Raw genomic sequence first — 72,089 nt, forward strand, 5'->3', positions numbered from 1 at the left:
AATAGGCCCTCCGCCCTGCTGGGGCTCGGGCCTAATAATAATAATATTTTTAGCAAAAACAATATAGCCGTTTCCACTATAACAACAAATTATACATCGTTTGAAAGCTCTAAGCCTTCCCGATGCCGCCATGGGGTGGAATCATCATTACGAGCGCTTACGCGCTCGTCACTCCCTATTCCGTCGGGATGCCCCGCCCACTCCCCATAGACTTCCATTGATTTGAGCAGATACAAGCATGGCCCACGCCTGCGGCATGGATTCTCGCATACGGGACAATGCCAGGAGGGTTTTTGAAGGAATGCAGCGCTTCGCGCTGCTGTTGTCAACAATTAGTGAATGGGCTATGCCCATTCACTAATTGTTGACTATTTCTGTCATAGCAGGAGTAAGTATGCATGATCCATGCCTTCGGCATGGGCTAGTTCACTGTACTTGCCAGGGGCGACGGGGCACCAAACATGCGGGCTGCGCCCGCATGTTTGGTCAGACAGTTGCAACGCTTCGGCAGCGTTGCGGGAGCAATAGGCCCTCCGCCCTGCTGGGGCTCGGGCCTAAATATTCCGATGCGAAAACAATGTTTCCCATTTTTCAAATATCATAAACTATACATTTTCGGAAAGCGCGAGCGCTTTCCTACCTCATGGTGTGGGTCCCTGGTCACTGACGGGTACTTTCGTTAATTTTGAGTGGGCTCCGCCCACTTTGTGTTTTTGGTCCTCTATACAGTAATAATGTTCAATTTTTGCATTACATGCTTATATGCACGGAACATGCAAGAGATGGGGAACGTATTCGTGAGCTACGCAAATGAGTGCTTTATATGGGGATGACGACCGTGAAGCGGTCGTCATCTCAATGTAAAGTGCTCGTTTAGTGCGCACTTTTGCACGGGCTTCGCCCGTTTACAACGGTAATGTTCCATTTTCCTACTACTAATTAGTATGCACGGGGCGTGCATGAGTGAAGGAGTGCGTTAGTGAGTGTTTGGAAGTGGGCGAGCGCTTCGCGCTCGATTTCGTGCGCACTACGTGCGCACTTTCGCAGCCGTGCTTCGCACGGCCTTACAAGATTAATAGGCCTCTCGCCAGCTTGTGGCGCTCGGGCCTAATAATAATAATAATAATATTACTACTACTAATAATAATAGTAGTAAGCCACACCCACTTTGAAAATCTAACAAATCACAAAGCAGTTGTCAGACAATACTTCAAAAAAAGTTCTGCTCGGCTGATGCAATGAGAACAAGCTGCAAGAACTGCAGAAGAAGAGCTGTTCTTACAGCTTCAGGTGAACAGGACAATTCGTACTTCATAAGAAAAAGAAGTTTGTTCGTTTACCGAGGGCTACGGGAACAAGAGCAAAGCTTGTTTCAGTTCTGGCATTCATACTTCAGCAGAAGCACTGAAGCCAAACTCCTCTAGACCACACCCTCGTGATCCCCAACAACTATTTCCACTTTGTTGCTATGGAGATTATTATCACAGTCAGCTTGGTTGCTATGTTTAATCAGGGCCTAATTGACGGACAACAAAGTTCTGCTCTGTTTATGTGTCAAGAACAAGCTGCCAGAACTGCCGAACAAAGGCTATAAGAACGAAACAATGTCATTTTGTTCTTACAGCCTGAGGTGCACGGACAAACTTCTTACTTCTTATGAAGTATGAATTGGTTTTAAGCCTCCTCGTGTAGGAATATGCAACATAAAACAGAACCTAACTTCAAGTTTGTTTTTACAGAAAAAACAACATTAGTTCTCAGAATGAAACCAATCCAGTATTTTCAGTCCCAGTAGTGCTGCCTATACTTGAATTTTGAGTATCTGCTGATAACCAATATCAACTGATATTAATACAGTGACTTTATTACAACAAAGGCAATCTATGAACAGATATGCATTAACTATAACTGAAACACTATAACTGATTAGATTCAATACCTAATACCAGTAACATTAACAGTGTCATTCACTACGTTTACATCCACAGAGAACTCGCAGTGCGCTAAAAACAAACTCAATTAGTCTTTTCCCCAACTAATCATCAGACCACCCAGTTTGCAGTAGGTCAAAGAACCAATTAGGTGCAAGAGGTGGCTGAGAGGGGCTTTCAGGGTCTAGTAATTTTGTATTAGGACCAAAAACTTGCAGCCACAATTGCTAATAAAAGCGACATCTCATTTACCTTGAGCATTTGATTTTCAGAACTGAGGAACTGTGTTGCAAGGTATTTGCTCTCCCATCAAAAATAAATACATTGAAGCCCAAGTAGTTTTTATTTTCACTTTAACACAGAGGACAAAGGCAAAGGCACACGTGCTAGTCCGCTGAGTGGTGGGAGAGTAGTTTAGTCATCTCTGCTGATCTAAAAATAATGAGTTCAGGTCCAAACACTTTTAACGTCTAATATTTTCCTGTCTTGTTTCTTACCTGGTGCAGTTGAATTTCTCTCCTACTGTAGTCTGATTTGAGTGCCATCAAACTGCACTATTACACGCAGCGGGAATACATGCACTTCTCTACATGTGTTTTCAGGATCTTCGCGATTCGAACCATGACGTCTCAATTGTAGTTCCTGGGTTTAAATGGATTTTAAATTGCAGTTTTCCTAGCGTGCATGTAAACGTAGTGACTATTGTTGCATCACCGTTTGATACTTTTCACCACAATCTTTCTTTTGACACTGTATTATCCCCACTCGTCATCTGTAACAGTAGACTCCAGACACAGATTCCTTTTGACAGCGACCCGTAACATACGTGCGCATCCATGGGGCTGTCACAGAGGTAAACTGGCTCACCACAGCACCCATGTGTCACCTATGAGCGGGTCTAACGTGGAGTGACACCCAGCACCCATCTGCATTGACGTGTCTGTGTCGGCAGTGATTACGAGAGGCAGACAGGACGCATGATTGAGACGGAAGCGCACCGCCAGAGTAAACAAGTCTATTAACAGAAGAAAAGACGGGATTGTTTTGTGGCCTCTGCAGTGTCGAAACGTTACAATATTTACATAAATACAATCATCAGATTCCAGTTGTTGGCTGTTAGCTCAAGCGGTTATGCATATAGGGTTAGCGCTGCAACCATAGATAAAGGAGAGAGATGGTGGGAAGGTAAGATATGCATTTGGAGTGTAGTAGCTGACATATTGGGGAGGCCTTTGTAATTGTGTTTCTAGTCAATAGAATAGCAGAGAGGTTCAGACACTATTCACCTTCAAAACATTTCAAAACAAAAGCAAGTTAACATTGCTTGAAGGTCACAACAGCTCAAGGCGATTTGTAAACCCTTGAAAGTGTGTCAGTTGCTTTTGGGCTCAACAGCAGGGTGAGCCTTTTCCCTTTGACAATGAATACAATTTTGAGAGGTTTATCAGCATTAAAGTAATTATAGACCATAAAACATATTAGCTTATCATGCAACCACAACCTTTTTAACCCTCTGATCACCACGAAACAATTTTTGGGCCCTTTTGAGCATTTTTTGGTCAAACCTCATTATTTCTGGCTGTGAAAATTTGATTCATGAATTGAATCAAATTTTAAAATGCTGTCATGTTTTTTTTTTATCTTGCATGTTCAGTTCAAGAGCTTGAACAAAAGGATACGTTCGTCATCTTCGGGACTCTCGAGGGTCCCCATTTTTAACAACGATTTTTTTTTTGTACTTTCAAAACTCAGACCTCCTCGTCTATTTCTACTCTACTCATATATGTGTAGAGAAGACCCTTGAAAAGTCAATAATTAATGCAATTTGGTGCATTAGAGGTATGTAAAAAAACAATTCTGTCTGTAATGGAATCTATTGACTTCCATTACAGACACATGTTTTGACTAAAACATTATAATAAGATAGATTCCAATAGAAATGTGAACAAAAACTGTTTGATTGAGATGGTCTGAAGGAAAATTTGGTCTGTGAGTCCCTGGGTGAACACATAAATCTGCTCTGAGATGAGGGTCAAAATATAGTTTACTCTGGGTTTACTTTTAAGGCTATATGGCCTTATAAAGTTAACAATATGCATCATATATACAAAGTATAGAAATGTAAGCGTAGAGTAGAAGTAGTTAAAGATAGTTTTGAAAGTTCTAATCTATGTGGAGTTTATGATCATTTAACAATAGGGACCCTCGAGCGTCCCTAAGGTGGGAGGACATGCAGTAAACTGTCGGAGTCGCGATTCGAACTCACAGCACTTCGGCTGGCTGCACTAGGGGCCTGGCATATGTGTGCTGTGCCTTAACCACTCAACCATCACGTGATGTTTTTTAAGGTGACCAATTGAATTGAATTCAATTTATTTTTATAACGTCCGAAATCACAACAGCAGTTGCCTCAGGGGGCGACAGTGAGAAACAGATTAAACAATGTTCATGGGGACTTCATCCCGTGACCAGAGGGTTAAATAGATGTTGCTATGATTTAAAGGTGGTCGAGAAGTACTACCATACTCTGTGGAAACATTCAGGTGGCAGACCTGCCATCTGTAAATACTTAAATATTTATATACCATAATCTTGCATCACGGTTATTGGTAAGGTTAAAGGCGGTATGGACGATTTTTCGGCGATTTGAGAACGCAGGCGGAAGTGCGCATGCGCACTTCCGCCTGCGGACTGATACAACACACACGTGCGTTTGTTTATTAGCGCAACGGAGCCCATCACATCGCTCGTCTCCCGTAGATTTCTGTCCACTTCTGCGTCAGCTCGAACTGTCTTTCTCCGTCTTCATTTTGCCCCGTACACTGAGGGAACTATATTATGATAGATCCATGCGCTTAGGCACGCGGAAACGTGGGGACGAACCACACGCGGCTGCAGGTGAGCGGTAGGTGCGTTTTATGATTGATACGTGGCAGGACTAATGATTTATCCACGCCACGAGGAAATATGATAAAAAATTTGCTGAAAAAAATCGTCCATTCCACCTTTAAAAATATAATTTTTAAATTACTACATTTGAATCCTTTTCCCCACGTCACAATAATTAATCGACTTATAAATTCAATAAATTATAGTTGGAACAATTTATTTTGGAGCTCAGTATTTATTGTGTGTACATTCTCTTTGTATTAGTGGGGAGATTTTGTATTATTATTTTGTATTATGAAAGAATTTGAAATGTATAAGGTTGAATAAGTAAGTTCTATGACAAGTTATTGTTTCATTTTGACATTTATTTTGTGCAGCTCATATTTTTCAACAATATTGTACATTTAAAAATGGTTTACCGGGATTATCCTGTGTTTTGTACTGATATTGTGTCAGTGGCATAACGTAGTTTCAATACTGTTTCAAAAATAATTACCATGACAAGCTTACCTGGATGAACAAGGAATTACAACGACGGTTATTGGTTAGGCTCCAACTCCTCATATTTACATATTTTTTATTTATTTTTTTAATTGTTGAGAACATTTTCTGGAACTCAAACTCCCACTGTTATGCTCGGGACGTTTTGGCAAATCATTCACTGATCATGAGAAAAGGGGATGAAGTTTCAAACAGTTTCACATCCAGTTCGTACTTCACTTGCCTTGACCTCCCCAATATGACATCTGACTAATTTAATGACATCTCCTTTCTTACATCTATAGTTGCAACTCTAGAAGTGTTAGTCTCAATGCTGCTATAGAACCTCTTTTGGGTCTTCTTCTGTGGAGCACAGTGTCTATTGTCACTTTAGCTCCATGATGTTTTTTTTCTTTTTTTTTTACATAGCTCCAAAGGACCTTTACCAGGCCTCTTCCTGTTCCTGCTTCCTTCTTTAGTCTCGCCCCCTCATTTGGTCACACGATCATCCAGTTGGCAGGTAGGGCGTGTCGCTGTGGTAGTTATAATCTGGACACACCTTCTGCACCAGCTTGTAATCGGTGCTGTGGAACGTGATGAAAATGCAGATGACCTTGAAGGGTTTGGAGCACAACCAGGATACGTGGCTTTGGGTCTGCTCTTGCGGGCAGCTCTGTGATGGGTCATGGGCGCACAAGGAGTTCCGCGTCCCCTTCTCCACCTTCTCATACTCAACACGACAGTTGAAGAGCTTGGTTTCTTTGGTCTCCAGGGCGGTCTGCTGCTGCTGTTGATGGTGATTGTTCGGTTGATGAAAGTGCGGGTGAGGTTGAACTTGGAACTCCACAGCCTTGGTTGGAGGTACCAGCCCCACGGAGACATTTCCCTGCCCGGTGGAGTTGTGCCGGAAGTAAACGCTGAAGGTTCCATTGCCGTGGTCGACAATTTTGCCTGTGATGAGGAGGTTGAGCTTGACGGTCTTGATGTTGGAATGGAAGTCACCCCAGCCGAACATCTTCTTGAACTTGCCGGTTTTGACGATGGGTCTTCGCTTGGTCCTGGAACGGGGATCGCGGGGGTCTCTGGAGGATGAGGAGGTGTTGTAAAGCCAGTTCCAGTGTTCCTGTTTGGGGAAAGGATTTGGGCCGTCATAGTCCAGATCGATGGTGGTAAAGTTCTCTTTGCCATAGAGGTTCTGGGAGAGCAGGCGGCTGATGGACAGGCTCTTGCTGCGGCTGCTCTCAGTCCAGTAGGTCTTCACTTTGGACTTGGGGGTCTCTCTAAGATGGGAGTTGGCACAGATAACCTGCAATGACAAATTAGATTGATGTGAGTGACAAATGTATGTTCTAAAATCAGTAATTTGACACTGGGGTTGAAATGTGCACATACATTAATGGGATGTAAAGTCTACCAATGTTAACGTTTAAAAAACTGTAGTAATAGTAGTACTTGCCTCCGTGGTGTTATAGATATATTATTATTATACATTTAATGCCACAATGTAAGACATTTCAGGCAAAGGACTAGAATCTCCATGGAGATAAGTAGGTGCTTTATCCTTTACCAGAAAACTAACATAGGGCACCTTTAGCACTAGAATCCCTCCAAGCTTCACATGGACGTGTCACACAGGTGGGTAAAGCCCCCAGGAGGCGCACGAGAAGTTGTGCGCACAGGGGCAGCTCATCCATATGCTAATAGGCCTGATTTTATTTCATATTTTAGCGCAGGGAGAGGAAATTGAGGGATACGTTGGTAAGTCCCCAAGTCCAATTTCATTATTTTAGTTAGTTAATTAGTTGGCCCTTTTGTGTACATTTGTGTACAATTACACAATTATAAGCACAGCAATATTTAAATATGTACCATTTCAATACACTTGGACCCAGAGCTCTGACATTTCACACAGTTATTGTTGACCAGTAGGGCAATGACTGTAGGGAATTTGGACTGCTATAATAAAAAGACCCTAGTGAGGATGGGTCAAAATAAGTGGGCCTGAACAGGAAATAATGTTATCAATAATAAAAGTTAAACATGATTATTCAGCTCAGAATATAATCTTACAAACAAAACAGTTATAATTGTGAGAATTGTAGGCAGCAACAATAAGTAATTTCAGTTCAATGTACACTCTGAATAATAATAATTATAAGCGTAACCGGGACCACCGGTTTGTTCATTTAAAACATGGCAATCATTTTCTATATACATATATTTATCATTTGCATTTACAATAAATGAATGAATGAATTATCAAGAAACTCAAAACATTTTTTTGAACATGTTTACATACACAAATTGAGCACCCTAGCCGGTGCTGCGAGCAGACGGAACTACTCACTGTGTTTTCCGGACTATAAGTCGCACCATATACACCAATATATAATGGAACTGGAATATAAGTCGCATTTTTGGGGGAAATTTATTTGATAAAATCCAAGAACAGACATTTCATCTTAAATGCAATTTAAAATAATAACAAATTAGACAAAAGCATGGTGAATATGTGACTCGCCACCGCAATTGTCGGACCATGTCGGCCTCGGTGAAACTGAGAAAAACAGCATTTTACTTTTTTTTCCCCAAATTTGTGATTTTCGTTTTTTTGCAGAATGTGCTAGTTGAAGTTATGAATAAGACCCTGTGTGCGTCAGATAACACTATTGGTTGTCTTAAACGTATACATTAAGCTGTTAAAAATGTGGAGTTTTCGGGTCTTTTTCCTGCTCTCCTGGGGGGCGTCACCTTTTTCTAGCCAACGTGTTGTTTACATTTTCCACCAATCAGCTGTGATCCGCATGGCTACAGCTGCGTGCTCCGTGTTTTCCTCTCATTACTCCAGACCGTCTTCAGAACACAGTCTTCAGAGCTTACATTTCCTGGACTACATTGCAACGGAACTGTTTACTCAGGTACACTTTTACTTTACTACTAAATTATTGCTTTAACGCTGTGTTTTAAGGCGGTCTCGTGATCACTTTAGAATCTTACTTGTCTGCTCCAGTGGAGCTAATGCTAAGCTAACATGTTGCTTCAGTGCACTCTGCAATACGGGCTTAATGTGACTACTTGCTGTTATCACCATGTTATCGGGTTATTTTTCGGCGTGGGTTGGCCCGTGGGTTGTGTGGGTCGTGCTTTGTGTCTATTTTATGGTGCTAAACCGGCTGTTACCCCCACAGCCTGGAGCTAAACGCAGCTATTCGGAGCTAAGTTGTAAGCTAAACTTTGCTATGTTATCGGGTTATTTTTCGGCGTTTTGTCTGTACAAATTATATACTTATGTAGTATTTCTTGACCCGTGGGTCGTGCTTTGTGTCTGTTTTATGGTGCTAAACCGGCTGTTAGGCCCGGAGCTAAACGCAGCTATTCGGAGCTAAGTTGTAAGCAAAACTTTGCTATGTTATCGGGTTATTTTTCTGCGTGGGTTGGCCCGTGGGTTGTGTGGGTCGTGCTTTGTGTGTGTTTTATGGTGCTAAACCGGCTGTTAGCGCCACAGCCTGGAGCTAAACGCAGCTATTCGGAGCTAAGTTGTAAGCTAAACTTTGCTATATTATCGGGTTATTTTTCGGCGAGGGAAGAGAAAAAAACTACAACTCCCGATACCACTTCTGGTCACGTGGCTTACGTACGTTGCACGCATACTGTATGTATGCCAGGGGTGGGCAATTATTTTCCTCCAATGGCCATATTCGAATCCAGGCAAGTAGCGGAGGGCCGGCCCGCAATCATTGGTGTGAATAAATAAATAAATAAATATATATATATATATATATATAAAATATCACTTTTCTGTCAAACATAGGCTATTGAATCTATTATTTAATTAATTTCATGTCATCTTTATTAAGGATACAAGTGCAGACAGATGTTACAGACAGTTAAAAAATAGAAACTTAGAGATAGAAATAGAATCTTTCTAGGGGCCAGATTAAAACATGCAGAGGGCCACATCTTGCCCCTGGGGCCACAAATGCCCCGTTATGTCCTAAGGGCAAAAAATAAATAAAAATGTGTTATTATTTTTTTTTTAAATATTACTTGGCGGGCCGGATTATAAAGACAAACGGGCTGTATATGGCCCGCGGGCCGTAGTTTGCCCAGGTCTGACGTATGCTAATATAACACCTTCAGTTACATGACGCATAGACAACAAACTGTCGTAAGTGTCTGGTATGCTAACGTAACATAATATGTTACGTTAATTCTAAGATGTCACTTCTAAACAACTCTGCAAATTGCGGAGTTAGAGGAAGTGCAGATTCTTCTTCTGCTTCACTTAAAGCCAAGAGCGCCCTCTTTTGGTTGCCAGTGTGAAAATAATCAACAGGTGAAATGCGCTTACCAGTGTAAAAATAACGACCAAAATGATAAAATAATGTGTTAATAATATCACTCTGTCGCTCCGGAGTACAAGTCGCGGCCAAAACTAAGAAAAACGGTTCGACTTATATAGTCGACTTATCTAGTGCTACTAGTAGTGCTACTAGTCTACTACTGCTGTAAACAGTTTAGGGCAGTTATAGTTCTTCTTTTTGAGGGACAATTTGAAGTCAGAAGAGCATAAATGCTGCTTCTCAAACCATTTCCATCAGATTGAAATTGACTTTCAGAAGGAAGTTGAATTATCTTGATTTGTAATACAGTGTCCAGATAACTACCTTTGGAACCTTTTCCACTATGAACCACTCATGGATAAATGAGAGATTACATCAATATGTCTTATATCAATGTCTTAAATTTAAACATAGATTTACCTGTGACCAATTCAGAAAGTCAGTCTATGGTCTTCCACAATCTTGCATTGAGCATTGTAACATACTCTCGTTTCACCTGACATCTCTCCTGTCCTGCCCTGCCACTTGTCCAGTCTCTCCCTGGGTTGCACACCACTGACAACCTCCCCCCTCTCCTCAGCTCCAACTGTTGCTTTAGCTAACATCCACCATCGCCTTAGTGGTGTGTGAAATGCCAAGATAAAGATAAAAACTCCATCTCGACCCGCTTGTGCACGCTTTGTTCGCTTTACCTGCTCAATGTAGCCCGGACGCATGATGGATGATTCACTCAGCCCGCTTGCACCCCGAGAAGAGGGCAGCTACTATACCAGCCCCCCTCCCAAAAAAAACCAAGAGACAGCCGATCTATCCCCTCTCGCCGTTTACATTGTGTCCAGATCAATACTGTGAAAATAAGCTTTGTTCTCATTCACGAAAGTTCAACCCGCGTGACATTGTGCGGTCGTCAGTGTGTAGCAGTGAACGCCCGTGAAGCATGCGGGTGAACTTTGGCTTGGATGTGTGGGGTGGTGCTGGAGGAGGAGGGTGGGGGCTGCAGTGTTCTGAAAGGATGGCCTCCAGTTGTTTTGAAGAGCAGAGAATGATGAATGCGAGCGCGGAGAGGAGGACATTTAGCGCGGCGCTCACCTCTCTCACAGCGAGGACAAAGAAAAAGCTGCAGTGCTTTTGGAAGACGCTATGATATTAATGTTGGGCTGTGAGTTGTCAAAAAAAAAAAACAATGATCAGATTGTAATTCAAATAAAAAAACAGAATCGAAACTAGATCCAAAATCACAACAAAATTTGACTTTTTCTGTATGTTTTAGAATTGTCTTGACCTACAGTATATCAAAACAATTACAATAATCTTATCTGAAAGTTTTATTGCCAGTCAGCGAACGAAATTTACTAAGGAACTTCCACGACATAATATTAAAGGGGACATGATATTCTAAATCAACTTTAATGAGGTTTTAACCTTGATACAACAATGTTTCCTGATAATTAGGACATTTAGACTTTTCATTGACCTAATATAGGGCTATATTATTATCTGACAGGTTTCTTTATATTGAAACTTAATAACTATAATAGTAATACATGGAATAATGATACTTTGAGCCTTAATAAAGCATAAACAGACTCATATAAACAAATGGTTAAGAATGATTCAGGTTTAGTAAAAAATGTATTCCCTAAACCTAACTCCTAACCCATTTGTTCATATTAACTCTGTTTGTGTTGCTTTATTAAGGCTATTAAATGAATATTATACAATTTTACCTTTTAGTGTTTTTGGGATTATTGCAATCGCCGACTTCAAAATTTTATATGAAATCTACTCAAATCTAAACTCAACTGATTGTTTATTGCTTTTTTGTACAGCATAACCTAATACACCTTGTAAAATATTGTTTACATATTGCAAGCTCCGCCTCTTACCAGGTCCACCAAGTCTTTTATGAATCCACGCTAGCTCCAAACTCTGGCCTTCTTAGCGCTGATGGATCACACGGCGTCCAGGGGCGACCGCTATTTATCGGCTCTATTACTGCCTACATAACGCGGAGTACAATGGTAAAATCTCCCTCAAAAGCGCCTGGATCTACCACACTGTCCAGCCCTCCTCTGAGTTATGAGCACATTATATTGAGCCTGCGTTGCCGAAATTTGGAGCTGCGGCATTTGATCATGTTTCAGTTGATAATGCAGCTAATAAAAGTCAAAATGTCAGCGCTGACAGCATATTTTACATAAAAGAGAAGTCAGCAGCACCTTGTGTGATGAACTGGGAGAAAGAGAGAGAGAAATGGCCCACTAGAGGGTCACTAAAGTATTGCATGGGTGAAATATGTGGTGCCTTCAGGGGCCGTGCGTAAATAACAGTGTTGAGACTATCTGATGGAGTTTTATATGAGGCGTGTCTGCGGTAGTGGGTATGGGAGGGGAAAGTCTCTCATAATAGTAGAATGTGAATCAAGAGGAATAACATGTATTATTTGAAGTTCTGAAACATGAGAAGCAAAGGGATCTTGTTTTGAAATGCACACATCACATTCTAACAGTCAAGTATTCCTTTATTCCTTTACGCTCCGTGTACACTAACTCCAGTGCTGGTGCGCTTCAGGAACCATGCAGGTTATTTGCAGATTGTCTGTTACACCAACTCTGAACCACTGGGGTCTGTTTTTCATGAATGCCACACAGGATCACATAGTTTTATGCAAGAAAACTTGTCTAATGATCTGGAAACAAAACCAGGCCGTTGCAGTCTCTGGCAAAGACAGACTTCTTGCAGATTATTTTCGCAGACCTGCTCCCGGGCCCACGCCGCAGTGCTCGGCCGTCCGTGTAGCATTGATTTTAAGTCCTTTCTGTCTGATAGTACACCCGGTGTCATACGGATTTGGTGTCATTGGCATCATCTACTTGCAGAAGAGGGAATCACCTTAGGGAAATAAACAAAAGCTAGATTTCCCCCACATGGTAATGTAAACACACAGTAGTAATGAACATGATTTGAGGCAGAAATGCTCAAAAAGAAATACTGAACTTAAGAAAGTGGTGGTTGAGTAGTTAAGGCATAGCACACGTATGCCGGGCTCCAGGTGCAGCCGGCCGCAGTGTCGTGAGTTCGATTCCTGACTATTTGCTGCATGTCCTCCCTCTCTCATCCCCCGGACGTAGCCAATTGTTTGCTGAAAGAGACCTCTGCATCGCTGCCTTTGACATCACAAATCTGGGAAATTTGAAACAGTGTTTTCTGAGGCTCATAAATAGGAATAATGAAACAAGCATCATTGAATCTAAATACAACTCCAGGAATGCTTTTTTAGCATAATTTGTGCTCTTTAATTAATCATTTGTGTGAGAAACATATACTGAAGTCATTTTTTTTATTTCTTTTTAACATACAAAGAACATTGATTTACATTTTCATTATTTATCTTGCTTGATTATTATTTAGCTTGACACAGGACCGTTTAATCAAATAAATGTATTTTTGTTTTTACACATACAAAGTACAAGACTAGCTTTTGAATTTGGGACTTCAAAATAAACCAATGTATGTTTAGTGTAGAATATATTCTAAATCAGGTGAAAGAAGGACTAAACTGAACCAAGTCAAAGACTAAATTTGGGGGGTTGTTCCTGTAAAGTTTCTCAGAAAGATGTGACTCTTTTATGTAACATAAATAACAATAAAGTAGGCCAGACTTATCCAATTGTTTGCTGAAAGAGCCCCTGTACAAACCAAGTCTAAAGGATATTATAATAAGTATGCAGGCCTAAAACAGGTAGTTTAAAACAGAGTAATTCAAAACTTAGAGAAAACAATATCAGGAATAAATCTGGACATAACTATAGGTATTGCTATGGCCAACAGCAGGAAGACTAACCCCATTCTAAACCAAGTATATCATTTTTAGGGATTTTTTGTCTCGTAAGATTTACCTGACAGGAAAGTGCATTGTGAAACTGGGTTTAGACCGGGGAAGGACATGCGGCAAACTAAAGAGAGCTGGACTCTAACTCACAAACTCACAACTTTGTGACCCATTCCACATGGCAGGCATGTGTGCTATCCACTCAACCACGAGCAGCACTTTAACCAAGTCTAAAGGGGACTAAACCGGACCAAGACAGGTAAAGGATAAGGAATACAAATAAACCAGGACTACACAAAAAGTCTAAAGTTACTAGAGTTGGTTGTGTTACCAATATTTTATTCAAAATGGCTCTATCTGTTTTTTTTTGTTTTTTACATATTATGATATCTTTATACGCTGCTTTATATTCTTGAAAATGTATCTTTATATAACTTCCACTACTATGCAGATTACTTTAATGAATCCCGATCACACTGATCAAGTAGACAGACTTAGTGCTTGTGTGAAGAAAACCTGGATGACACTTACTTATCTGCTTCTTCAACGCTGAGACTGGACACACTGGAAAATGCCAGCGTAAACTCCAGTTCTACTGTAAAAAACCTTGGAGTCTTAGGTCAAATTTACAATACAAATCGAAGCGGATTCGGTTCGATTGGGACAAAAGCTGCAACATTCTCTTTCTTTGAGGTTCTGGTCTGGTTCACGTTCACAATACACTTTTATCAATCAAACCAAAATAATAATAATATCCAGAAAAATCCATCTTCCCTTCGCCTGTAGAGGTGCTGTGTATAATATCAGCAAAAGGAATGACTGGGAAGCATTAGGGAGAAGCTGGTGTTTCAGTTCTCAGAGCGATCATGTCACGTTGTGATTTGTAAACATATTTTGCGCCATCATCAGGCCACAACAGGCATATGCACGGCAAGCGTTTTTTCCCTGTATCTGACCTACTGCTTTCCTTTGCAGATTGGTGTGTGATTGTGTGTGTGAATGGGTGACTGGTTCCTTGATGTAAAGCGCTTTGAGTGTCTTGACGGTAGAAATGTGCTATATAAATGTGACCATTTACCATTTATTTTATTTCATACAATGTGTCATGTGTGAAATATTGATCCAATTCTTTAATCAATATTAACTTTGAATGTCACCCTCTTTCGTAAGTGCGAGGACATAAATTACACTACAGTACTAGTAGAACCACTACAGGGACCATATTGCAGCTTTGTGCCCAATGTCCGGACCTAACGCAGTTTAAGCATTGATTAGGAGCCACATTGAACCTGCCTTGTTCTTTTCCTTTTCCTCTTCCACAAGATAATGTGCTAGGTCCACGTCCTTGATTGTAAATGATTGCTGAAGCAGGTGTTTTGGCGTTTGCATTTGGGTCTGTGGCCGGTGGTGCCACATGTGGTGGTGCCATAGTGGATTGTACGCCTCCAATGACCAATTTAATTGCCATAGGAAGCTGTTGGGCACTGTCTGACACTTATTATCTTCTGTTGCCACAATTATTACCTTCTTTTTATCATTCACATATTCCATAAGTTGTAGTTTGAGCGTAGCCACTTCCATTTTCTGCTCATCCTCATTCAGTCCATTCTGTTCCTTCAGGTATTTGGTAACATGATGTTGTCAGTGTGCATCAAACTCTTCTTTTGTTTTGGAATGGAGGCCAACCACGTCAGCCAAATGATCCTGGACAGAGTTGGGTACCAGACTTTTACCAGACTAGTAAAGATGGTGCTGCCTGTGCCTGGTTATATGGACTCTCCAGTTGCATCATGGAACAGTGCTTTAGCTCTTTGCTTACAGGTAAGAGCCATCAGTGGAGTACATTTCTTTTAGCACCAGGCTTAACTGAGACGTTATGGTGGCAAGTTGTGTGGATGCTCTAACTGAAGTGTGAATCTGCCAGGATACTTCAGAATGGACCTTGTCCGCTGTACGCTCATCTGATCTGCTCTTACAAGAATTGGAGGAAGGCTGGCACGTGTCAGTTTTGGCAGTTTCAACATTAGATCTTTTACTGTAAATGGTTGGTACACTGCTTGGTTATTTGCAGTCATTAAACCAGCTTTCTGCTCCTTTCATCTGTGCTGGAGCTCTGGTCTTTGTTTTTGTTATTTACTCTAAAAGAGATGTGCTTATAGGCATAGTTTTATGTTTCACTTTGTTTTTTTCTGATTGTAGAGATGGTACTTGTTTGATGTTTTTTGTTTTAGCACCCACATATTGGCCTGATTAGAATTTCTTTAACTGAAAATAATAATTTTCTTCATGTTCTTTCAATTTCTTTTTGTCTACAAGTTTTCCTTTCACTGTCCAAACCGGAAGAGGTCCTTCATCAGTCAGCCTTTTTGCTTTCTTTGGGTTTTGTTAATTTATATATTTGAGATTCTGTAAAAATGTATTAATTTTGCTCCATCATCCTACATCCAGCGGGGAATTTTTTGTGTGCACAACTCATATGTTTCTTCTTCTTGATGCAGTGAGAGGCCCACATTCTCCTCCATTTCTGTCGAAGTTTTAGTCTATGAATAGACTGCGCAGAGGCGAGGATTATTCTCATGGTCTTTACTGTGTTTGTTCATATTCATACAGGAAAACAGGTTAAACAGTACAGCATTGTCCTCATTCCATCTTCTTGCAGTTTAACTATAGTTTAAATAACTGTTATTTGCATCCGATGTGATGTGTTATTTGCATCAGCCTTAAGATTATTTGTCCAGTTTACAGATCATGAAAAAGTACACAGTGACTAGTTATTGTGTTCCATATGATAAAAATGCAACATAACAAGATAGTGACATGAGAATGTCAAAGTTCACATTCACAGCCACATGTGCGGCTCAGTGTGAGCTGCAGTCGAGGTAAAAGCGCGTTAGGAGGACCGATGAGTACAAGGCGGGCTGAATTCCCTGGATCGTTTGGAATGCCCGGTAAAGAAATTGTGATAAAAATCTCAGCTGTTTTATAAACAAAGGCTGTATGGGTAAATGTGTTGATGTCACACCTTTCAGAGCTAGGTTCTGGCTGAGTCACTGTTAAAGCCAGCTTAAGTGTTATTTTTTATGTTTAATTCGATTTAGCTTCATTAAGATTGTAAGTATAATCACTGGAAATGGTTATATATTGTTGCGTGATCATTAGTAATTATAACTAGACTTTGACCAGCTGTTGTTACTTTCACGTCTTTCTCCTTTGTCCCGATATCAATCTCACACAGACCTTTGTGCTATAGACTATATCCTGGGGAAGGAAATATTCCACTTAGACCCATTGTGTGCAGATCCGATTCCATCACATACAATGGGGCCAAGCATTTAACAATTTTGGCACCATTGGTGAGGAACACAGAACACCATGTGGAAAACACACAGAAAGTTGTGAACAAAATGAAACCAAATGGACTCAACATGATCTAATGGCTTCGTATGACGTGGTGTTCATGAGGCAGTAGCAGTGGTGAAGACGAGACACCAAGCTAACACCTGAACACATCTGCACACTACTAGACATCTGTCTGAACACCACATACTTCTACAGACAGATTCACGACTGGGCCAACTTGTACATGGAGCAGTTTGAGAAGAAGGCACTAACCTCCTTTTCTGACACTCCTTCAAGTTTTTGTACAGCTACGTGGAAGACATTGTGACCACCAAGAAACGAGAGTTGGAAGCTTTCTCAGAACATATCAATGTGGTGGACCATAACATCAGCTTTACGCTAAAGAGAACCTCTTGGCTTTTCTTGATAGTTCCACAATCAGAGGAGAGGACAGTAACCTCCAAATAGAAGTACATAGGCCGATGGCTCTCCCGTACCACTACAAAACTGGATCATCCTAAGGACAAGATACCCACTCAAAAACAGAGCAATGAAGTGTATTCAAGCCAATGCAGTGGAGAAAGTTGTAAAGAGCGTTACATACAGTAGGTGAGACTAAACAGCCACTGCACAAACGGCTGTATATAAAGGGAAAGAATGCAAATTCAGGATTACAGAGCGGCGTGCATCTTCATCTTAAAGCCACAAACCACTGTTTTGAAGACCGCGAGGTGGAGATTCTAAGCAGAAGAAGAGATGTTTTTGTTAAAAAGAAGAGAATCCCTCTTTAAAGAAATGGAGGTTTAAGGTTCAGTTTATCCGTAATATACAGCAGCATTTCGAAGACATAGCGCAGCATCAGCCCTGGTCATTCTGATGCTAATCAGGTACTCAATGATGAGGGAGCTACAGTCAGCTAACAATAGGATTTGGTCCAATTACAGGGATTTTAGGGTAACAGAGAAGATTAGTTTCAGAGGAAACTTAAAAAGGTACTTACAAATAGATAAACAGGTCAGGCTATTATCTGGAGGTTCCACCTGGTGGGAAGTGCTTACGCAGCTCAGAGTAGAATAAATATCAGAGTTCTCAGACTAGATCTGCAGATTGAGAATTATTCTCTTTTCTACAATGGATCACTCCTGGATGAATGAGGGATTACACCGACTCACACAGGAGTTTGTTTTGATCCTGAGCCTCATGTGCGTCTCAGCGTGGCTCACTACATGATCACTTCCTGGTTTTGTTCCGCTCTCTGGTACGTTTGCATTCACAATTCAGACTAATCGTGCCAGAGTTTGATTCAATTGGACCGAGACCCACCTTTCCAACCGGACCGGAGTTTGATTCTTTGGTCCAGATCAGGATTCAATTGTGCGTTCACAATTACCCAGACTAAATCCTGATTCGAATCAAAAGTTTATTGTGAATGCAAGAGCTCTCGTTCACAGCACATATGAATCAAGCCTGTAAAACAGCCTTCTTCTTCATCTGTGTAATGTAACTAAAATAAAAATAAATCTTGCCTAACAGGGACGCTGAAAAACATATCCATGCATTTGTTACATCTAGATTAGACAAGAGTAAATCCCTGTTTGCAGCGTGCCCTAAAAGCTCATAAAAAGCTTTCAACTGGTTCAAAATGCAGCAGGAAGAGAGCACATTACGCCGGTAATGGGGTCTTTTCACTGGCTCCCTGTCGGAGTTTAGAATCAAATTTAAAATCCTCCTCCTGACTTACAAAGCCATAAATGACATGACCCCATCCTACCTCAAAGATGCTATAGAACCATATCATCCAAACAAAGAACTTCGCTCTCAAAATGCTGGCCTTCTGGTGGTCCCAAGAGTCTGTAAAAGCACAGTAGGAGGTAGAGTGTTTAGCTAAAAAGCTACTGTGTTAGGGAATCAGCTCCTGTCCATGTTAAAGAGGCCGACACAGTCTCTTCATTTAAGACCAGGCTTAAAATGTTTCTCTTTGAAATTGCTTATGGAAGGGCAGGTTAGGAACAAACATATAAACCTACAGTTTCAGCTACTATGCTGGGGGAAGTATGGCAGCTGGAGCACTGTTTTTCTCCTTCTTCCACTCCTATTGGGGAGTGGTATTGTTTCAGACACTGCTGCTTCAATAGATGCCCCATCTCACGACTTTGACCTGTCGACCATGATGCTCCTCAACTGCTTGGAGGAACTCTCTTGTTTGGTCTAATGACTGTTTCACTGTTGCCTTTCGAGCAAACTACTGTTGTGATTTTGGGCGTTCAATAAATTCAATTGAATTCAAATCTTTATTGCCCATGTACAGATACATTGCAAAGGCAACCCTTATAGAGTCAAACTGAGACAGCTGTGTGCTGTCTGCATCTACTTTTATTCTTTTCATGCTTCAAGAATAAGGAAATGTACGGAAGCTCATTGTATTCATTTAAAAAAAATCATCTTTGTAATTACGAGATAATATCTCGTAATTAAAGGCGTAATGGACAATTCTTTGGCCCAAATCTGAGTCTCATTTCCTCGTGGCGTGGACTGCTGATTAGTCCTGCCACGTATCAATCATAGGATGCACCTACTGCTCACCTGTAGCCCCGTTCTGGCTCGTCCCCAGGAGAGCAGCATGTTTCCCCGTGTCTAAGCGCATGGATCATAATCAATCATAATATAGTTCCCTCAGTGTACAGGACAAAATTAAGACAGAGAAAGACAGTTCGATCTGGCTCAGAAGAGACAGAAATCTACGGAGACGAGAGATGTGATGCGATCCGTCGCGCTAATAAACAAACGCACGTGTGGCCGCAAGGCTGTTGTGTACGTCCGCACGGGGGGAGTGCACATGCGCACTTCCGCTTGAGTTCTCAAATTGGCGAAAAATCATCCATTACGCCTTTAAGAGATAATTATCTCGTAAATATGAGATAAAAAAGAAGACAAAAATTATATATATTGTGTTTAACTTTACTACTGGACCACAGGTTGTACATTGGTCAGACAGCGTACAAGCACTAAGACGGAATTAAGATAACCTTTATTTGTCCCACGATGGGGAAATTTCAGTGTTGCAACACAGATTAGGTCCAGAAACAGATTAGGCACAGAAGTATGATAATAAAAAAACCTCTTTTACTCTTAATAAAAATAACACTCTTATTTACAGCTGTTATATGGACAGAAAATATTACACAGGGATGAGTGACATTGTCACAGTATTGCACATGATTATGACAGTATTGCACTTGATCATGAAAGATGAATGACACGTGTTCAGGACTAACAGTGTTTGTTGTAGAGTCTGACAGCAGCAGAAGGAAAGACCTGTGAAACCTCCTTCACACAGCGAGGGTGGATCAGTCTGTCACTGAAGCTGCTCTCCAGAGCGGACAGAGTGTCCTGCAGGGGGTGAGACTCATGGTCCAGACGTGCCAGGACCCTTCTGTCCTCCACCTCCAGGACGGAGCAGGACTTCTTGATGACTTTGTCCAGCTTCTTCCTCTCCCTCCCACAGTATATGAATACAATGGGCACAATGAGTTTCCGTAGCATGCAAGTTTTTTCTTGCTAGCATTAACGGGACTTTGTCCTTTGTTGTTTAAAAAAGGCACAAATAACATCTATTACCATTATTAAGTTTAAATTAGTGCTGTCAGGTGATAAGAACAAAAAAATAATTATGTCACACTTTTGACGTATGATTATTCACAATTAATCACAGGCACATGCGCACATAACACAAATTTCTAATTTGGACATTTTCTTGAAGACATTCAACACATTCCTTTGGATGAACTCTTTATTAATGCATCAAATTACAATGATAATAATTGCATGAGTTAACAAGTTAACTTTGACAACCGTATAATTTAAATGAGTCACTAAGGAATGAAATAGTCAAGTCCGAGACACCTAAGTATTGTAACTATGAATACATTCCTTTACTCTTTTCTCTTGAAAGTTTGTACACTTCCAAGTACAAACTTGGAAGTGTACACCTCCCTTTCCCCTTCCCCAACAGCTGTGCCTTTCAGGTGAATCAATAGTGACACACATTCACTCCCGCTCTCCATTCTCCACGTAAGGAGCCGCCGCCGACTCATCTGGTTCCATAAAGGGTGTGTTGGAGGCCTCCCCCACCCCCAGCATCCCCCACCCCTGAGTTCCCCAGTTACGCCAGTCCGCTGTTTATCATACATTTTTCAAAAGAAACCACCTTATCACAACCGCTGCAGATAGCATTTTAGGTTTGTTCCGCAATGGACTACTAGACCATTGCATCGGCCCAATCTTAGCGAGGAGCAGAGTAGCAGGCTGTTTGTGCTATCAGCGCTTACATGGAGTCAGGGAATATATTAAACGGCTGATAAATGGAAAAATTCCCCGCGCCGAATCTGGGTCATAAAGTTTGGAGTGAATGAAAAGCTCCCAGGGGTAGGATTTAAGCGTGACACATGATGGGGCTAGTTAAAATCAATCAGGAAGCAAAAAAGGATTCATGCTGGAAATTCATAAGGAGAACTGCAAGCTATGTACTGCGCCAATATGTTTTAGTAAATAAATCTGGAAGTAAATATTGAAAGGCATGTTCTGGAGGCTTCTCAAGTAAATAGTTGGCATTACATTACTTGCATTACTTAAATTTTCCTAAGTATATTTATGAAAAACTTTCTATTTTAATTGTTTGGGTTGTATGGCTGCCAGCCAGTATCCAAAGATGGACATTTTGAGAATGATTTGCTCTAATAAGTCCCTGGCTAATAAAAATACATTAGCGTATTGTCCAGCAACAAATAAGACATATATTAGCGGTCTACTTTTGTTCAATAAATGATCAAAGTTTCTGTGATAGCTGCTAATGGGGGTCAGTATTCCCCGGTATCATAGTTCCCCAGCCCCAGCTGTTATTATAAATTAGGTTTGGGAATAGTGTCAGATTTAAAAATTAACAGTTTGGACACGAGGATTATTGGCACTTTTCTGCATGTGCAGTTACCTATGTTCACCTGGTACCTGTGTTCCTTGTCAATAGAATATGGGGAACATACAATGGCTTGCAATAGTTTTTGTACCCCTGGAACTTTTCCACATTTTGTCACGTCAAGCTCAAATTCAATAAGTGTATTGCCATTTTTTGTGAAAGAGGAACACAATTGTGAAGTGAAAATAAAACTATACATGATTTCCAGATTAAAAAAACAAACAGAAAAACTGAAAAGTTTCAAGACCCCGGAGTCAATACTTTGTGGCACTGCCTCTCTCTGCAATTACAGTTGAAAGTCTTTTGGGGTGTGTATCTAACCCACAGATTGAAATCTTTGTCCGTTCTTCTTTGAAAACAGCTCAAGCTCAGTCTCAGATTGGATGGAGAGCGTTTGTGAACAGCAGTTTTCAGATCATGACACAGATTTGATTTGGATGTAATGGAGTTAAAGATGCACTTGATACTGTTTGGTTTCATTCCCTGTGTTTATTTAAGTTTTTAGTATATAAAAATGTGAATATCATGTTGGCATTTTATTTTGAAAGGCCGGAAGTGCACACTACTTCCGGGGGTTTTATTTCGGTGGCTTCACTTCCCCTCTCAGTGCTGTGCTCAGTGACTAAATTACCCCTCTGTGTCTTAACAAAACACAAACACATGTTGATAGGACAACATTTTTACATGTAATGGGTGTTGTAGTTTTAGGCAAGTTTTATATATTTTATTATTTGGACAACTTGCGGTTAGAGACAGGGCGTCATCACCATTCTGGAGACTACATTTGACATCTAAATTTTCTGTTAGCTTAACATGTGTGCAGCATGGTGTTCAGCCATCTCACGTGCTGTTCTCATTTTATAGGGAGCTAGTGCGCCTGCAGTATGGAGACATTTAAAGTGTTTTTATGTCTGTCACAGGTATGTATTATTTTTACTTTGCAATGGAAAAAGGTTTTATTGTTCCTATGATTTATTTTAATGTGAGAGTCAACATAAGTAAATCCTGTGTAACATGGTAATAACACGGCCAGTATATATTGTTGAGTGCTGTGTTGCAGTCTGCAGAGGGGAGCTAGTGTGCCTGCTCTAGATGAAGACATGTTTAAAGGGGTTTTATGTCTGTCACAGGAGCAAAGGTGATCAATTCTACACTGTATACTGTCTTACGTATACGGCGTGACAAAGAGTTCGCACCCGTTACATCTGGCTTTATGTTTGGGGTTGTTGTCCTGCTGAAGCTGAAACTCCGCCCCAGTCTCAAGTCTTTCACAGATGCCAACAGGTTTTCTTCCAAGATTGCCCTGTATTTGGCTCCATCCATCTCCTCATCAGCTCTGAGCAGATTCCCTGTCCCTGCTGAAGACAAGCAGCCCACAGCCTGACGCTGCACCACCATGTTTGACAGTGAAGATGGTGTGTTCAGAGTCATGTGCTGTGTTAGTTTTACACCACACAGGCTTTTAGGCCAAACGTTTGCATTTTTATCTAATCAGACCAGAGCACTGTCTTCCACATGGTTTGCTGTGACATGGCTTCTGGCAAACTGCAAACAGGATTTCTTGTTTTTTTAAACAATGGCTTCTTCTTGCCACTCTTCCAGGGCAGATTTGTGTAGAGTACGCTCAACAATGAGCTGTGGATCTCTGCAGCTCATCCAGAGTTCCCTTGGGCCTCTTGGCTGCATCTCTGATCAGAGCTCTCCTTGTTCGGCCGGAGTTGTGCCATTCTTTCCATTTCTGGACGATTGATTGAACAGTGCTCTGTGAGATGTTAAAAGCTTGGGTATCTTTTCATAATCTCTAATAATACATAATACTCTTCTTTAAACTCCTCCACAACGTTCTCCCTGACCTGGCTGGTGTCTTCCTTGGCCTTCATGATGCTGTTTGCTCCCAAACGTTCTCTTAACAAACTTCTGTGGCCTTCACAGAACAGCTGCATTTGTACTGCAGATTAAATTACACACAAATGGTTTAATCAGGTCAAAGGTCAATCTTTTAGCAATCATCAGGCAACTCAGGGAAAAGGGGCTGAATTAATGCTGAATGCTGCTCTTTTTGTTTTTTATTTATTTATTTAACTGTGTAAATCATGTGCAATCAGTTGTCTTTCCACTTCATAATTGTGTGGCACTTTGTGTTGCTCTTTCACAAAAATGCCAATATAACTTATATAAGTTGGAACAAGTTCCAGGGGTATGAACACATTAGCAAGCCGCTGTAGGTGCTGAGGAACATAGGTGAGCAGAGCGTGATACCCAATTAGACAGTCCAGGCAAACACCGGGGTTTATACCAAGTAAGAAAACGTTATCCGTATAGTGCTTTTAAAAAGTTGTGCCACTTTTTGCATTGGTGTTTTTTTTGGCAAAACAAGGTGAAATCAAAATAAAACATTCTGCATATATTTTATGATGTTGTCTAACATTTTTAGAAACTTTTTTTTTTTTTAAACTATCCCTGGTGCGAGGTAAGTTGAGCCAGGTTTTGGGGTAAATTCAACCACCAAATTAAAGCCTGACTTTTGGACTTTTGTAAAAAACATTATAAAACTTGTACTTACACATTTCAAAGTGTCCAGTGAGAGATTCTATCCCAACAAAAGAAAGAGTATCGTTTTGTTTTTTGTTTGTTTGACCTAAAAATACAATATAAAGCATAAAAATAACCAAACCAACCATAAACCAAACTCACACATCTCATTAGCATAATTTTCTTGCCCATTGTTTCTTATCAAATCAAATCAATTTATTTTTGTAAGGCCCAAAATCACAACAGTCGCCTCAGAATCAACAATGTCTGTGGTGGCTTATGAGAGCACAGGCATATCAGCTTACCCCACAGCACCCGGTTCAATTTACCCCAGAGGGACTTTGTTGGAGAAATGTTAGGAAATACTTTGACACAAACTGTTAATGTATGCGTGTATAGCTTGGAAAATGATGACAACATGACAAAATGTTGCTTAAGATAAAATAGCGGCTCAACTCCAGTCTCCCTTTTATTGTCACAAAGTGCTTCACACAGTAATAAAAGGTCAGCCTGAGTAAAAAAGTAAAGAACGTAGAGAGAAGGAGTTTGTTCCAAAGTCGGGACCCGACAGCTTTAAAGGAGTGTACTTCCTGAGTCTTGAAACATGTTTGACCATCAGAAGACCTCAGGCTCCGGATCGGCCAATAGGGTTTGATCAAATTGGCTATGCACCCGGTTCTCATGTAAGGTCAAGAACAAGATTTGAAAGTGAACACGACACAAAATAAGAAGCCAATGAAGATTTTCTTAAGAAAGGAGTGATGTGGGCCCTCCTGTTTGTACGGGTCAGGAGCCTCGTGGACAAATATTGGACAAACTGCAGACCAGCCAGCTCTTTCTTGTTGAGGAAGGTGAAGAGGCTGTTGCAGTTGCCTAACCACAAGGAGAAGAAAGCATGGATAATCATCTCAAATTCATTTATAGATACCATAGCGATCTAAGTTTTGATATTTTCTGTAGCTGAAAGAAACTGTTGTCATAAGTAGTTTTGAATCATGTTCAAGGGACAAAGTAATTCCAAGATTTCTGATTTTAGCTTTTGCAACGTAGCAATCAGTTAATTAGATGACTTCTTTTCAGTGTTATCGCGTGAATCCACGTCAACCTGCTCTGCATTAGTCAGTGTAAATCTGCTATTATGTTATATAATTGGCAAAAACATTGACAATAAAAAAGAGAATAGCAATTTAATCCATGCATCAGTGTTTTCAAAAGCTAAATTTGTTTGAGTGCCATACAAATATTCCACCCCACTTTGATCAAATCCACTCAACTTGATTTTCAAAGTGAAATATCTGTAGAAGAAGAAGACGACAAAATAGTTGTTTTTGCAAATCAACTTTCTGATTAATTATGCAGCTACAATATTTTCATCAAACACAACTGAGACAACTAGGCTACAAATAAAACACTAAAACTTGATTGCTAATTATATGCTATCATAATCCCATCCCAGTGACTATAATAAATGACAGTTGTTTAGCAAGAACACATATACAATCTGCAAATATTGAGCTAGGATCATGGGAGTACCTGTCAGGTTGTTGGTACCAAAAAATATTGTCTGTGTATTAGCTTTGAAAACCAGCTAGCCTCTCATTTAAGTACTATCATCAAAAACATTTTAAAGGTACCCAGGTTAAGGTGGCTGTGGAAAACCTTGAGGTATTCCACCCTGATGTAGACAGAAGATCAAGTCCAGGAATTAAACCCAGAAAAGCTATTATTAATAGTTACAAAAAGTAAACCTTTGGGTATCTGTACTTTACTCAAATCAATTTTACAGTGGACAATTTTCACTACATTCGAGAGCAGGTATCTCTACATTGTACTCCACTACAAAGTTTTGAGCATTGATCAAACATAATTCAATTCAATTCAATTTATTTTGGAATTAAATTGAATTTTGTTTGATCAATGCTCAAAACTTTGTTGTGGAGTAGAGTACAAAGCACTTCACTACAAAGCATTGTATTGAGCGTTGATCAAGCAAAAACATACAGTTCTCTATAAAGAAAACTAAAATTGATAAGTGTTTCTGTTGAGTAAAGATCACTACATTTAACACATTAACACACTCAAAATCCGAGTGAAATGCTTTAACTTTTTAGTCTTAAAGTACAATTTAAAACAAGTACTTCAATACTTTATCTAAGTCGATTTTTGGCTCGAGCCATGGAATGGAATTCATTCCATGGAATGTGAGGAGTCATTGTTCTTGCCTCGAGGCAATAAGAAATGATTGTCTCGATTCCCGGACCAGACCATCATCACATGATTTCTCTGGGTGGAGTCTGCATGTTCTCCCCGTGTTACCGTGGGTTCTCTCCGGGTTCTCCGGCTCCTCCCACCGTCCAAACACACGCATGTGTTAGGCAAAATTGGTGACTCTAAATTGGCCCTAGTGAATGAATGTGAGAGTGAACTGTCTGTAATGTCTATGTCTCTGTGTTGACCCTGCGACGAGTTGGCCACTGCCTAAGGCCCAAAGTCACTGGGATAGGCTCCAGTCAACCGTGACCCCGAAAGGGAACAAGCGGTAGAAAATGGATGGATGGCTCGAGCCATGGAATGGAATTAATTCCATGGAATGCGACGAATCATTGTTCTCGCCTGGTTTCTTCTTCTTATTATTATTCATGGTCATTCTGCCACAACTCAGGCATTTTTGTCCCCCTGAACATTGATGAATGTCACACATGGGGACATAGACGCGATCGGCTCGGCCTAAAATTGAATAAAATGGAGGTTGCGAGAACGCCCGTCCCAACAGCGAAAAAGAAAAAAGAAGAAACTCTTAATCTTTGGCCTAGGCACATGAAACTTGGAACAGTGATAGAGCTACCTTTGATGAGTAAAACACACCTGGCAGCATCGCTCTATGATAAACAGAAAGTCAGCCATGTCGAATCAAAGTTGCGCCGCCACGCTTGACTTTTTTTTTTCAAAATTGTTCCGAGGTTTTTTTGTTTGATCGAGCTCAGAACAACACTTTTTGCATCTGGAGACATTGAAACTGAATAAAAATGGGAAAAAAGTTGATATTCTTTACGGTTTCCGCGTAAGACGCCCTAAAAAAGGCTTAATTTCCTGTTTTTTCAAGGACAAGTCACGCCTAATGAAGCCTGCGTAAATTCAGCCTGGAAGACCTAACTTCACCCATCTACGTCAAGGCCACCCGCTCCCCAGCTCAACCAACGCAGCCAGTCCGGGCGTCGGCCACCATGGAAGGACCCCTCTCCCCAGCGCCATCATCGCACTCAAGTGGCGTCCGTCTGAGAGAGTCGGATCCCTCACTTCACCATGGACTCTTCCAGGTTTCTGCGCTTATCCCAAAGACGTTATGCAGTTTTTTCCCGGCCAAGAAGGAGGGTGAAAGGACAGGGGACGTCTGCATCATGGCCCCCGCACCTGCTCCTCATCCCCAATCAACGCTCTCAAGTTACTCCTCCCCGCTCCCAATCAGCGCCCAGGCGGTCACATTTAAGCGCTCAGGCAGATGGCTCAGCTGTTCAAACCGTACTGCGACCCACTACCTCCCCCGCTCCTCCTCTACATTCTCCTCATCCTCTACCTTCTCTACACATCTACCACCACCAGTCTCCAGGCTCATCATGGAGTGCCCATGATCGCAACGTCTTCCGCTGGGGTCTGAGCGCCAAATAACCCACGTAATAAAGCTTGCTAAACAGTCCTTTCTCGTCGTCTCTGCGTCTCTCCAGGGTGAAATGGAATTGATCTTCGGAACTCATATTTCACTCACTAATGCGTTTTTATGGTCTGATTGGAAATTACAAAATTACAATTTTTTTTTTACTCTATAGCGCCCCATACCCATTGTGTGAAAAACTCAACATTGTCTGATTTGTTTGAAACTCATGGGTTATATTCTCCTCAAGACGCCGTGAAAAAAGTGCATTACAGATATTGTGTATTTTTCACTCTTGGCCAGCAGGGGCGCAATCAATGCCTTCACTTCCTCTTCCTCTTTTATTTTGATGGGATATTTCCTCTCGTGCCGCGGTCTTAGCATTAGCATTAGCGGCGGGTCTCTGTTGCTAGGTGACGGAGGTACAGGGAGGAGGGGAATAAACATGGATGCGCGGGAGGGCGGGTGTTTATTTAAGAAACACAGTTGAGTACTTTTTCCAACATTAGCTACTAAATCTATTACTCTTACTTCAACTAAACTGCTTGGTACCACAAACATGAGCATATACTGCATTGTGATACGTGAGGGAAATGGGAATGCTATTACTTGACAGGGGTGATGGCCTTCAGGGGACGTGGATTGGAACAAACTGCAATTATTTTTTTCAATTTTCAATTATTGTGTCTATTATTAATGTAAGGTTACTCTAATCAAATTTAGCCCTGGGTCAAAATTTCACTTTTGAGATGACAACGTTCCACTTTTATGAACAAAGGATTAGGGCCATATTATGCTCCATTGTTTGTAACAGGGTTTGGACATGTTAAGGAAAAATATTTACATTAACATTTATTTCACATTTTATCAGTTTCAATAATGGATGTATGGAAGACAGAAGTGTAATACTTACTTCCACCTGCTCCTTTAGAGTTCCGCAAGCAAAGACTTAAACTTTAAAATGTGAAAAGAAAAAGAGTGTGAAAGGATGCAACAAAGCGTGGATGTTTTTTTGAAGACATTTGCAATAGAGCTGAACCATTTTGTAAAAATATCTAATTACGACAGGCTTTGTGATAATGATTCGATTTGTGATTTATATTTTATAGTAGGATTCTGTTCAAAGTTCATATTTTATTTAACACTCCAGGAGCGTTAACATTTGACTGAAGACTGAAATATAAACATTTAAATTGATATCCCATGGATTTCAGGACATGTTTATTAAGGTCTAAACTACAGGTTTGGAAGCTGGAGACAAAATCTGACAGGATATTAGTTTATTTGCAAAGGAAATTATGCTATGCTAAATAGTTGCTGTCCTTGGATTTACAAACTGCAACTTCAACAAGATTGTGATTTATCTTGCAGCTAGTCTTCAGCTGTCTAGTTGTGTGTTTTTGTGGTAAGTCCAATTAATTTTTTTTTTTTTTTTTTTCTTACAAATCTAAGCAAAACAATGAACATTTAACTTTAAGCACTTTATATACAACCTCAAGTGTGCAAAAAATCAAAAGCTGAATTAATTTGTCCCTTTTTAATGAACTATATCATGGAAAACAGTGTACACATTTGAAAACACCAGGTTGTTTTCATCAAACACATTCACTGCAGTTCTTCCAGTTGTTTACCCGCCGCTAAACCTCGTGTTTTGTCATTTTGAGGAGCAACGACTGTGACTGCGATCATATGTCCCATTACCGACACGCTCCGGAGCTACTGTGGCAGAACAGCTGACCTTTTCGCACGCCGCCTTTGTCCTTTGCTTTGTTGTCTGTTGTGCCTCCCCTTTGTCACCCACCCACACTCCCCTCTCTCTCAGCTTCTTCTGATCTACATAATCTCAGCGGATTGGCTCGATGCAGGTTCGCCGCGATAATCCGTACGCGGTGGAAGTGTCTAAAACCTCCAGCGATTGGCAGGTGGAGAACATGAAAGCTAATTGCGTGCCACAGCATTGGAAGCGGACATGAGAGCGGTGAAGCTAAAGGGCCCACTGCGCGGCTTAGCTCCAGCCCAGGAACGAACACCATCTCTAGGCTCCCCTTCCAACTTTATCCATTCTATCCGCTTTTACAATTTAGTTCTGCAGTAAAGTGTTGAAAAGCAGAAAAGGCAAACCTATGCAGATCCGAGCAGTTTTTGGCTAAAAAACAAGAGAATCTACTGAGGAGATTTAGGGACTAAAAAGTTTTGGAAAGTGAACATTTTTGGAGCCAAGTAAATGAAGCTAGAACTCTGAGCCTATTGTTTCAGCGATATGCCGCATCTTCACCGCAACAGCCTGCTCAGCCTGTGTATCTTCTTTAAATCACAAATGAGATATTTTCCCCACAATAGCTCTCCATTCATTGAACACGAGTACAGTACTTATTACTCCTCGTATGTTATTGATCTGAGTGAAAAAGTGTGCTAGTTAGTAAAAGGTTAGATAACATAATGCAGTACCTGTTCTTTTAGATGTCCTCAAAGGTGCACTTTAACAACTATTTTGGATACATTTCCAGTGTATAACGCACTGACAAAAGCTAAACAGTAATAATGATGACAAAAAGTATGACTAATATCCAGCTAAAACAAACTAAAATTAACAAAACAAAAGTGTGGGGACAAGCACAAACCCATAGAGTTCCAAACCAGCATTTATTTGTTCGATATGAACTTAAATTAACTTGAAATTAAATTTTGAACGCTTTTAATAGTATTGCTCAGATACATAATGGATTCTCAGCATCATAAATATTCAATTTGTGTGTGCTTTTCACTCTATGAGCCCAGAGCGTGTTTTGCTGTCACTATAAAGCTAACAAACATTAGCATGCTAACACTGCATTTTCTGCTTCACAGAAAATGAAACGCTATGTAATTATATTTAGATAAAGCGCTGTAGTATCATTTTGATCCGAATAGATGCTTTTACAATGCATCTGTGCTGAGGAAAAACCTGTTAGTTTGTCTTTAAAAAGTCCACCTCTTCTTTACTGATTAATCTAAATTAGTAGCACCTGTTTGAGCTCGTTAGCTGCATCATGACACCTGTCCACCCCATGGACAGACCAAAGAGCCGTCAAAAGTCCCCAGAGACTAAATTGTAGACCTCCACAAGACTGGAAAGGGTTACGGGGCAGCTGGAAAGCAGCTTGGTGAAAAAAGAGTGTGTTACTATTAGTAATTTTTGGAAAATGGAAGAGGCTAAAGACGACTGTATATCTCACTTGGACTGGTACTCTATGTAAGATCTCACCTTGTGGGGTATATGATGATAATGAAGGTGAGGAATCAGCCCAGAACTACAAGAGGAACTGGGTGAAAGTCATGTATTCAGATGAGACTAAAATAGAACATTTTGGTATAAACTCGAATCGCTGTATTTGGAGGAAGAAGAAGGATGAGTACAAGCCCAAGAACATCATCCCTATACTGTGAAGCATGGGGGCGGAACCTATGCCAGGATCCTGTTTGTGGACTTCAGCTCTGCATTCAACACCATCCTCCTGCTCTGCTCCAGGACAAGCTCTCCCAGCTCAACGTGCCTGACTCCACCTGCAGGGGATCACCAACTTCCTGACGGATCGGACGCAGTGCGTGCGGCTAGGGAAAAAATTCTCAGACACACGAACTATCAGCACAGGTGCTCCACAGGGCTTTGTACTTTCTCCCCTGCTCTTCTCCCTGTACACAAACTGCTGCACCTCCAGCCACGACTGTTAAAGTAATCAAGTTTGCGGACGACACCACCCTCATCGGGCTCATCTCGGACGGAGATGAGTCTGCCCACAGAAGGGAGGTGGACTGGCTGGTGTCCTGGTGCAGCGGTAACAACCTGGAGCTCAACACCCATAAAACAGTGGAGTCGTAGACTTCAGGAAAGTCGCAGCCCCCCAGCCCCCCCTCACCAGCTCAGACTCCCCCAGCTCCACTGTGGACTCCCTCCGCTTTCTTGGCACCACCATCACCCGGGACCTCAAGTGGGGGCCCACCATCAGCTCCCTCACCCGGAAGACCCAGCAGAGGATGTACTTCCTACAGCAGCAGAAGAAGGCCAATCTGACAGCGGAGATGATGGTGCAGTTCTACACGGCCATCATTGAGTCCATCCTCACCTCCTCCATCACTGTGTGGTACGCTGGAGCCACAGCCAGAGACAAACAGAGACTACATCGCATTGTGCGCTCTGCTGAGAAGGTGACCGGCCGCGAACTCCCATATCTGCAGGACCTGTACGTTTCCAGGGCTCTGGGACGTGCAGGTCGGATCACAGCCGACCCTTGTCACCCTGGACACAGACTATTTGAGCTGCTCCCCTCAGGCAGGAGGCCACTCCCCTCAGGCAGGAGGCCAAGGTCCATCCTGACCAGTACCTCCCGTCATAAGAACAGTTTCTTTCCCTCTGCCGTTGGACTCATGAACACTGCCTCATTGCACTGTTCACTTCTATTGCACTACTTGCACAATTTTATATTTTATTTAGGATGTACATATCATGCCGTTTTTGTATAAAGTGTTCAATGTTTGTTGTCTGTGTTGCATCGAACCACCAGGACAAGTTCCTATGTTTGTGAATTTTTGTTCATCGACAAATGGCAATAAACCCTATTCTGATTCTGGAAATGTCACACTTTGGGAGTGCTTTTCTGTACAGGGGACAGGACAACTGCACTGTATTAAGGAGAGAATGAGCAGGGCCATTTATTGCAAGATTTTGGCCAACTTCCCTCAGTCAGAGCATTGAAGATGGGTCATGGCTGGGTCTTCCAGCATGACAATGACCTAAAGCACACAGCCAGGAGAACCAAGAAGTGGCTCAGCAAGAAGCATATCAAGGTTCTGGAGTGGCATAGCAAAATATTTGGAGGGAGCTGCTCAGCAACAGCCCCGAAACCTGACCAAAATCCCTGCTGCAGTGTGTGCAAACCTGGTCAAGAACTACAGGAAACGTTTGAACTCTGTAATTGTAAACAAAGGCTTCTGTACAAAATATTGACACTGATCTCAGGTGTTCAAATACTTATTTACGGCAATAACATACAAATAAATCATACAATGTGATTTTCGGATATTTTTTTTATTATGTCTCACACAGTGGAAATGCACCTACATTGACAATTTCAGGCCGCTTCATAACTTCTAAATGAGAGAATTTGCCAAATCACAGAGTGTTTCAAATACTTACTTTCCTCACGTTATTTATGTAAAATGAGGAGTCACTTATTGTTAGTCAGGTGCTGTTCAGGATCTGAATATACACTTACATCACCGTTTTTTAATTGTAACCATTAAGCTGAGTGTCCACTGCATGATTTTTGGCCATCTGTGACCAAATATTCATGACTGTGGGGAAAGCGGGAAGGAAAGTAGTATATAGGTATGCTTTTTGAAGGGCACAGGTGTTGGAATGTGGTACTGAACCTCTAAAACACAACTAAAATGTTCAAAATAGGTTTACCAATTTTTTTGGGGTTGTTTCTATTTTTTATAAAATCATTCATGTGAGCATGTGAAAAGTTTGATTTATATATATTTTTGTTGTAATTTTCGCAATAATGGGATATTTCCTTTGTATCATAACAGTTCCATTAATTGAAAGTTTATTCATACTATTTTCATCTTTGTTTTTCGAGTTTAAAAAGTAACTGGAATGTTGTTCACCCTCTTCTACCCTTTTGCTTTTGAGCGTATAAATACACCTTTATTGATGTACATCTTATCCAGCTTTAACTGGGGTGTTAGTAAATTAGCTTTCATTATGTAAAGGAGAATTGTTTAGTTTCCAATAAAATTGATACATTCCAGATTCATTACTTACTTATTACATTTAAAAAGAGTAAAATTGCTTGCTGAGGTTTCGAAATGATATCAGATTTACAGTGTACATTTGAAAAAGATTAAGAGACAAGACAGAAGTCTATTCAGGATTGTAATGTACCAGTTTTGTTTCTCCATGTATATTCTCTATTTAGTGGATTATTTGCCAAATTTGCCAAATATCAATTAGTCCAATCTCGTGCATGAATTCTGTAAGATACAGGTTCATGTTTTTCTGGATACCGGTCTACATCATCATTAGTTGTACATTAGTTCTCCTTATAGTATCTTAAGATCTAGTCTTGAAATAAAATGTATTTTATTTGTGTAGGCATTACCCAAAATAAATAAGATAAGATATTCCTTTATTGTCCCACATGGGGAAATTTCATTGGTGCAACGCAGGTTGATCCAGAGGTAGATACAGAAGAACAGATCACTCATAGGAAGTCTGAAAAATACTTTCAGTAGAAGATCTCCTATAAATAAATAAAAACTCCCATAGACAAATAAATAAATAAATAAATAAATAACATTGCATGTGATCACGACAGTAATTGCACATGAATATGTATCACGACAGCACATAGATTGCACATGAATTTCACAGTAATTGCACAGTAATTGCACATGAATTCCAACAGAAATTGCACATATGACAGAATTGCACATCAGTATTAGGTTAGGTCAGTATTGCGAGTGTTCAGTACTAACAGTTTTTGTTATAAACTGGTTACTACAAGATAATGCCTAAGAATGACATGTCCATTTGAGTCCTGCTTAGTGAAAATAACTTTTTCATTGACTTTCTGTTTTAAAACATGATTCCAGCCAGTTATAATTAGAGTATAGAGACTTCAAAACTACAGAGCTCACAAAATACTCTAACCCTTGTCTACAGAACCCTAGCCCTTGTCTACAACCCAGAGGGATTTAGAATCAGCTTTTAGGTTTTTCAAATTTGAACATTATAGTTGTGGACCCCCCACTGTTTTTTTTTGGTGTGGGCCTGGAAAAAAAAGAGCTGTAGTATCACATTTCAACACACGCGCTACCCTTAAAAGTTTTAGGACTGCAGTACCACATTTCAACGCATGCGCCACCCTAAAAAGTTTTAGAGCTGCAGATGTTGAATGCTGGGGTTAAAGGATAAAGAGATTAGATTAGTAATTCAATCATTTCAGAATTCAAGGCTTGAAATAAAATGTTGTTTTCCCCATTACATTTGTGTAGGCATTACCCAAAAGAAATAATTGGTTACTACAAGATAATGCCTAAGAATGACATGTCCATTAGAGTCCTTCTTAGTGAAAATTGATTCCAGCCAGTTATAATTCATAATTAATAATAATAATTAATAGAGTAAAAACAGACAGGAGACTTCAAAACTACAGAGCTCACAAAAGACCCTAACCCTTGTCTACAACCCAGAGGGATTTAGAAACAGCGTTTAGTTTTTTTTTTTTTAATATGAACATTTTAGTTTTTAAATTTGAACATTTTAGTTGTGGACCCCACTGTTTTTTTGGGTCTTTTTTTTGGTGTGGGGCCTGGTAAAAAAAGAGCTGTAGCATCACATTTCAACACAGCACCACCTTTAAAAGTTTTAGAGCTACAGTATCACATTCCAACACCTGCGCCCCCGAAAAAGTTTTAGAGATGAAGTACCACATTTCAACACATGTTCCCCGTAAAAAGGTTTAGAGGTGCAGTACCACATTCCAACACCTGCGCCCCTTCAAAAAGCATACCTGTATACTACTGAGGAGTTGTAGCTCAAATTTGTTGGTTGTAGGTCTCAGAGTGAGACAGGGATAAAATATAAACTTAGAACTATCTTACAAAGAGCTGCGATTTATATAAAATCTGTTTGATATTTTAGACTCTTGGTTGCAGCGTGAGCCCTCCTGTCGCTGTGTCTAGGATCAATCTTTGTTAAACATGTAAACACAAGCACACCTCAAAGTGCAGCAAAGGAGCTTCACAATGGACAAGACCTTAAAGGTTGAATGGAGGATTTTTGGCGAGGACAGCTGAGCAATTCTCCCACATCGTGCTAGTGCACACCTGCAGGCTCGTTCTGGCTCGTTCCCAGGATATCAGCACGTTCCCCTGGCTGCGCATGCATGGTTGATATGCCGGTGTGTATTTAGCAGATGACCTAGCAGCAGTTCCTTCAGTGTAGCTTAATGCTTCGGACCGCAAAGTACAAACATGAGAGACGGACGACAGAGAGACTGTGTTCGAGCTGGCTCAGAAGAGACGGAGACAAGAGATGCAATGCGCTAATAAACAAACGCACGTGTAGCAGCGTAGCTTCTGCATGCTCATGCACAAGGTTTGATGGTAGGCGGCTTCTCGGAAAGAACAGGAGGGTGGGGGTAAGAAAAGGACAGTTGCTGATTTCTCAAACTAAAGCATGTTAGCCTCTGCTAACCGGTAAAACTGCGGTGACTTTATCACACTGAGCCTGATATTCAGTTAGACAAACTTTGGTTGTAGCTATGACTGATCGTGTGAACCATCGCACAACGTGACTGTATTTTGTCTTACAACTTTTAATTCATCATGTCTTGTGTCAAAAATCTTGAAACATTCTTCTTTTTTTAAAGTGCAGTGAACACCCGGCTTTAGGCTGCACTCGCACTTGGTTTGGTCCTGATGTAGACTGTTTTAACCCTGTTCTACTGCAGTCTTGGTTTAGTCATGGTCTAGTCCAAATAATTCCTAAATTTGCCAAGCAATAACATCACCACAGAAATAAGCAGGTGGTGTATACAGTCAACCAGAAAAGTTACGCAGTGCAACTTTGAGCCAAAAAACAAAACTGAAACTAAATTACATTTTACATTTTAGTCAAACTGAGCACTGCTTGCCGGCTCTAACCTCCAGACCTTTAAAACTCGTCCCATCCCGACTCGGACTGGGGCTTGTGTCAGCGGAGGATTTAAGGCCCCGTGCGGCTGCTTTCCCTGGGGGCCCCATTTTGCTCTCTCCTCTCTCTTCCCATATCAAAGCGGTACCTGGGGGCCGCGCTGATGACAAACGCCGCTCAGAGCTGGACATCAGAGAGCTGGGGAGGGGAGGAGTGTTATCAGCGTGACTTCAGAGCCTAATGCTGCACTCAGGACACACCACAGCCAAATATACAGGGCAGAAAAAAAACTTTCTCAAACTTCCCCACAGCCTGAAAACATAATCTTATTTTTTACACCATGGGTTCAAAGGTGGTCAGCCATTCGTGCATTTACATATCCTAGATTTAACTTTTGTATCAGGTGAAATATGCAAGAGAAACTTCATATCAAATCGTACATACATACAAAAGGAAATACTTTAAAGGTGCGCTATGTAACATTTCTGGTGGAGGGTTCATGCCATGCGTGTCTTTATGAAGATGTTATTTGCTTTGCCGCCTAGAATGTTTCAGAGTAGCAGTTGGAAAGTGGTATTAAACTTACGCATCTCAAATGCATCTGCTTTTTTGTTTTTTTTTGGCTAAAAAACTGAGTTTGTAAAGTTAATAAACCAAAGCCACGGTCCAACATTAAAATCCATTTACACCACGAGAAAAGCAGCACAGCACAACTCCTCCACTGCGCATGTGCAGGACGACTCGGACGCACGTCTGCTGCTGAGTGTATTCTACATGAGTCCGGCGCGTCGAGAACGCGCGTCCGGTGCGTTTGTCTTTCTAATGTACACGTGCTCAAATTCTGCGTTGGGCGCGATTCGTCCGCAGCGGTTTGTACGAGGCTTTAGAACTGGTGCGGACCAGGGGAATCCGACCTGCGTTAATGCGCGTTAAAATAACTGATCGCGTTAAATAAGTGATGAGTTAACGCGATAATAACGCGTTAACTTGCCCAGCCCTACTTATCATTATTTTTTTCTTATTTTTTTTTAAGTTCAAAGGTGTATGTTTTTTTTTGTCCGTAAGAACATCTGTAATTGAAAAATGCAAAATAGTCAGGCTATAAGTAAACATTTAAATGCCAGACTATCCTGAGCATATCGACAAAAAGTAAGTGGGGGATCCCACACCAGAAAAGTGACATAGTACCTTTATTCAGAAATGTAGAGTAATACAATGGCAGTTTTGTAAGCCCGGACCAATAATAGCTGTTTGCAATACCATTAATTTGAACTCTGAAATTACCTAGTGACAGGTTTTAAAAACATGGAGGAGAACTTTCTGAAGATGAAGCATTGTGACATCACAAGGCAAAACAGACCATCTTGAGCTCAGACTGAATAAGCAGGATAACTCAGTATGGGCCTTGAATATTTAACGGTTAACCTTTATAGATGCATGACGTGTACTTTGCATTATTTTCATTTACCAAAGCATTTTAAAGGATACTAAAATAGTTACAGTAACCTTTGAATAACACAACATCCATTACAACAGTGGATAGTGTCAGCTATTTAACCCAAAATAGGCTCAAAAGATGCTAAAAAGCCACAAGTCATCACACACTAACTACATTTGTTATTTTTATATAGTTTGGTGAAAACATCTGTGTAGATCAAATATATTCCTAATGTACCAATCCAGCTCTTTCAATCCTGATCTCAATATTTATCTATCTATAAGTAGATAAAAAAACTACAAAAGAATCACAAAAGATTTGTGACTGTAATTAAAATACTACAAAAGACAATATATTATCATGAGTGTCTGGTAATAATTGTGTTCTTAAAGTACTTATATTATGCAAAATGAATTGAGCTTTTTTATTTTTTTTTACTATTTATTGTTTTTGAAACACACAGCAACATAAATTACATAACACAAAATGACCTATTTAAAGATTTAGGGAAGAAAAATAAATAATTAGAGAAAAAATATTTATATACATACATTATATACACAACCCTCGCTATAACGCGGTTCACTTTTCTCGCTCTCGCTGCTTCACGGATTTGCATCATGCATTGTGTTCTGCATTCTGATTGGCTAAACAGTCTATCCGCGTCTTCTCTACCTGTGTGTCAATAACGTTACACCGTTATTGACACCCACAATGTCGACAAAACGTTCTGCACCGACAAAGGTGTTTGTCCAAATGATAACTCCACTTTAGGTTGGTTCATTTATTTAGCGAACACCACGTTCACGTTAGCCACACAACAACGTCTCCCTTGGTCCCACCCAGACACGTAATACAGGTAAACAGAACAGTATTGCCCCCTAGCTGTCAGGCATGAGAAGTGAAACTTAGAGAAGTGAAACTTAAGAAACTAACAAAAGGCACTTGCGGTCCAAAAGGCAGAGGAAGATGCTAACTATCGCAGAAAAAGTTAAACTTAAAACAACAACAAACGTTTATACAGTACTTTTATTTGTTAAACAAATGCTTGGGCCTGTAAAAAAGGTTTTGTTCCTTGCTTTCAATGTTTTATGGAGTATTTCATTGTATAATAACTGTAAAAAAATAAACGTTTCTACTTCATGGATTTCGCCTATCGCGGGTTCTTTTTGGAACGTAACCCCCGCGATAAACGAGGGTTCACTGTACACACACACACACACACACACACACACACACACACTCATGCTTATATTAGAATAATAATAAATAGTACAAATAAATAAAACAAATAATAACAAGAAGAAGAAAATTTAATTAAATTAAAAAGATGATGGAAAAAATGGGTTAAAGCATCTTGTGGCAAGAAGTGTAAGTCCCATTTTGTCCATTGCTTGTTGAATTTGTCCATTTTCAGGTTGAGTCTGGCGGTTTTTTCCATGGTGCGTATGTCAGTTATGATGTCCGTCCAGTCCTTTACCGTCGGGGCAGCTTGGGTCATCCACTTTTTTGTTATTGCCTTCTTCCCGGCGGCCAAAAGTATGTTCCAGAGACATCCATCCATTATGTTCATGGAAGGAGTTTTGAGACCTAAATACATTGTTCCAAATTTGAGTGGGATAGGGGTGTCCAGTATTTCTGTGCCACAGTTCAGTCCCAAAACACATGGTAATGATCTGCCTCTCGGCAACCACAGTCTCTCCAGCAGTCTCTCCCTGTGAATAATGTGCACATGGTGTTATGAAAAAACAGGTCACATTTTTCCAACAACATTCCCTCCAAACATGGGACTTTGTGGTCCTCCACTGTGATATCCATATTTCTTCCCACTCCTCATTCGTCAAAACAAAATTACCTTCCTTTTTCCATTTACTTTTAATATATTAAGTGGATTGGTTGCCCATGTCATTGATCCATATACTTTAGATATGATTCCCCTTGAAAGTTCCGATTTAAATGCTTTGATAAATATTTCAGTAAGAGTATTGTAATTGTTGGTGCTTTGTTGTATTTCTTGATTATAATAGCTCCTTATTTGTAAGTATCTATAGAAGTTCTGTTTTTCCAGGCCAAAGGATTTTTTCAACATATTGAAGCTTTCCATCTGATTATTTTTTACAATCTGGTAAAAAACTTTTATGCCTTTTGTTATCCAAATCTTGAATCTTAAATCGGTGCGGTTTGGCTTAAAGCTTTGATCATAAGCCAACCAGCTTAGTATTTTAATGTCTGTTCATTTTATATGTTTTGATTAGCTTCCTCCATGTCATAAGTGCAGATTTTACTCGACTTCTTCCAGGTTATTCAGCCATTTGTCATCTGACAATAAGGCCTGCACAGGAACCCCCGGCACAGCGTTGCATTCAATATTTTTCCTTTGTGCCTCGTATTCTGGGTCACACCAGTATAGTAGTGCTCTGATCTGGGCTGAGATAAAGTAATTTTTCAGTAGTTGTAGAGTCTGAAATCGGAAACGGGGTCTTTTACCATGCCATCTTAATCTAGAAATTGCTTTATTCCATTCATCAAATAGCTGGTTGGGAATAGGAATTGGCAGGGTCTGGAATAAGTAGAGAAATCTGGGTAAGACATTGATTTTGATTGATTCAATCCTTTGGCTTGGACTAAAATATGGTATAAGGTTCCATTTTTCAAGATCTTTTTTTATAGAAGAGAAGAGGGGAGTAAAGTTTTTCTTGAAGATTTTGGATGAGTCTTTATGGTGGGTTACATCTAAATATTTGAGGGATTCTGTTGTTGTTTTGAAATGTCAATGATAGAATTAATAAAATAGGATAGAATTTAATTTTTTTGTATGTTCAATTTGTATCCAGACATCGGGGTCAAGATCATCAAAAAGATGCATCACTTCAGGTATAGAGATCTCTGGTTTGGTCAAAAATAGTAAAATATCATCTGGATATGAGGCTATTTTATGTTCCATCCCGTAAATTGTTACACCGTAAATTGTAGCCATTCATTTTTATTCTTGATGTTGGACTATCGTAAGATAGATAAATTTGCGCAAAACTTTAAATAAGTAAATCCAGTTCACAGAGTCAAACGCTTTTTCAGCATCTAAACTCATTATGACAGCCTAGGTTTGTTGATTTTGTATATAGTTCATTGTGTGTAGAGATCTTCGTATATTATCTTGTGTTTGTCTCTTGTTAATAAATCCTGTCTGGTCATTATGAATTAGATTTGGGAGTATTTGTTCCATTCTTTTGGAGATGTTTGAGAATTGAGCTTTTAACCATGTTATAACGTTTCATTAAACCTGTTTAAGAGTTCTTTTGGCCTCATGAGGCATTTGGTTTCAAATTTCCTCATATTTGTGAAATCACAGGTAGAGATCTGGTTGGCTGACCAGCCAAGACCACTTTAAAAATACTTTACAAAGACACTTGGGTCTGGAATCATATCCTGTTTCCCCCGATTTCCAATCAGAGAAATGCATCGTCAGCTTGTGTCTAAACAACGAGGAAAATAGGAGACAAAAATGATTAAGTGATCCGGAGGTCTCCTGTGCTGGTTTTAAGTCCATAGATCATCACCGGACTCGTTCAGAGCATTTCTGCCTAAAATCACCTTTGTAACAACCTCATTCTTACATTAGCATGTCAGGGGAAGCTAGCCTTTGTTTTCAGAACTACTTTGGGTCTTTGAGTCTTTGGGCCTCAAGACTACCATGGTCACAGGAGCTGAGTACTGGTTCTGTTCATTATTTTTATGGACAAAATTTCTAGGCGCGGTAAGGGGCCAGAGGGTGTCCGGTTTGGGGACCACAGGATCTCATCTCTGATGGCTCCGTCAAACCTGGACCTACAACATGCACTCGGGCGGTTTTTCAGCCAAGTGTGAATCAGCTGGGTTCAAAATCAGCACCTTCAAATCCGAGGCCATGGTTCTTGACCGGAATAAGGTGTCTTTCCCTCCCCAGGTGGATGGAAAGTTATTAGCCCTTGGATGAAATGGATGAGATTGACAGGCACATTGGTGCAGAATCTGCTTTATCGGAGTCAAAAGGCAAAGCTCTCGATTTACGGGTCATTCTACATTCCTACTCTCATCTAAGGTCATGAGTGTGGGTAATGACCAAAAGGACATGAATGTGGATACAAATGGTCGAACTGAGCTTCATATGCAGTGTGGCTGGGCCAACTGAGGTGGCTCGGGTATCTGGATGCCTCCTGAAATACTCCCTGGGGAGGTGTTCCGGGCATGTCCCAACAGGAAGTGTCCCTGGGGAAGACCCAGGGACTACGTCTCCCGTCTGGTGGAAGAGCTGGAGGAATTGTCTGGGGACTGGGAGTCTGGGAGTCCCTGATTAGATTGCTCCTTGTGTGAACCCAGAAGGATGCAAAAAAGACCATCACAAAAAAAAAAATTATGACACAAACTGAAGCCACAATCAAGGACTGGACTGAAATTTTCATGAATATTCTTAATTTGAAAATTGACTTATTTGACGGATGTGGACTAGGTGGGGCAATTTATGCCTTGATTTTGAGTATGTTTTGTTGTCATGTGCTACTTGTGTTTGCTCTCGGGTTGTGTTTCTGTGTGCCGTGTTTTATGTGTATAAAACCGGTAAAAAACATGAGAGGCCAAAGCAAAGATACTGAAATAACAATACATATAATGCATAATATGTATCCTTTAATCAATACTCATTATGTGTATGGACAGACAGCAGATTTATCTTGTTGGACCCTCTGTACCTTCCTAAAAATAAATAACATAGATTGTTTAGTACCCCAGGAGCAAAAAAGCCTAATCACATTCCTTCACACATCAGTCGGTTCAGAGGAGACTAAATAGAGCCAGGTCCCAGGGGTGTGTCAATCTGCTGAGGACGCTGCAGGCCAGGAATTGGACACACCCCCAAATGTTACAGAACATAATATGGCAAAGCACAGAAACATGTACTCTATTACTTTGGATCTATTACATTTAATAATATGAACAATTAAATTAAATACAATTAAAATCTGCGTACAACATATAAAATAGCAATTAAAATAAATTATGTTAAACTTTTTTTATTTATTTTTTATTGACAGAATGCCCCAGGCCTGTAATAGTAAAAAAAAAAGACCATCAAAACCACTACAACCTTTGCCCCTACATCGGCACCGCAAACTCTACCCTATCACAACTTCTGAGGTAGGGCTGGGTATTGCCTTGTTCCTCGCGATACAATCTGTATCCCGATACAGGGTCCACGATACTAAACAAATCTTGATACTCAGAACTTGATACAGCAGTCTGTAGGTCCAGAAGTGTAGATCTCGGCAATTTATAATTACTTTATGTTGTTTAAAAATATAACCGTGTCTGAATCGATACATGTATTGCCAAGAAGTTGGTGACAATATATCACAATACTGTACAGCCCTAATCTGAGGGACCCCAAACTCTGCCCTACGATAGATAGAGGACACATCCAAGTGTTTCTCATGGCTATGGCTCATTCTCCTCCAGAATTCCAGGCTCACTGAGCTGCAGAAGTTGCACTAACACTGATTCATGATTGGTGCAGGTGCTGCACTTTAGGTACTGACCATTCAGATCAGAGAGAGGATGCAGTTTTAAACACTGGATTTCAGCTTTGAAACTCATGTCAAGTTGAATCTGCTTTCTGATAGTAGAAAAATCTTGAGAAACCAAAACACCAAATTAAAACATCAACAACTTGGCCATCATGTCCAATGTTTGTGTCAATAAGTATTTCATTACCTTTTACCAGGTAAGAACCCATTGGACCAGGGTGACCTCGTGCAAAAATTGCCAGGCTCTGTGCAGCCGGCAGCAGCGTTGTGAGTTCAAATCCTTGCTCTGACAAAACGCTGCATGTCTGCCCTTCTGTGATCCCCATTTCACACAAAAACAACAGACCTGTCGAATAAATATTCGAAATATTTATTTATATATATATTTATTCGAAAAATGTCGAATAATATTTTATGAAATTTCCCCATGTGGGACAATAAAGGAATATCTTATCTTAAAGCCTGTGGGTAAAAAATAAAAGAATATGTTAACCTTAAGTATGTCTGTGGACACAGAGAGGTCCTGTTCATGACATATCAAACATTTCCTTTAAAAAAAGGCCAATTGTAAATCTAGACTACTACTACTGCAACTATTACAGCTCTATGTGGTGCTTCAGCACCCCTAAAATAAAGAGGTAATTTCATTTAAATTTATCTGACCATTTTCTGAGCCTGGGAGGCGGTCAAACAACAGTATCTGAACTCAAATGCCCCATGTTTTGTTGTAATGTACCACTTTCAGCTGCTTAGACGTTTTAATAAGTTGATTAGAGATCGCTTCTCTGTCTCTGTCTCTCTCTGTCTCTCTGTCTCTCTCTCTCTCTCTCTCTCTCTCTCTCTCTCTCTCTCTCTCTCTCTCTCTCTCTCTCTCTCTCTCTCTCTCTTTGCCTCCATGTCTTTCTCCCTCCCCCTCCCCCACCAGTGTGCGCTGTCAGCCAATAGCGCTGCGTAACTTGACAGAAAACATACTTTTGATGAAGATGAATAAAACAATTTAAAACTAAATATTCAATGTTTTGAATGGGTTATTACAACAATTCATGTTGTAATTGACACCTTCAAAATGTCAATTACAACATGAAGCTGAAACCCATAAATTGCCCTATTATTTGTTTATGCCTGTTTATGTCACCGAAATATAGGCTACATAGGTAATTAACAATCAAACGTGAAGCCAAATTAAATTTTGTTCATATCCTACTTTATGCTTTGGATTTATTTTAATGAGTGTACATATTGGTCCCAGAATAGGTTTGGTAACAGTTTTATACAGTAGTGTTAGTACAGTTTAAACTGTAAATAGAAGGACTGAGGAGGACTGACATAATCATGTATTGAACATGATTATGGAGTTTTTATTTATTTATAGGAGATCTTCTACTGAAAGTGTTTTTCAGACTTCCTATAAGTGATCTGTTCTTCTGTATCTACCTCTGTATCTACCTGCGTTGCACCAATAAAATTTCCCCATGTGGGACAATAAAGGAATATCTTATCTTATCTTATCTTATATTTGAGATTTTATTTGTCCCCAGTTTGACCATTTTTATTATGTTTATATGTTTACAGACTTAGTTTGTGCCATCTCACAAACTAAGTCTGTCATAGACTTCAACACCAGAAAAAGCATCTGCATTCTGCACTTTATGTACCAACCTACAGTAAATCGTACCACAGTTTGGGAACCACAGAGAAATAAGAAAGAATACATAGCATGTTCGTAAACATGGCTCTGCACCAATACATTACCCCAGGGTGCTGAGCACCGCTAAACTTGGAAGGCTAGAATCGCCGTCAGGTTACAGGTCAGATCAGTGGTGAGGAGGGTCCGTACACAGTATGAATACTTTTTTGTTCAAGATCATTTTGAGCAATAAAACACATGTAGTTGAATAGATGCAACATTGATATGTTTAATGCCATACTGTGGAACATTCAGGTAAAGCAACAACATCTCCACGGAGAAAAATGAAATTTGAAAAATACACTAATATTCTACTACTTGCACTACAATGACTACAGTGATACTATTACCATGAGTACTTGAGGAAATCGAAGAATCCTTGCCGCGCCAAAGACCAAATTCCAAAAGTGGTGCAGGGTAAAATGATTAGAGCGCTTAGTCAGCTGTGAAATTGAGTTTATGGTTTTCAAGACGGCGGAATTCACTTCGATAATGGGTATTAAGTTGTAGAAAATAATTAATAGTAATTGACTTGCTTCCATCACTATGCAAATGAAACACAGATAAGCTGTTTTTTTTTCTTTCTTTTTTTTTTCTTTTTAGGGCGACAGGCTTTTCGGGGCCAGGCGAGGGGATTATAAGTTTATGGTTCCTGAGGGTGCATGATTGCTTTGTTGACACATTTGTGTGTGTGTGTGTGTGTGTGTGTTTGGAGGGCTAGCTTGTGTCTCACGCAGGATTAGAGGAATTGGGTTGTCACAAACTGTCAGGCGCAGAGGTTTGGGAGGCGTGTGTCAGGAGGGGTGGGTAAGCATGTTGGCGAGAGTGTTTGTGGGGACTTGATCTACGGAGAGAGGATGAGATGAAGAGGGGACGGGGACTGTAGGGAGAGAGGAGAGGGAGGGAACAGCCGAGATGCAGTTGGCGAGGCGGAGGAAGGTGGCTTGGTCACTATAGCCACGTTTCAACTGGCCCTGATAAGTCAAACTGGTTCTCCTCGGGGGGCGTTTTGGAACGGTTCTTTTAATAGCATTTGATGTCCCCCAAACTTAACAAATATTTTCTCAATAAATTAATTCTAAATTGTACCTGTTTATACTTTTTAATCACAAGGCTCACTGATTCACAAAAAGGCGTTTAGTTCCAAGTTTGTGGCGCTTTGAGACGTGGCTACTACATTTGGTATATCCTCAGCATTTTCTGCATTGATTTCCCTTCTCTGCAAAGTCTCTGCGCCGCTGGAAATATAATATGTTGGGTCTTGTGAGTGTGTCGAAAAAAACAGGAAAGAGCTAATGCTAACTTGTGCTGGCTTGGCTTTGAGTCTGTGGGCTCTACATATATGTTAGCATCAGTGAAAATACAGCCGTTTATCACAAGATAAGCATTTCTTCAATCTCACTCAAACACGCTCAGGGAGAAAAAAGCCAGATCACTTTGGACGCTACACCTCTCACTTTGGACGCTACACCTCTCACTTTGGACGCTACACCTTTTGGACGCTACACCTCTCACTTTGGACGCTACACCTTTTGGACGCTACACCTCTCACTTTGGACGCTACACCTTTGGACGCTACACCTCTCACTTTGGACGCTACACCTCTCACTTTGGACGCTACACCTCTCACTTTGGACGCTACACCTTTGGACGCTACACCTCTCACTTTGGACGCTACACCTTTGGACGCTACACCTCTCACTTTGGACGCTACACCTCTCACTTTGGACGCTACACCTTTGGACGCTACACCTCTCACTTTGGACGCTACACCTTTGGACACTACACCTCTCACTTTGGACGCTACACCTCTCACTTTGGACGCTACACCTTTGGACGCTACACCTTTGGACGCTACACCTCTCACTTTGGACGCTACACCTCTCAATTTGGACGCTACATCTTTGGACGCTACACCTCTCACTTTGGACGCTACACCTTTGGACACTACATCTCTCACTTTGGACGCTACATCTTTGGACGCTACACCTCTCACTTTGGACGCTACACCTTTGGACGCTACACCTTTGGACGCTACACCTCTCACTTTGGACGCTACACCTCTCACTTTGGACGCTACATCTTTGGACGCTACACCTCTCACTTTGGACGCTACACCTCTCACTTTGGACGCTACACCTTTGGACGCTACACCTCTCACTTTGGACGCTACACCTTTGGACGCTACACCTCTCACTTTGGACGCTACACCTTTGGACACTACACCTCTCACTTTGGACGCTACACCTCTCACTTTGGACGCTACACCTTTGGACACTACACCTCTCACTTTGGACGCTACACCTCTCACTTTGGACGCTACACCTCTCACTTTGGACGCTACACCTTTGGACGCTACACCTTTGGACACTACACCTCTCACTTTGGACGCTACACCTTTGGACGCTACACCTTTGGACACTACACCTCTCACTTTGGACGCTACATCTCTCACTTTGGACGCTACACCTCTCAGGGGCTGTTTTGGATCACTTGAAACGGGCCGGTATAGCAAACCAGGTCACATTTGGGTAAACAATTCAAAATCTGAACATTGCTATTTGTCACCGTCAAATATTGTGTTATGATTATTAGGAATAAATTATAAAATATAGATGAACTATTATTATTAGTTCAGCGAAAATTAAAGGTTTGTGCCTAAAATTCTGTGTGTTCGAATGCCACTTGTGCCAGTTCATTTCCTACTGTTGTTATGTTCTTGAGCAAACAACAATAAATAAATGTTCTTGAGCAAGACCACTAATGTAGTGTAGTAATGTTTGTTTCTCCACTTTTGATTTTTGGACCCACATGCAGGCTTACAGTCTGTCTACGTGTCCCTGAGCAAGACACATCAGCCACACCCTGCACCTTCCTGGGCCACTATTCAATACAATAAATTGATAGATTTTTATTTTATTAGCAAAGACAGTTCTGTACATAGCGAAATACCAAAACTTTGATTTATACATATTATATTCTGTAAATATACAGTACATAAAGAAACATTTTATCCTGCGTAAATGAAATGTATGTTTCAATGACATTACGCACTCATCAGATTTACACACCAGGTATCAAAACATCAAGAAGTGAATAAAATATTACATTTTGTTTTTTTTAAAGTTGCTGTTATTCTTGAAATAAAAAATAATAATAAATGTAAAATGTATAGAAACTTAAAAATGAATAAATAAAATATATTTATCACATTTTATATTATACACATTTGGAAGTAGCTTAGTCCTTTGTGTAATGAATTTCACAGGTCAGATTTGGCAGTCGAAATTTAAAAGGATTATGCAAAATTTGCTGCGGAGAATTGGAATGAACAGGCACCAATGAATTTGAATTCATTTAAACGTGACAGAGCGGAAAACGACTTTACTCCACGAATCACAAAGTATGTTAAAGTGATGGCAGTACTTTACATGGACAGTCAAAATAATATAAGAAATTAGATGTGATATTTAGTTTGGATGTTGCATTAGAAAACAAAGTACAAAGAATTAAAAACAAACTCTGTCAATCTCTTTTTGTGCTTTTCCTGGTCCAAATCTGCACAGGTGTGAAAAAGCCGAAATAAATCAAATTACTCACGTCTGATGGAACTGTTTATAGGAAATTTCCATAATCTGATTACCCCAGAGATCAGATAATGATCAGATTTTAAAATACTAACATACATAATTCATTTTCAATGTAATTGAATTAAAGTATGGGGGGGAAATCAAAACATATTGCACTGAGCACATTTTTTTGTTGAATATTTTCGGATGAAAATAATATTTGTAATGATTATTAATTCCTCTTAATTCCTAATGTACTAATAGTTTATTAAGACTGATTCAGGCTTAGTAACTACTTAAGTAAGAGGTTGGGTGTTATTTAAGTATTTACTAAGCCTGAATCATTCTTAATAAACTATTTGTTAATTAGGAATTAAGATTATGTTCACGTTTTCTGTACTTTTGTGAAATAAATGTTTTCATGTATAGATATTAAGGCATTTTTGTGTAAAAATTAAAATATAAACATTAAAATAATAAAAAAAAATATAAAGCCAGGTTTTGTTTTGTTTTTTTTTGCATAATTTTGTTGACAAAAAAATTCTCAGAGGGGATTTTGGATCTTATTTAGTATTTGAGTAAACTAGATCTTACAGAAAATTGGAGTGAAAATTCAAATTTTGTCTAATTTTTGGAGTCTCAACCTATGCTTCTGCGCGGTCCAAGATGTTTGCTGTGTGTAGGTGCTACTTTAAAAGCTATGAGAAGAACGGCCTTTGAAGTTACAATGTCTCACATAAATCTATGGCTGAAGTTAATTCAATAATAAAACATCTTCAGGTGCAGATTGGACAGTGTCGTGGCATCCAGCTGAAAGTTCATATGTTGAGAGAGCCAATTGACCAAAAAGCAAAAACAAAAAGTTGTTTCTACAGTGTCTGTCTAATCAAGTGTAAAGTGTATAAAGTGCTACCTGATTATCTTTAAATTCCACTCTCCACAGCCATTTGATCAAACAAGCTCTGTTACTGTTTGAGAAATCCATCGTCAATAAACACGGTGCAAAAAAATTAATAAAGGAAAAATCCATGTACTAAAAGGCCGGTGTTATGATGACAAAAGGTCATATGACATTTAACTCACCAGAGACAGCAGCGTTAGCGTTAGCATCACTCCTCCTCCACCAGCAGCGTCTCCCCCACGGCGGCTCGTCATGGCTGCCGACGCCCCCCACCGGGTCCAGGTCGGGTCCAGGTCGGGTCCGGGTCGGGTCCGGGTCCGGGTCGGGTCCGGGTCGGGTCCGGGGGGTTGCGAGTACGATTTCTGTTGTCCTTAGTTTCCTTTCCCCCCCGGTTATCAGGTGCAGAGGAACCGGGCGGCCGCAGCACTCACCAGCGCTCTGAGGGTCATCCAGGAGGTCAGGGATCAGCCGGAGAGCCTGGTTAGGAGGGAGGGAGGTCAAGGGAGTGCTGGAGAGCCCGGTGTGTGCTGGTGCAGAGCAGTTTGTGGAGTGGTAGAGGTAGAGGCGAGTGCTGGTGGTTTATATAGTGTCAGGGAAGTGTTAGAAAAGAGAAAGAGAGAGAGGGAAAGAGGGGTGAGGAGGGAGGAGGGGAAGGGATGTGAGGAGTTGAGGAGTAACTTTTTGTGGAGGCTTGAGACACGCTGACATCTGCTGGTGGTTTAGAGTATAGGTAAACCACACATGCCAAGCAAATTGGTTACATTACAGTGTTAATGACAGGGAAATTTACAAAAATGATGTTGAGCTATAATTATGTAAAATAAGGTAAACAAGAGTTTATGGATAATTAGTAGTGCTGGACAATAGTGATAAGGTTTGTATTAAAATGGATTGAAACTTCTTTACTTTTACCTTGGCATCACTAAATTCAGTTCACAGGCTCCTACTCTGACAATGTTCAAATCTAAGCTAAAAACTGTTTTGTTTAGCTGTGCATATGACTGTGCAGGATTTTTCTTTGCACTCTTCTCTTTTATTTCTTAAACTGTTTTATGATTTCTGTAATTTCTTTGTGATTTTAATGCATTTTTCCTGTTGTTTGAAGCACTTTGAATTGCCTTGTGTATGAAATGTGCTCTACAAATAAACTTGCCTTGCCTTTTCCTCAACTTGAACTTAGAAAAGTGAATAAAGAAAGAAAATAAATAAATAAAGTTTAAGATAAGATAAGATAAGATATTCCTTTATTGTCCCACATGGGGAAATTTCATTGGTGCAACGCAGGTAGATACAGAGGTAGATACAGAAGAACAGATCACTTATAGGAAGTCTGAAAAACACTTTCAGTAGAAGATCTCCTATAAATAAATAAAAACTCCCATAGACAAATAAATAAATACATAAATACCATTGCATGTGATCCCGACAGTAATTGCACATGAATATGTGTCACGACAGCACATAGGTTGCACATGAATTGCACATGAATTCCAACAGCAATTGCACATATGACAGAATTGCACATCAGTATTAGGTTAGGTCAGTATTGCGAGTGTTCAGTACTAACAGTTTTTGTTATAAAGTCTGACAGCAGCAGGAAGGAAAGACCTACGGAACCTTTCCTTCACACATCGAGGGTGGATCAGTCTCTCACTGAAGCTGCTCTCCAGAGCGGAGAGAGTGTCCTGCAGGGGGTGACACTCATGGTCCAGCATAGATGTGAATCTAGCCAGGACCCTCCTGTCCCCCACCTCCTGCACCGAGTCCAGAGCACAGCCCAGGACGGAGCTGGACTTCTTGATGACTCTGTCCAGCCTCTTCCTCTCCCTCTCTGTGATGCTGCTGCTCCAGCAGACCACACCGTACAGGAGGGCTGGTGCCACCACAGAGTCATAGAAGGTCTTCAGGAGTGGCCCTGTCACTCCAAAAGACCTGAGTCTCATGAGGTAGAGCCGACTCTGGCTCTTCCTGTACAGTCCGTCTGTGTTATGAGTCCAGTCCAGTTTGTGGTTCAGATGAACACCCAGGTACTTGTATGAGTCCACTCTCTCAATGTCCCGTCCCTGGATGTTCACTGGTGAGGGGGCAGTGGGGTGGCGTCTGCAGAAATCCACCACCATCTCCTTGGTCTCCCCCGCGTTGATGAGGTGATTGAGGTGGTTCCGCTGACACCAGTCCACAAAGTCCTGTGCCAGTCCTCTGTACTCCCCGTCATCGTCGTCCGTGATGAGTCCGATGATGGCAGAGTCGTCAGAAACATTTTTAAATAGTTTTACAGTATCAATACTTCAGTTTTGATGCATCAATATTTGTGATCATCAATATTTGTGATCGATCCGCCCATCTCCCATAATTAGTGGTGAATCCGATCTCATCAGATTTCAGAAGCAAAGCAGGGTTGGGCTTGGTCAGTCCTTGGATAGGAGACCACTGGAATGCCACAGGGGGGCAGTAGTGCAAACTGTCATTGTGTCCTTAGGCAAAACACTTCACCCACAATATATATATATATATATATATATATATATATATATTATATAAATCCAAGGATTTAAATGAATTAACATGACATGTTCCCCACCTCCAACTGGAAGAAATGCCTTTGAACGCCACTCGAACTTGTTTATCCTACTTGTGAACTCAGAGATGGTCACGAGACTCCCACTTCACAAACAAGATGATCTGTGACCATGGGAATTACCACAATAAGTGGATCTGAGAGTTTATCACAAGTTGAATGATGTAAACATCTCTTACAGGGTGAATCCAACAATATTCTGTAATATGAAATGTTATAGACATTTGTTCAATGTTTACATTTTTTTTGCCTATGGTTTAGCTAGCATTAGCCATGCTGTTTGATATACGAGTTAGTTCAATGGAAAGCTCTGATTTGGGAATTTTCAAGAAGGGAATAATGTCACATAAATTGTTATTTGTCTGAATTTAACATGTTGTTTATGGTAAAATGTAACTTTTTATATATTTAATTGGTGTATGTTTACTTCAAATTGATGTGAAAATGTTGATAAAGTTATTGATTCAATTTGTATTTCATAAAAACGGTACATGCATGTCCAATCCTAAATGGACTATAAATTGACTCACAACATTCAGGTCCTCAAACAACCTAAAAAAAAGGAATTCTCCAAAACTTCAAATGTGTTTGAAATAAATTCATACTTTGGTGAGTAAAAACATTCCTTTCGCTCTGCAGCTCAGAATGTGAATCAGCTCCATCTTTAAGTGCGGCTCTAAATAAACAAAGTTGCCATGGCGATCTCATAAAGACGGGGCTCTCATAAGTGAGCAGATTATCAAATGTCATCGCTCTAATACTGCTTCTACTGCTTTAGGATTTATAATTCAGGACATCGTACAAGATTATAGGGGATCGATCGGGGCTGTATTGTGCTATCAAAAATAAATGAATAAATAAAGCCTACAGGTCAAAACAGTATTACAAATACAATAAATGTATACATTAACAACGTAAAATATCCAGTTTAAATACTGAAAATATATCCTTAAGTGGAATACTGACTTTTTTACAATAGAAAATGTTGCAGTCCAGCTGGATGTGTTCTGTAGTTATCATTATGAAAACCCCACACAATGCCAGGCTGACTGAACGGAACTACAAAATGTGACATCTTATTCTAATCAATGAAATAATCATAGTTTAGTGTTTGCAATCGAGTCATCATTTATTTCCGCGTTCCAGATCCTAGACATGTAAACGGGCTGTACAAATATGGCCAACCTACACGACACAGAGCACGTTTCATACAGCCACAGCTCATATTCAAACCAAACATTTGTATGCCATAGAAAATCAATGTACACTCCTTTATTTTATCTCAAGAAAAATAAAAATAAATCACTATTTACAAATGAGATGGAAGCAAACATTCTTCACACTGCAAAAAATATACATTATTTACATAGTTTTAACAACTTGAATCCAGAATATACATAACTTACGTCATTTTAAGTAGTGTTGATTAATTAGAGAAAATAAAAAATCAATTTTAAACTAGGACAACTTTTTTGTTATTGCTGGGGCTGATCACTTTTTCTCTAATTACTCAAATTAAATTGATGAGAGTTGGATATAGCCAAAATCTTTAGATCTTCTACCAAAAACGATGGTGCTTTTAGTTATTTTAAGTAGCCTACACAAAAAGTATTCTTAAATAATGCTTATTCTGGTACAATTTCAAGACAAACATTATGAATTCAAGTCATTGTTGTTTTTGTTTTTTTTGCAGTGCACACATTAAAGTTATCTCATATTCTATCTTTTTTTCTTTTTTTTTTACTACATTTGACCGTAATCTGAAAGCACCTACTGTATGTTACATGTTTCTGCTATGGATGGACTCTGTTTTCAGACCAGTTATTGTGTGTTTTGTGTGTGATGATGTTGACCACAGGAGTAAGGCAGACATGACTTTACACGGTTCACATCAAGTCTGTTTTTTTTTGTATAATGCCACATAAGAAAAAGGTCACCGTAGTTACTTGAGGTAAGGAATGAGCTTATGTCCACACTTATACAAACATAATCTTAAAAATGTTAGTTAAAACAAAACATATTATGGTATATTCAGGCTTTGACAATAGTTTTGGACACCATTGAATTCAGAGGTGGCTAGAGTTGCCAAAAATGTACTTGCAATTTATCAGTAAGAGAACATAAACACTGTGAGCATAACAGTATTTAAGAGGCAATTTCTTTCTTATTTTAAAATGAATCATGTTTTTGATGGTATATTTCCCCACCACACTTAAATGATTATACATGATGAGTGCCCCTTTCTATCTTGTAAATCGATTAAAAAAAAAACTCTTTTCCTCATGTGTATTAAAGCTTCTTGTTAAAAGTTTTGCAGTATCTCTGAACCATGTCGGGTGCAACCATCCTCCTCCTCTTTAGGGGCACTGTGAGTTTATGTGTGATACCAATTAAATGATCATGTGTATTCAGATGTGACAGACGTTTATCAGTTTGAAAATGTTTTAGACAAAAGCACTGGACTCACAAGTGAAGTCTATTTTAGCCTCTTATTATACTGAAGTCTCCATAATTGTTGTCCTGGATGCCTAAAATCGCTTCCTCATTAAATCCTTGAGGTCACATATGGCCATGACAAATGTTTTGATTTTTATACTCGACTATGATTGTGAAAGTAGTTACTTAAATGTATTGGCAAAAATGCTGCTTGTTATGCCGTGTATCCAATTTTTGGTCGGAGACAACCCCCACAAGTGTTACTTCCCTGTTTATTCCCATGAATTCCCATATATTTAACATAATTACCATGGAAATCTCGATATTTTGCAATCCTATATAAGAGTATGAAGTTAATGTAATGTGAAGGACAAAACACTAATCAATGCACACAATGATGGGTTTCCAAAGGATAGACAGACAAATGAGAAAAACTAAATCAAACTCATAATGTGCAGGAGCAGAGGAAAAAAACGAATCATTTCATACTGTCAACACAAATCTTTTGACACAAGAGTGCTGATATGCTTTTTTGTGGCCCTCTACTGGCAACAGTGGGCAATGAAGCATTTTGAAAATACAATTAGCAGCATGGCTACTTACTGTCAACCTGATGCTAACAGATGCATTTTCAAGCACTTCCTGGTTTCAATTGCTTACATAGATGTGTGAGGTCCACTCAGTTTCAATTCTCTATCATAAGTGAACACATAAAATCTACAAATCACAAACGTATTTCACCAGAACCAAAAATCCACCGCAAGAAGACAAAATCTATTCACAGGTTTTTTTTAAAGTTTGTTTCTGCATGGCAAAAAATAACATCTACAACATCTATCAAAAGGGCTATATATATATATATATATATATATATATTGTTTAGTATGGAATAAGAAATGAAATCTCCCGGTGGAGTTGGAAAATTGCTTAGAACTTAGAATTATGTTGAAACTTGTTTACCCCAATGGCAAAGATTTAGCTAGAAAAAGAAGAACATCTCCTGTCAATGTTAATGTCAACTTAATCAATTAACTGCAGCTTATTTTTTATTGGATTTGCATAATTTAATGATGTATTCAAATAAAATATATATGGTACCACTTTATAATAACTTACCATTAATTACACTCAATAAATTATGAATAATGACTTAATTCATATTTGCTAAATGCTTTAGGCCTAGTAGCTACTTAATGAAGGAATAGGATATCAAATAAGTAGATACTAAACCTTGATCATTTAAACTATGCGTTCATCTTTGCCCATGCAATTTCAGTAAGGCTAATATAAGTATAAGTATTTATTTTGACTTCAGCTTTACAATACTTTCTCCTTATAAAATTATCTTTCTGGAATAAAATGTAATAAGGTGCACTTTAACTTGAAATTGAAAGATACATTTGCTTGTAATTAAGTCACAAATATCCTAAAAGACAAATATTCTAGGTGTAAAAAAGTCAAATCCAACTCCAAATAATAATCTGAAACTAACTGATTCAAACTTTGTGGATACTTATTTCTTGCCGTGCAGTGTCTATGGCAAAGGTAGAAGTCACTGTGCATATCATGCTGCACTAATATAGTGCAATAGAGCCTGGACCACCATTTTTCCTTGTCCTCCTGTAGTCCAAATGAAAGAGAGAGAGAGAGATGGCTCCTTTGTCTTGAAGAGGATTGACGCAAAGCAGTCCAAACCGTTTATGAGCGCTCCTCTCCCGTTTGGCACCGTCTGAAGCGGAGAATCCTCTAAACCCCGAGAGAGTTAAAGATGAGAGGGAAGGAGAGCGGTCATGTTGGATCACAGCATCGCGACAGGGGCGGGGCAATGGAAAGCATTTCTCTGGACACCACATCACAAAGGTCCGTCAGGAACAAAACAAACACAAGAGAGAAAACACAACGAGAATCTTCAGCAGAATGGTCATGTTAGTGTGTCACATGCCCAGGAGATGTTTATGCTATGCAGTAAACCAGAAGTTTCTTGTTTACTCTGGCTTCAGCCACATCCTATTCAAGGCTTTTGTGAATTACTGAGATTGGCCGCATGAAGTTTATATCAGGCATTATTTAGATTTGATTTATCACAAAACATTGGCTCTGAGCATGACACATTCTGCAATTAAAAGAACTGTTCCAAGGACCAGGGCCGGTCCAAACGTGGCTAATGCAACCTATTGTGTAGTTTTCATCTGTTTAGAAGTGGACCGCATCACCACAATGGATCACTTTAGCATGTGTGAATGAAACATGTCATCCTGGTCATGTGACATAAAAACAGACTTTCTTGGGGTTTAAATGGAGCTGGGATAAAAGTGCTGATCCTCTTGATTGATGCAGTGCCACTGTCCGGCAGTGATGGGTCGTCCGCTTGTGTCCTAGTGTCCAAACGCTGTCCCAGGGCCTCCTACATGTCTGTGTCCCCGTCATAGGCCAGCGTCAGAGGTTTTAGGCGGTTGTTGTTCTGCTGCCTCTGTCTTGGAGGTTTCTTTGGCTTTTTGCTGTGGACATAAGGAGAAGCACAGTTAGAAGTCCAGCATGTTCTTATGAAATGGGCCAGAAGACATTGGTGCTGGGAAATAGTCCTAATTTAGTTATTTAAAGAAGTACAAAATAAATATATAATTGAAATGTGAATGAGTGGTAAGGATATCCCACACTTTTGGACCAGTTAAAGGTGAAATAGGTCACTTTTCTGGTAGATGGTCCACCACCTGATTATTGCTTGGCCTGAAATATTCTCCAGTATTGCATTAAATGTATTTATCTTTCATTTATTCAATTTGAGGTCTGTCAATTATATGTATAAAAAAATATTCAAAGTGTACCATCCCATACGCTTTTTGAAATGTTCACATTATATAAGAGTTTAAAGGTGAAGCAGAAGCTAACCAGCTTTGTGGTAACTTGTCCATAACACGGTTAAAATATGACATGAAAGGCTATTTACAATACATTTTCATAAGATAATTTTCAATATGCTTTCAATTTTTTCATATCTTCTTCCTAAACCTTACAACCGTACAACTTTCATTTATACTGACTTTGAAAGGACATTACAATTACGTTTAAGGGCATCAACACCTCAGAGCTAACATGCTGTTTCCCAGTCGTACATTTTGGAAAAAGAGGATTTTTTATTAAATAAACTGGTTTCCTATGGTCATCCATCGAGTGTGATGTCGAGAAGCGCAACTATTACAATATTTCCACAGACTGAAAAGCAAGGGAAACAAGCACATGAGTCAGAGGGAATGACTATGAACATGCATATGCAATGTTTTCGCGGATATTCAATAAAAATAAAAATGTATTCTGCACCAGCAACTCAATTGCTGGCTGCTGGCTGGAGCTCCGGCGCGCAAGCGTTCACTCTCCCTCAATCATTCAGTTTTATTTGTTTCTTTTGTGTTTCTTGTGTTGTCTGATGTGTGTAACTGTGTGTATTCCTTATTTGTTTATGTTTGAGGTGGTGTTTTGGGTGTGTTTGCTCTGAATCTTTGTGTTGTTTGTTCCTGTCAGCTGCGAGCTAAGTTGGGAGCTAGGCTAGGCTAGCGCCTTGTTCGTTGTTCTCTGTATTTCTTGACCCGTAGGTTGTGTGGGTCGTGTGGGGTGTGTTTTATGGTGGTTTGGTGTTAGTTTTTGTGATTTTATTGTCACTTTTGCCGGCTTTTGCCTCCGGCTAAGCTGAGTTTGGGCCCCGGGGGCTAAGCTGTTAGCTCCAGGAGTTGAGTGCTGCTGAATCAGAGTAAATTTAAAAGAAAAGGGTGGGCAAATAAAAAAATAAAAAGTGAATAAAAGCAAACAAAAACAAAGAGCGTGTTGCTCTGTCTAATATGACCAGTTTTTGTTGAAATAAACCTGTTTAATGAAAAGTTCTCAAATAAAGAATAATCATTACTTCAGAATATCGTTTATTATTTTCAATTTCTTGCATTGATAACTAAATTCAACTCCAACTTGAATGATGGTAAAAATGTGATTTGATAACGTGAAAATCTATTTTTATTTTTATTCCGTCCTCCCCTCTTAAAAAATGCCAAGGAAAGTCCATGAAACAAAAAAATGAAAAAACTATTGCCTAAAGCTCAAGATCATTCGAAAACTGTCCAGGAATGGTCACATTTTGTTTTCCCAGAGATACCTTCTCAAATGAGTATCTAGTTTTGATACTAGTATCAATTAGGATCTGATGTTTAATACTTTTGACAACATTAACTCGTTTAATAAAACTGTTATTAAAGAACATAGCAGTCTTGTCTGGACTTTTTGTCTGTGATTTCCATGTTGGAAAGGAAAAAGAAAGAAAAAAAATCCTCTTTAGTATAATTTATAAACATAAAACATTTTTTTTACAAAAATATATGTAGGATTTAGATACATTCAACTATTCAACATTCATAATATCTTTAAATACAGGAATGAAAAATTATCAGGGACAAGCATCCTGCCATTAGTTTAGCCAGTTATCAGAATCAGCAAAAACTGTGTTTTTCCCCAGCCAAGCAAGTTTGTGCAACAGATAATGCCTAATCTTTTCAATAATGAAATATCCTCAAAATGTTGCCAACAGGAAGCTGAAACCCAGGAATATCTACAAACTTAATAAGGATTACACCATAAAACAAATTATTAATTAAAGCTGCGCAAGCGGCGATGATGGCTCTTGCCACCCAAACAACGCTCAGTAATTGATGATCGCATGGTTTGCGATTCAAATAGTTGTTTCTCCTGACAAATTGCAAGATCGTGCTGAATGTAGACCTGAGCAGGGAGAAAGGGAGAGAGAGCATCGGTGACCCGGCTGCACCCCCTCCTCCCTGTACCTCCGTCACCTAGCAACAGAGGCGCTAATGCAGGAAATTACGCGAAGACTGTAAGGAATATCAACTTTTTTAAAATGTTTGTATTAAATTTCAATGTCTCTAGATGCAAAAAGTGTTATTTTGCAAAAAGGTGGCGGCGCTACTTCGATTCAACATGGCTGACTTCCTGTTTATCATAGAGCGATGCTGCCAGGTGTGTTTTACTCGTCAAAGGTAGCTCTATCACTGTTCCAAGTTTCATGTGCCTAGGCCATAGATTAAGAGTTTCATGTTTTTTCTTTTTTGAACTACGTGGCGGTGTTGCGACGGGCGTTCTCGCAAGCACCATTTTATTCGAGTTCGGGCCGAGCCGATCGCGTCTTCCCCATGTGTGACTTTCATCAATGTTCAGGGGGTCAAAAATGCCCGAGTTGTAGCATGACCATGAATAATAATAAGAAACCAGGAAATAACAGAGACTCCTCGCATTCCATGGAAGAACATTCCATTCCATGGCTCGAGCCAATTAAAGCCGCGCTAGCGGCGATGATGGCTCTCGCCACCCGGGTGACCGCCTACCCGCGCGACCGTGTTTTGATCGCGATTGCCCCGACACTGCATTCTCTTCAACTTTATTCTTTAGACTTTATTCTTTAAACTTTATTCTTTAGACTTTATTCTTTATATTTGGCTAAAGTCTAAAGAATAAGACACTGTACCCGCTCCTCCCTGTACCTCCGTCACCTGGCAACAGACCTGTCGCTAACGCTGATGCTAATACTAAGACCACGGCACGAGAGGAAATGTTCCATCAAAATCAAAGAGGAAGTGAAGGCATTCATTGCACCTCTGCTGACCAATAGTGAAAAATACATGTATGTATGTATACAATACATCTGCAATGCACTTTTTTTCATGGCGTCTCGAGGAGAATATAACCCATGAGTTTCAAACATATCAGACAATGTTGAGTTTTTCACACAAAAGGTAGGGGGCGCTATTAGAGTTAATTTGTTACATGGGTATTAATTATTTCCAATCAGACCATAAAAACACATTAGTGAGTGAAATATGAGCTCCGTAGATCAATTCCATTAGGCGTGACTTGTTGGAAATTAAGCCTTTTTTGAGGGCATGTTACGTGTTAGACCGTAAGGAATATCATTTTTAAAAAAAATTGAAATTTCAATGCAAAAAGTGTTGTTTTGAGCTCGATCGGACGAAAAACCTAGGACAAGTACGATTTTGAAAAAAAAAAAGTCAAACGTGGCGGCGCCACTTTGATTCAACATGGCTGTTTATCATAGAGCGATGCTGCCATGTGCGTTTTACTCATCAAATGTAGCTCTATCACTGTCCCAAGTTTCATGTGCGTAGGCCAAAGATTAAGCATTTCATGTTTTTTCTTTTTTGTTCTAGGTGGCGCTGTTGCGGCGGGCGTTCTCGCAACCTTCATTTTATTCGATTTCGGGCTGAGCCAATCGTCAATCTATGTCCCCATGTGTGACTTTTCATCGAAGTTCAGGGGGTTAAAAATGCCCGAGTTGTGGCAGAATGACCATGAATAATAATAAGAAACCAGGTGAAAATAATGACTCTTTGCATTCCATTCCATTCCATTCCATGGAATGGCTCGAGCCAATTATCTGTGTTCATTCACATTCTCAATTTTAAATTAAAAACAATTTCATACAAAAGTTTATCAATCTATATACGAATTATCTTATCTTATATTTAGTATCAAAGCTATACCAGTGCTTTTTGCTGTCTCCACCAGAGGGCAGCAGCACACTACACACTGCTTTGGGACTTTTTTACACTTCCAGGAGAATCAACATTTAAGAGAACAGGAAAGGTGAATTGTGAGGTGAACTAATACAAGCATCACATGCATTTCAGAACAATATTGTAAATACCATAATGTGAGAATTTTAATGTTTTATTGGTATAGTACTTCGTATTGTATGTTATGTTGTTTTCATGCTGCTGCCTCTTGACCGGTCGTTGTTGTGTTGTAATGAGAATTAGGTCTCAATTGAAATTCCTGGGAAAATAAAGAAAATATTTGTAATTTGTGGTCTAAACTACAGGGTTTAGACAATAGGGTCTCTAAACTTTTTAGGGCTGAGGGCTATTTCAAGAGCTAATTATTAGTTAGAGTTAATTTCACCTAAATGGGCCAACAATTACATCCATCATAACCAAATCATTGCTTTTAATTAAAAAAAAAAAATCATATTTTAAACTAGTGATTTATAAGAAGAAAACAACAGTTAAAAAGAATAATAGGAACTCAGATTCTATTCAGTCTAGCACTAACTCATCCAATGAGTAAACTAATGTCATTTTCAAAATACAAAGAGAGCAAAAATAAGAAACATGTGTTTTCATTGAAATTTGAAGATTTAACAGTTTAACAGTTTCTCCTCCTGTGACTCTGTTCAGACCGGATTCACTGTAGTCCTGTGAGTCCTGATTTGACACTAGTTAGGCCCTTTTAAAAGATGATTAGGATTTAATTTTGTCCTCGATGAGTCTTGATTGGTTAGACCTGGTTAAGTTCTGTGTTGGTCTTGGTCTGGTCTGATAGTTGTTCTGTGTCTGTCCTGCACTGACATCTCCTCTGTGCACTGCTCTAACATAACTACCATGAGTAGTCATGACCGGGGCAGAGTGGGGCTCAGAAATCTACCATCATTATCATCATCACATTCATTCCTGTGTTCTGCTGCATTTTATTTCTTGCCAATAATAACGGGCCCATAAATTGGCGACACCTCATGTGTCATACCAGATTGACCTATGCTTTAAATCAGGGGTCTCCAACATTTTTTCCTCCCTGAGCAACTATCCCTAGGACAAAACAACAAATAATAAGTTTTGTACAGGAAGAAGGTGGGCCAACTATGGATTTGTAATGCTTTTAGAAAGTGACAAATCTGTCATGCTAGATGATAACTCTCCTCCTGAGTGGTTCTGTCGATCTGCAAATGGAAGTGCGTCCGCCTGTCCATCCGTGGGTGTAGGATCTCGCCTTCACTGTGGTTCACCCCAAGGTTTTTTGTTTTTCCTTTCTCCCAAAGAGGTTTTGTATTTTTCCCTTGCCGAGAAGGAAGGTCTAAGGACAGGGGATATTGGGACATTTGCTATGACCATTATTCAATCTGTTTTTCACTGCAGCTCTTCCAGGAATTTAACTGAACTGAAATCAAAGTAGACTGCTAAATTTAGGTACGTTTTGGAAATCCCTTTGCGAGCCACTCAAACTGGGGCCATGCGCTGCTGGGAGCTCGTGAGTCCCTGCTTTACACTATGGTAAGACTAAGAGCCATGATTTTACTCACACTTCTGCAGCTGTAGGAAACCTGTAAAAATGCCCCAAAGAGCAGGAAATGTAACCTGTTTTTGCCCCACTTTTGAAATGGTTGTGATGCCCATGGAGAGATTTCTCCCATGTTGGGAGAAATACCAGACATTTGTATCATTTTAAGAAACTTGTTACGTGAAAGATTTGTTTTGGGCATCTGACTTTATTACACTATGAAGCATTATTGTAATTATGAGGATACCCATAACACAGCATTCTTATTTCAAATACTGGTAATTGTTTTTTGTTCTGTTTTTTTTTTTTTTTTAAATATATCAGTTTGTATTGCTAGAACAACCTTTGGTTACCAAGGTGATGACTATGACACTAAATTGTGGATGGTATGTACATAGACATTAGTGATGGGACACTGCGATCTTTCTCTGATACGATATGCACCTTGATACACACTGCGATCCGATCCATTTAAAATGCATCTCTTACAACCAACAATGCGATTCGATTTGAACTAACCTTTTATTAACACAGTTTAGTCAGATGCTGTGCCTTTATACACATAGGTGTGCAATGCTGAATTTAGATTCATTTGGGAGTAAATTATTACCTGTATACTACACAAAATAGCAGTTATTTGTTATAATGTTTGTATAATATTATCTACAGTACACTGCCTTTATAACAGAGACATTAAGTGATGTTTTAGTCCTCTATTATAAAGGCAGTGTTTTTCCCCATATTATATATGTTTGAGGCCCGTAAAAAAGCAGGAGTCTGAGAGTACATGGCTACTTAATATGCATCTAAATAAAATTTGCACGGATGTATCACTTTTCTACCGACGCTCTTGTATCGATGTATCGGTTAATCTTCCCATCATGAATAGACATACGTGCTCTATGGCTGAGTTGTTGATTTGGCACATGGACATATTTGGGAACTCCATGTTGGCCATTGTGATCATGCGCCCAGGAGTGGGAGCGGAGGTGCATAAAATACTTGTTTTGTACTTTTACTCTGTGTCTGGCAACATGCACTCAATAGAGAGTTAAAAATGGAAGATTGGAGTGTAAAATTGGAAATTGTATAAATATATACTAACTACAGCAGAAGAGCATAGTGATTTGTGGAGGTGGTGACTACCAATGGGTCTCAAACTTTTTCACTTGTTTTAGAAGGTCACCACACACGTCCCATTAAAAAAATGTTTTAACGTATTTTCAAGTCAATATTTCCAAATACATATCCAAAAGCAAATATTAGAAAATACCAAATGTGGAAACCTTTTGGTTGGAAAATTACTTAAAAAGGTGCTCATTACAGTGGGTTGTAAGATTAGATTGCATTCACAGTAATGGACTAACTTTAAATAGTGCTCTAGCCGACCCTATCTCCAAAAACAATAAAGCTGATTACAGTTGGTCTTTATCCTTTCAAACTTCATTCTCCTGAGCCAAAGATCTCCATCTTAAGATAGAAAACACCAAGGACAATCAAGAGACAATGGTACTTCAAAGATTCAATTTAAACTCTTTGACTACAAATGTGTGCATTTATCAGGGGCAATTCTAGCTTTCCAAGTTTAGGGGTGCTCAGCATATGCAGTAAGGGTAATGCGCGTGTGCAAAGCGCATGGCAAAAATACCATGTTTACGAACATGCTACGTATTCTTTCTTATTTCTCTGTGGTTCCAAAACTGTGGTACAATATACTGTAGGTTGGTACATAAAGTGCAGAATGCAGATGCTTTTTCTGGTGTTAAGGTGTTTGAGTCAAGTCCTGCTTTGTAGCCTATGAGCTTTGTAGCCTTCCCATAGTTTAAAACTGTACTCATACTACTGTATAAAACAAAACATTTTACTTAACCTATTCTGGGACCATATTCAGAGTTCAAGTTTGAGAATCACTGCTCTAGATTCTACCTGGTTGAACTAAATGAATATGAGTGAATATATTATTGTCATCTGCCTGGTGTTTTCATGATGATCATTGTCTTACCTGGATTCTCACACTTTGCTCTTGCCGTTTTGTTTGGCTGTTGTGTCATTTTCTTTCCTTTTTTTATACTGTCAACCAATATGTACACTCATTAAAATAAATCCAAAGCATAAGGTAAGATATTAACATAATTTAACTTGGCTTCACCGCACAATGTTTGATTGTTAATTACCTATGTAGCCAATATTTCTGTGATTCAAACGGGCATAAACAAATAATAGTGCAAATTATGGGTTTCAGCTTCATGTTGTAGTTGACATTTTGGATGTATTTGAATGAATCCATGGGTTTCAGTAATGCAACGTATTTGTTGTCACCACTATTTTGAAGACGTCACTGCATGTATTGCCTCACAGCATTTGTCTGACTGGCTGAATCTTCAAGGCGTCATTCAAAGCATCGCCTAAACTGCACAGACTAAACTAGTTCCATCGAGAAGTCCACGAGGAAGGAATTTGGAGACGGTTTCTCCCCTGACTTTAGCTAAGCTAAGCTAACAAAGAGAACAAACAATATTCCAGAGAGACACACTCGAAGACTTTACGTTCTTCCAAGAGAAATGGCCCCCACCTATGCAGAGGTGGAGTGAGGGTGCTGACAGAGAACCTGCTCCACGCTCTGAGGCATTGGACTGGGCCTGGACAGGGTCCTGAGCAGAGAGTTAGAGAAGAAAGGAATGAGAGAAGAATTCCTACTCCATCAGCCAGTGACCGAGGAAATGTTTCAACATCAGCAACACCACAACCACAGCCTCCACCAAAGGATTCATCAGCAGCCACCACCACCAGAAAAGGATTCACCTCCCCCGCCTCCAGCCAAGGACTCATCAGCAACAGCACCACAACAATCTTCAAAGGCCTTGGACCCATCTGTGACAGGCTCGACAACATCCCTGTCATCACCCCAGCCTTCAGACCAGCCCTGGGTTCCCCCTGCAACATCTACTCCCACTACAGATTCCTCACTCTCCTTCCAATCTCCACCCTCACCCATGGGCCTTCCCAGCCATTTTGAATGTCTGATCAAATCAGGCATTAAGATAGCTCCACTCACGCCCAATATAGCAAGATCAAGGGTTATGTCAATACTTATCAACTCTTCCCCACCACCTATCCCCCCTCGCCTTTCATCTGGTCCCAAACTCTCCCCGGCTACAAAAGCCCCACCACCCATCCCACCTCGCCTTTCACCTGGTATCTCCCATAGATAGGATACACTGGGTCTCACCGTTGCTGGGACTTATTGTCATATTAAAAATCAAACCAACCCGGGGCCCTATGTAAAAATAGCCCCCCCTTGTGCTATTTCTGTAGTCACATCATAAAGATGGGAAAACAAAATGCGAGTCAGGCTGTGAAAAGATAAGGCCCAGTCCCACTGAAAGTCCCACTGAAACTAGTCTGAAACTTGCTGTGCTAAATGTAAGATCCTTATGTAACAAATCACTCTTAATTAATCATTTTATTTCTTCTTGTAATCTTGATTTTATGTTTTTAACTGAAACATGGCTTGACAAAAACACAGGAAATGTAGTTCTGATATAATCTGCTCCACCTAACTTTAAGTTTGAATCTGAAACACGAGAAAACATAAAAGGGGGTGGAGTCTGTGCTGTCTTTAGAGATGAAATAATTACCCGCAGGTTGTCTTTTGGGGTGTTTTCATCATTTGAGTATGTCTGTCGTATGCACAGACTTTGATGGTTTGGTCATTACAGGTGATTTCAATGTGCATGTTGATAATATTTGTGACAGAAACGCTAAAGAGCTTGATGCTGTCCTTGAAACCTTCAGTCTTACTCAGCATGTGAGAGGCCCCACTCACAGCAGAGGGTGGGGCTCATAATCTAGATCTCATAATTACTAAGGGGGTAAATATTTCAAATGTTAATGTGATCGATGTTGCTCTGTCTGATCATTTCTGTGTCTTCTTTGACCTGTCTGTTTCTCCCAAACCACCGTTCTGCAGTTGTTCAGAGGCTGGTCCTACAGTTGTTCAGAGGCTGGTCCTGCAGCTGTTCAGAGGCGACACATAAGTGATGGCACAGGTGCACTGTTTATGGAAATGATAGTTTATCATTTACATTTGAAAATGTCTCATGTTCTAATGTAAATGATTTGTTGAACTCTGTTACATCTAGTGTTTTGAATGTTCTGGACACCATCGCCCCTATAAAGGCTAAAATGGTTAAAAATAAACAGAAGGCGCCATGGAGAAATGAGGATTTGGTCAGGGCACAGAAAAGGCCGCCGGACCAAACGGAAATGGCGCAAGTCAAAGTTCCAGGTTCACAAAGAGATTTACAAAGAAAAGCTGAACATGCACAACCTCATTTTATGTAGAACTAGAGAAAGATATTTTTCTAAAATTATTGGAAGCAGCAGTAAAGACTCGCGTGTCCAGTTTGCCACAGTAAACAGATAAACAAACCTTAACAAACTTTGAATGTCTTCCTCTTTCATAAGTGGGACACACTTTTTTCGTCGTGAAAAACCGAGCAAAACATTTAAAATGAAAAGGGTTGAAGTGGAAGTTCAACTTTCCACAACAAACGTTTACCAACAAGCCCTCAAAGCTTTCAAGAGAAAGGACTGTGTCTGATCCTAAAATATAACACCGGACAGCTTGAAATTAGGCTTTGAAATTAACGTTTATTACTATAGCTCAGTTACAGGAATCCTTTGTTTTGAGACTTTTGGGTGAAACAGCCCACAGCGCAAGATGGCAGTAGCAACAAGTGTGTCACATCACTTTTGAATGATGCAAAATATATCATATTTACTTCTAAATTTTTGGTCGCTATGGCAACAGTCCTAATTTGACATAATTCTGAAACCCCTGGGTAATTATTGATGTTATATAATTTTCAACAGTTTTAGTAAAGCAACTTGCACAGTGTTTCCTCTGTGGAATTGGAATTTTAGCCTATTAAGATATCATCTCGCCCAAATTGCATTTCCACAGCCTTCTTAACCATTTTTTTTTATTTGTGTGCGTGTTCTCACGTGAATTTAACCAATCACAGTGAGAGGGTCTTTCAATCTTGTTACATAGCGCTATTGCACAATTCGCCCATCGAGGCAACTGCAGTTGTGATTTTGGGCATTACAAAAATAAATAGAATTTAATTAAATTGGCTGACAGTGCATACTGGGGGGACGGGGAAAGACACTGAGGGAAAGAGAGAGAGATGCGGAGGAGCGATCTCTAATGAAATTATTAAAATGTAAGTACCCCTAAAAGTGGCCTAGAATCGCCCCTGGCAATTGTAAAGATATATTGTCTTAAAGTAATTTCCAGAAGAAGCTGCTAGCATGGATGTATGTGTTGTGTGAATATACTCTTTACTATGGTACCGTTGTCATCCACAAATAATTATAATAATTCATTAATTAATTATAATAATTAAATATGCAGTATACATTATTTAAAGATGCATAACATTTCTGTTTTCTTATTGATTAAAACCCCAGAGTTACGTTTGGTGCACCTTTGGTGGCTGTAAAAACTTATACGACAAGCCAACCAAAGCTCTTAAAACCTGTACATTGACCAATCTTTCACTCTAAGAAATAAAGGTATGCCAGGGGAACAAATTTTACACTAGGGATTAAAAACCCCAAAGATTGCCTTTACTGTCAGAAATAAAAGTCCAAATTCGGTACTCTCAAGGGTAAAATTACAAAAGATTCTATTCCATGTTTAATCCAAGCTTTAATCAAAGGAGTCTGAACCTTATACAAAATTTAACAAATATTTACTGTTTTTAAAAAACACTGCTTTGTACTGCTTTGAGCAACATGTCATAAACATCAACAAAATACTTTTAGTAAAGAGTTTTTCAAAAGTGCGTTCAGTAAAACTATTATTTAATGCATTTACAAAACCTTTTGCAAACTGTATTAGACTTTCTGATTAGCTCTTCTGATTGCTAAATTAATTTACCAATTCATTGGTAAATAATTGGTGCATTAATTTACTGTCATGATACTGTCACTCATAGTCTCTTTCTTTCAAAATGAAGGACAGGATATTTTGGCAGATAGACTCAGAGACAAGCAATTGTGCCCCTACGAGTACCAATGTTGACTTTCATTTCTGACAGTAGAAGTTATACTACAACTACAACTACAACTACCACGTCTAGGTTACAGCTAAAAACGACAAAACTAGCTAGCATATTCAACCTGTCCTCCTCGGGCCTCTCCTGTCCCCTGGGAGAGCGTGGGTGGGGCTGAGACTCGAGGTCAGAGGTCACAGTGTTGCGGTCAGTGCGGTGCTGTGGTCAGGAGGGGGGGGCGCTCTGGGCATGTTCTCTGCACTCGGGGCAGGTGTATAACATGTGCTGAGGCCCCTCCCACTGCGCCGTCCCTTTAGCGACGGTGCCGTTAGCCATGATGCAAACAGCAGCCTCCTGTGCGCAGAGGGAGCGGTGCAGCCGGGCACAGTAGCTGCTGCGCTCACAGTGACAGAGGGACGACACAACAGAGACTTGATGAACGGCTGAAGAATGAGGGCGGTGAATGCAGACTATAGAAAGAGGCTCCAGGGAGAACGTTTAGGAAGCTTAGCAACAATGGATGATTTTGATGGACCAATGTACGTATGGGTCCCTTGGGAAATCCCCAATTAGGAAACCAATAAATGTTAAACTTTATTGTTTGCAGGAGTGGGTAGACAGGTATACTGAAGGAAAAGTACCATTAATTCAAAATATCATTACTCAAGTTGGAACCAGGTCTGTAATCACTGATTCTGAACCCTTATGTTGTCATTTGTATCAGAATGTGTGCTGTGTATGTTTTTATATGTTGTTTAGTTGGTACCATTTTATAATAACTAACCCTTAATAAGCATGAACAACGAGTTAATTCATAATGAACAACTGGTTTATTCAGCATGATGCATGATATACTTAGTAACTACTTAATTAATAGTTAATTAAGGTTAGGTTTAAGAATTAGGTGCTAGGATATTAGTTACATAATTACTAAGCCTGAATCATGCTTAACAAACAATTTGTTCAACTTGAAAAGTTACATAAAGGACAAATAGTATGTGTCATCATGTATTTTGTATTGTTATTGGTTCTTCTTTAGAATAACATGTTTAAAAACATAAAAAAAAAAAAAAAAAAAAGTAGTTTACAAAAAACAAAATGACTTCATGTCATTCTGGCGTTTTCATGCCAGGAATTGATTGGAGCTTCATCTACAAGCTGCAGAGGGAATTACATTGGGCAGCACAAAAGATCTCGCAACTCTCCATTCTGGTAAATGCAGAATTGAGTGTCTTTGATGAATCCTGGTTAGAAAGTCCTCTCTACTCCGAGCCTCAAACTAACATGAACGAAGCTAAATGCAACTCTAGGTATGAACAATGTTCTAACATTGTTAAAAGCTCAATACAGTCAATTTTGTATAATATGTGTCCTATGTAATTGAATAGTATCCATGTCTGATTGTTTATTAGCATTTAGTCAATTAACTCATTGCTCTTTTTGGGCACTTGAGAGAGCTAACATTGGCTCTATCTAGTTTACATGCCCATCTTTTATAGAGCAAAGCACAATTTGTGTACTAGTATCCACTTGTGACAGAAGAACATTGAACCACTGTAAAGCGATGCATGTTAAATAGAAGTCAGGCAGGTATGGGGCTGGGGGATGGGTTCTTTTTCTAGCATGAGAATGAGCCTCGTTCTACTGTCTGCTTCGTGGTACTGTACACCATAGGTTTGGATGAATGATGACTGGATGAACGACCAAAAGGGTGACTGAAAGAGCACTCACCAGGCTAGGTAAATCATAGACACTATGAATATGAGGAGCACCAGTGCCCCCGCTGCTACACCATACACCCACATCTTCAACTTCCCATCTGCGGACAACACACGGGGTTAAACTGAGGCTTTAGACATTGCATACAGGAGACAGCTGTCCGGGAAAGGACATAGGAGATCCAAGATGGCCACTTATCCACAGGTTGGCGGTTTGATTGCAGGTGAATATTCCTGTTGTGTCCTTGGGCAAGACACTTAACCTGCCTCTCCCCCACCCAGTGTCTACGTACACAGGTTAGGAATGTGTGAGTGGTTCCTTGATGTACAGCGCTTTGAATGCCACTGGAAATGGGCTGTACAAATGTGACCATTTAAATTTCTATTTACCTCCCCCTGCAGGAAACAGTGAAGCTTTTTGAAAAGAAGAATTAGCAACAAGGCTATTATCAACATCATCATCATAGTGTAGACAAATCTGAAATGACAAAGTGTCTGGTCATGTTGTACTGTATTGAATATTAATAAAGGCAAGTAATATCTTCTGTATATAAGAGACTGGTTTATTCTCAAGCAACTGATTCCTTCCTGAAGATTTTGCGAGGACCTTTCCCAAGTAAAAATATATAATATTTAGATTTGAAGTGCGCTATTGTTATGACAATGGTCCTCTGTTGTCGTGGCAAATATTAATCAGGAAGAAATCCCAGGAAGAAATTAAATTTTTTAGGGCAATATCCAGATTTTAAAATTTCACTGGAGAAAGTTTTTCATTTCATATACAGCTATATTGCATACTTACCACAAATTACTTTTATGAAGCTCTTTTGGTAATAAAAAAAAACCCTAACTGACATTTCCCTGGAAATCCAAAGTTATTGCTTTTTTCTCAGAAAGGATCATTAGCATTAGTCAGTTAATTGTTGAAAATGTCTTATGGTCTACTTCTACATGTCACATGTGCATATAACTGCTGTAAATAAGAGTGTTTACTTTTGCCACTATTATTATTGTTATTATGTTTGTCTTATGTTATTTTTATTTTTTCTTTCTATTCCTTATTAAGAATATGAGGGTTTTGTCATTAAGAGTTTTTCTTGTAAGAGTGTTTTTTTTAAGCTTCCTATAAGTTATCTGTTCTTTTATTCCTGCATCTATTTGCGTTGCAACACCGAAATTTCCCCATTGCGTGGACAAATAAAGGCTTATCTTATCTTATCTTATCTACTTTGCCTCCATCTGGACATATTTAAGATTTGGATGATTTTAAAGGGGTCTGTATTAGCTTGACTGATGTTTTAATGGGGTTTCCCAGCACAGTCTCACCTGCTCCGTAGAGCTGCAGGTACCAGGCCCTGCCCGCTCTACCCGGCT

General features: G+C 39.8%; 2 protein-coding genes across 2 annotated transcripts in view; both read right to left on the minus strand.

The window, feature by feature from the left end:
• Nucleotides 1-5,381: 5,381 nt before the first annotated feature.
• On the minus strand, nt 5,382-50,341 carry LOC140374503 (neurexophilin-1-like). Its single transcript, XM_072461429.1, has 2 exons — nt 49,980-50,341; nt 5,382-6,606 (listed from the first exon to the last, which is right to left on the minus strand). The coding sequence occupies exons 1-2, from the start codon at nt 50,049-50,051 to the stop codon at nt 5,806-5,808; spliced, it is 873 nt and encodes a 290-aa protein (XP_072317530.1). The 5' UTR covers nt 50,052-50,341; the 3' UTR covers nt 5,382-5,805.
• A 6,825-nt stretch (nt 50,342-57,166) lies between these two features.
• The window catches only part of thsd7ab (thrombospondin, type I, domain containing 7Ab), a 488,245-nt gene continuing 473,322 nt past the window's right edge, over nt 57,167-72,089 (minus strand). The window contains exons 27-29 of the mRNA XM_072460164.1: nt 72,042-72,089; nt 70,729-70,816; nt 57,167-57,309 (exon numbers count right to left, since the gene is read on the minus strand). The exon at nt 72,042-72,089 is cut by the window's right edge and continues 169 nt beyond it. Of these exons, the coding sequence (XP_072316265.1) occupies nt 57,216-57,309; nt 70,729-70,816; nt 72,042-72,089 (230 nt within the window). The 3' untranslated portion in view covers nt 57,167-57,215. The remainder of the gene's footprint in view (nt 57,310-70,728; nt 70,817-72,041) is intronic.

Source organism: Eucyclogobius newberryi, unplaced genomic scaffold (assembly GCF_026437365.1).
Source record: "Eucyclogobius newberryi isolate DKJ021-1_F unplaced genomic scaffold, fEucNew1.0.hap1 SCAF_3, whole genome shotgun sequence".
Taxonomy (NCBI): domain Eukaryota; kingdom Metazoa; phylum Chordata; class Actinopteri; order Gobiiformes; family Gobiidae; genus Eucyclogobius; species Eucyclogobius newberryi.

Bases quoted from the DNA above. Each gene is read 5' to 3' on its own strand.
- LOC140374503 (XM_072461429.1), bottom strand. From the start codon at position 50,051: ATGACGAGCCGCCGTGGGGGAGACGCTGCTGGTGGAGGAGGAGTGATG. The intron at 6,607-49,979 runs GTGAGTTAAATG...TTGTCATTGCAG, and splicing joins CGCTAACGCTGCTGTCTCTG to GTTATCTGTGCCAACTCCCA.